General features: G+C 46.9%; 1 long non-coding RNA gene across 2 annotated transcripts; it reads left to right on the top strand.

Moving 5' to 3' along the window:
- The first annotated feature begins 1,815 nt into the window (after window positions 1-1,815).
- Window positions 1,816-33,398, top strand: LOC121593164. Of its 2 annotated transcripts, XR_006004738.1 has the most exons (4): window positions 1,816-2,106; window positions 2,854-3,766; window positions 13,070-13,071; window positions 33,384-33,398. It is a non-coding gene; the product is annotated as an uncharacterized LOC121593164 (long non-coding RNA). The 2 variants fall into 2 exon arrangements; XR_006004737.1 differs by lacking the exons at window positions 13,070-13,071; window positions 33,384-33,398 and adding an exon at window positions 20,558-20,669.
- The last annotated feature ends 38,691 nt before the right edge of the window (window positions 33,399-72,089 follow it).

Genomic DNA, 72,089 nt, shown 5'->3' on the forward strand with positions numbered 1-72,089 from the left:
GGTGCCATTCACCCGCACAATGTGCACATTGTTTGAGATGCAATAGAACGATCGGAGGACGCTCGGTTTCAATATGAACAAATGATGGTGTTTCCCTATTTTGGGCACAACAATTGAACGCACGCCTTCATCCCTTTCGTTAAAAAAGAAATCATTTCCCAAGCCCCTCGATAGCGTATTGATGGTCGCATGGTTAAATTGCGCTCCCCACACATTACACATTTGCGTTCGTTCCACATCATTCTACGTTGAATCAAAATTCTACCATACCATCAAAGCATTCATTAGCATAATTAAGCGCAAATTTGCCTGCAGCGCAGCCCTGTCTGTCGGGCAGTAGTTGCATGCATGCAGGAACGGAAGGAAGTGTGCAGAAAATTAAAATAAAGTGTGGATGGCGCGGAAAAATACACATACACACGTTCACGCAACACGGTATTACTGTTTCGGTTGTGTGCTGCTGGTGTTAATTAAAATTGCACACCAGTGTGACTAGAACGAATGCACGCGAAAGCGTTCTTAACGAGCCCTTTCGCCAGCATGATTGTGTGGCTATTATGGGCTATGCGAGCGAAAAAAAAAAAAACGAATAAAAAACTCGCTCCCAGACAGAAGCATTTAAAACACAGTTACTCAACAAACCGGAACCGGCCCGCTGCAGCGCATTGTTATGCGTCAATGCGTCGGTCGGCGTGTGTGTGTGTGCGTCCGTCCTGGCTGGGTTCGCTTGAGGTTCGATATGGAACCAATCGTTATTTACAAACGCTCCCACACTCCGCTGATTATGCTATCACGCGGGATGGTTTTAATTTTTCAACAGATACAAATGCGCCCGGTAAAAATAGAAGCATCCAACCGCTGCTGATGATAACAAGAGCAACAAAAAGAGAGAGAAAAAACATGCCTACTGCTGTCATATACCGGCAAGTTCTATATTAAAACTAATGTTTTGCCACTCACAATGTGAGCTCCTCCGTTCAAAGCAAGTGACTACAACCCTGGCATTGTGGGAGCGTCAAATGAAGATGGATATAAAAATAATTCCCTGTGGTGGGGTTTGTCTCATTTTTATCCTTTTTAATATTATTGTATATATTTTAGTTTTGCATCGTTTGGTACTAAAAAACAAAAAAAATAGTAAAATGAATTACTTGCTAAAGCACAGATATAAAGAGCTTTTAGCATATTTTTACACATTTTAACGCGTTTTATCAAAAACTAAGAAAAATTCGACATTAATTCAGAAAACTCTGAAGGAAAACAAACATTATTGTAAGATTTCTTCTGCAGTTCACAGACAGTGCAACAATTCTTACCGGCTGCAGGTCACTCAAAAGCTTGTTTAGCTCTCTCGCACTCTCCTCGGCAACACTCAAAACAACCCCATCGGCTCTCAGGTAAGCGTTGCATGAGCTCCCTCTCGTTGGGGCTGTTGCGTCGTGAGTGCCCAATGTTATGTTTTTCACGTACGTAGAGCTATGTTTACAGTGGTGTGAAGGTCATAATTTGAAAAATTATTCTTGTTTTTCTGTGTAGCAATCGATTTTAAATGGTTAAAGAAAATTAATAAAAGTTAACAAGATGAAATTAAAAGAATTTTGATTGATTGTACGCAATCAAAACACTTTCATTCTAAGATAGAACACATCCACCGCCTTTATACATTCACTACGCACACTGTACAGTGAGTCGCCCTGTGAGTGCGCTGTGCTTGCTCTCGCGCGTACTTCGCCGTGAGTGTCGTGGTCGTGGGATCCCGCACGCGGTCGAGCAGCCCTTCCGCGGTCGCTCGTGGCGGTGTTAGTCGAGCTTTAAACCTCCTACCGTACGCACGCGGCACAGCGAGTCTTTGGCAGACAGGCGTCTTTGGCAGACCTGACGTTGGCCGGTTGCGGTTGCAAAGAGACTTCTCCCGTTTGTTTGTTTTCTCTTTACCCAGTTCCATTCGCGCGACAAAACCGTCCGCAGCCCTCTCAAGCGAGCAGCAGCAGAAACGAAAGCCCCAGTCCAGGCAGTGTTTGGTTCGATTCTATTGCTGGCACGAAGTGTTTCCAAGAGTAGGGAGCGAGAAGACGTACAAAATAGAAGAAAAAAAACAGCTGAATGGTAAAAGAAACGAAACAGTAAAAAAAAATACATATCGAAGCAAATTAACAAATGTGCTCAGTGAAAGTACGCAACAAAGCAACACATTAGCATCATCAATATTAGTGAGTCACTTTTTGGGTGGTTGTTGTCGTTACTGTGCGAAGTGTTTGTTGCTTGCGCATTCTCAAAGCCGTATCCCATTCAGTAGCACACATTACGGGTTTAGGCTGGTTTTGGGGCGTACGAGAAAGTGATTGCAATACGCAGAGCCGGTTTTTTTTTAATTTTTGGGTTTGAAATGAGCCAGTTTGTATCGTTTTTTTTTTTTTTTGGTGTGGAAATTGGCTTTTTTAGAGTGTGCCGTGCGTTAGCCAAAGTGTGCTCATGATCGTGATCAGTGATAAAGTGAGGTGAAAATTTGAGCAAACGCACGGACGCCCGCAAGCACACTCGTGACAATGTATTTTTCCGTTAGAGTGAATTAATAGAAGAAGTAGGGTAAATAGCCCAAAAATGGGGGAAGGTAGACCCACAAGCTTCCTTTAACAAAACAAGTGTGTGATTTATATCCGGTGTCATTGCCCCTGTTCTAACCGACAGACAGTGTGTTTGGAGGTTGGCGTTGCTAGGTGATGTTTGAGGGAGTAAGGTTGAACCCTTAACCACAATCAATCACAATTCCCGAACCATTCTTTGATTGAATTAATAGAAACCATCCAATATTTCTCACAATCTTTAAAATGTATTCTTTATTCACCTCCACAGAGCAGTGAGTTTGTGAACGCGCACGCTTCAAACCCTCAGATCAAATCGCGCTAACCGTTTGGTGTGTTCGCGGCAGTGTTCTTACCCATTACCACCGCCAAAGTGAAAGCTGATCCAGATTGTCCAGATTTCAGCTGCTAGTGTTGGTGTGTGTGTTTGTATGTGTGTGTGTGTGTGTGCGCACGCGCATGTGTCTTTAGTCACGCAACGCAACGCAAGTGAAGTGACGAGGTGAAAAGTGGGAAAGAGATCGTGCGCACGGTTCCGAAAAAGCGGGCCACGCAAAGGCCGATAGATAGTTGACAGCTTCAGCGATCTTCAGGCGCAAAAAGTTGGCTCTGCACAGGTGTGAATTTTGTGTCGGTGTGTGTATGTGCGATTAAGTTTAGAGCGTGTGGTGTGGTTTGAGTGTTTGAGAGCGCCAGTGTTTGCAGCGGCAGCCTTAAGGGCAGGTGCGGCAGCCATACAGTACACGGAAAAGTGAGAGCGAAGGTGCTTTCTTTTCGAAGTGGCGAAGTGTCAAAAGCCCGCAGCGTGTTATAATTGTTCACTTTCCACCCCAACCCTTTCCTTTTCCCTTCTCCCTTCTCGTGCTCAACGGTTTGCTTGTGTGGTAGAGCCATTCTAGCGCATTGGTGATTGTGATTCGGTTCGGTTGCGCCGTGCTGCTGCGGTTTTGAGTACACGCGATAGTTCGCGCATTGGCACCGAAAAGTGAAAAATACTACACGCTGGTGTGAAAACGGAAGCAAATCCACTCAGCGCTTTAACGGCGCTGTCCCACTGAACTGGTGCAAGGTGCAGTAAAACATTAAGTAGCAGCAGCAGCAGCAGCAACGTGTAGGAGACCGTATAGAGAGTGCAAGAGAGCGAGGAAAGAAACAACAACATTGTCTTCACCTCGAAAACAAAAGTAAGTAGGGGACAAACCTTGGGCGAACTTCTTGCAGACCTTGAAGAGTGCAGCTTTGATCGGGTTGGCCGATCCGAACTGTCCCTCCCGAAAGGGACGATGTAAGTCGAGAACCCAAAACCAGCGGTGGAGCTGCACGTCTGGACGAGTTGTTTCCCCTTTTGGCACTGTAAAGAAGGAGGAAAATAAAAAGCAGAAACCGGTCAAACGGTGGAGACATTTTCTCCCATCCCAGACGTTGTACACGTTTTCACGGCGATTCGCCCCGTTCGCCGCCCTGTCCGCGCGCCGTCTGATGAGCGAGCTCGGTACAGAGCGCGAGCAGCGAGCGTGTGTTTTTAATTTTTCAACCACACTTAACCTTCAGCGATGTTTTTCCTGCTTTTGGGCCATTTTGTGTGTGTGTGTGTGTGTCTGTGTACCCTTTCTTGCTGCTTTACCGTCCGTCTCCTGTGGAGCAGTGAAAAGCACAAACGGCGCTCGTCTCGTTACAAGATGTTGACGTTAGTGGCCGGCGGGTCTGTTTTCGTCGCAATTTAAGAGGTTTTTAATTTCCATCTGCCTGTCGCAGGCTGCTTTTTTCACCGTGTTTGGACTGTTTCTATTTTCATTTCATGCACTGCAGTGAAGGTTTATTTGGTTGTTTTCGTGGATTGCATATCTTGTTTTATGAGCGGTGAATGGTCGCACACTTGAAACATGGTTTTTCGCTTCTTTTCCGCAGCGACAACAAGCATGCAGGAAGCTTTCCTTTCTTTAGCTAAGGGCACGAAGCTCTCAAAACAAAAAGATGAAAAAAACTCTCCACCGAAATGCTCCAACCCCAAACATACAATCGACACACGTAAAACATCCCCGATGCGTTGGCCGGCAGCTCCCTCCCAAAATTCGTGACCCTATTGCCACACTGCTTCGCTTACAATTGTCAAGCGCAAAACGGAAGCAGAACCATTCTTGCCCGCTATTCCCGGTTTGCTTCTTCTCCGTTCCGCCCCCCAAAATAGGAGCCACAAAACTGCCATTTTACATTTCCGCACGCTCGGTCGTGCCCAAACCGACCGGGCAACAATGTCGTCCAACCGTGTGCGCAACCCCACAAACGCAGCTGGGCCACGCCATACTCCAATTAATTGGTGCTCGGTTTTGTTCACTTCACTGGAAGCTAAACCGAAAAAAAACGACGCAAACATTCCGGCTGGTTAGTGCCGGAGCAGCCCACTCCCCCACCCGCAGCTCCACCCCCTCCCCAGGCGGGTGTGAATTGAAAGAAATAAGTGAGCAAAAACGAAGCAAAAAATCCATCAATCTCACGAACGTGGACGACGAACCTGGATCGGTCGTTGAAGTCGCCACCAAGCGACGAACCCCGGCCTTTTTTTGTTCCCTTCTGCAAATTCTGTCCGCTTCTAGCAGGGGGGCCCTGGTTACTATCCAGTTTCGCTAAAGGGAGCTCGTTGGTCTACGCTGGCTGGTTCTGTGCGCGGGACATGAATAGAAACTCGTTAAGAGTGTGGCCTGACCACCGCGGCGGTAAGGTCAGTTTGGGTAAAGGGTAGTCGTTCTTAATAGTTTTTTTTCTTCTTACCGTTCTTTTGGGTGGTTGATTTAGCAAGAATTATTTGTCTAGCCACACCATACAAACAGCAAAAAAAAAAACCTGGGAGGGATCGTTAGGGTACAATGACGTCTAAAAAACCATTTTTCATAAAGCTCAAGCCAGCCGGGTGATCAGGCAGAAAATGTGCTAGCCGAGTGGGTTTGGACAGAGCGCTCCCCAAAACGACAGGAGCAGCAGCCACTTTTGGCGATTATTTCGCAATATTTTATCCTTTATGTGCGGATTGTAGTGTTTGGCTGTGCGCCACACGGCAGTAATTGCCTGCGTATTGTTCATCATTGACGTAATGATGAATGCAGTTGCTGTTTGCAAAGTGGTTAGGAGGAATAAAATTTGCAAATCTAGGGAACGTGATTAACGCTCCTTTTTCATTGTTGTCAATCAATGACAGCATTATGATGTGCCTATTTTTTTTTAGAACAAAACTCAATAAATGATCGACGTTGTTTGCCAATTTTGTCTGCATTATCATAACTCCCTCGGAGTTCTATCCCCACTTCCCAAACCGGCGCTAAACGCTAAGCTTCCACAGGAAAGGGAACGATTTAGTATGCAAACTACTAGACAGCTAGGGATGGGGAGAGGCGTACAGGCATGATAATTTGCTCGATTCGATTCACTGCCGATTATAAGCTGCCCATCGTGTTTAACAGTCCCTGCCACCTTGCGCCCCCCGATAATACGATAACAACGCGAACGCGAGGTCATGATCGTTTTATGTTGATTAAATTGACATCATTCATTAGGCATAATAATGCACCCGGGCTCACTGCGTGTGTGGCGCACAGAACAAGCACAGAATTGCGCTCCACTCCTGCCCACAGCGCACTGAGCGCTCAGCACCGGAATCGATAATTGGTAAAGCTGATTTTAAATGAAGGAGCATTCACAATTCCTTCGTCAAACATTGGGGAAGTGTGCTCCCCCTTTACCACCACTGACAACAATCGATAAATGCAGTTGGCGGAATTAGTGCGCCGAAACTATAATACCCAAAATACGGGGACATTTGCGTACGTCTGTGTGTGTGTGTAGTGGGTGATTATGCCAGGTGTACCGTTAATTACTGTTGTCAATTACTCCCGACTAAGCCCGGGGAATTTGTACACCTTCGTAAATGGCGTGCCGGTGCCACGGGCCTAGTAATACCCTCAAAGAAGCGCAAATTAGCTACCGTACGGTGTGCGACATGCACATGGTGGGCTTTGCCAGGCTGGCAGGCTGTGCATTGGTCGTATGGGGAGAGCGTGTAGTTGCCAAAACCCCAGAACGGGAGCTACCATTTTGGAGCTTATTGGGGAATGGTGTACGCTTTGGGTTGGAAATAATGAGTGCATGTATCGATTGTTCCGTTGCTGTACCAATTTTATTAGTTTTAAATAAAAAATAGGTTCTTTTTATTTAAAGAAAATCATAACACATTTGAATTGACCATTGTTTAGTAGAAGCAACTCCACTTCATGCAAACAAACAATCCCACAAACGTTTGTCACGCTAAACTAAACCACAAAAACAGTTGATATGCACGGGGTTCACGGTGAGCTGTCTTCCGATGCTGCTGCACCAAAGCGCATTGCATTCCCCAGGCAAATGGATCTTCCCCCCGGGTTTCGCGTACCCCCCCTGGGTTGCCCTTTTACCACTTCATCACGCGTGTCGAGCCTATTCAGAGAAGAAACTAGCACCAGCAAAGGTGCGCCATACTGCTGCATCAAAACCGGGAACTGCTGTTTGATGTGAAACTTTTCATCGCTTCCACCAGCGGACGACGACGACGAAGTGGATGACTTTTCTTACCTTCTTCGAAGGGGAAGGAATCCCCCATGGCTGACATTTCAATTCCATCTTGCACCTCGGCTCCTCCATCAGTCCAACACATCGAGCGGCGTTGCAGGTGGCTCTACCGGACCGGTTGCACGACACCTCCGCGGTGCGCTGCCGGGTGCAAACCATTGCGGTAGGTTAGTTTCAATGTGTTCCTTCGACACCCCCCGAAAACAAAACAAAAAAATCAACCACACATATTGTCAAAGGCGCCACGGTGAACGCTCCCGCAGACGGCACAAACAGTACCATCCTTTCACGTGCGACGGAAGGCGTTTTGGGGGGGTTAACGTTGACGTCTTGAGCCTTCCAGCCGGCTAAATGTTACCGTGCGCTCGAAGACGCTGAAAGCACGACGACATCAAACGCGAAGATGGTTGAACGGCTGACGGTTAGTAGGTTGAGTGTACTGGGGAAGCTGAAGCGTGGATGAATGCAGCGGTTCGGTCTCGCACACGAAACACGACCGCGAGTGTCCTTTGGGGGGGGGGGGGGGGGAGAGAAAATGCTCCCGACAGCCCCGACGACCGCCAATTGAATCAATGTGTGCACACTCCTAGTTTTCGACTTTGATTTTGGGATGCACAGGGCGGTAGGGGGTCATTTAAAGGCAAAGCAAAAACCGTTTGTCCCTCCGTGTGGTTAGTCCAAGTGGTAGAGATTTCTGTTTCTTCAACCTTTAAGTTTCGGTGGCATACTGTCAATGTTAACGTGGAAGAGGTCGTGACATCGTGAGAATGATTAATTTAAATAATTTGTAAATGACTTTGTACCATAATTTCGTTGATATTTTGTACTGTTGTTTTATAGCAAAAAAATGGGAAAAATACCAAAAACAACGAACAGTAATCGAATGAAGCTATTAAACGGTGCTCATTTAAGGCATTCACCATATTGAAGCAGCCATAAACTTTCATTGCCATTCCCAAAAAAAAAAAAAAGTCAAGCAAGCAAACACACACCGCCACATTAACTTTCATTTACTCACCAACAGAAAGCGAACGAATGTGGCACATCAAGATGGAAGCGCAAGCCCCTGACCGTTCAATCAACTGCACACGCCTCTATGCGCCTTTTTTTTTTCTTAATGCGCTTCGGTAGTTTCGGGGTTATATTGCATGTTTTTTTTTTGTATAAACAGCATAAACAGCGATTGGCGCCACTCGTGAATATTATACGGTCGCATACGGTAATGTGCGTTAGTGGTTGGGAAGTAAAACTGAAGCTTTTATTCGATGCCATAGCGACAAAAAAGGGAACGCTCCCGTGATTATTAATCGTACTTTCACACCTGCGATGGGCACACCGATCCCGCTTTTCCCCGCTCGAACATCAAACCTTCCCGATGAGTTCCGATCACCGACCGTATCGAAAAATCAGTTCAAGGTTTTACACTCGCGAATCAAATTTCAAACAGAACGCCTGCCTCTGTGTGTGTGTGTGTATTTGCGTTTATTTGCACAGCCTTTTTGTGCGTTTTAATTGAGAGTTATTCATTAATAATAAACGAATGCAACTCAATTATACGCAGCAATGGGTGGAGATCGGATTTTTGCTTTGTGCCCTATGATTTCCCCTGCCCACGCAGCCCTAGTTTATGTGTGTGACTGTGTGTTTGTTATAGAATTTTGATTGCAAATCAATGACCATGCGGTGATTGGGCTTGTTCCCATGTTTGTGTTCCTTTGCTCCCAGCCGGATTGTCCTTATTTCCACCCCGAGCTGAGCTTTGCCCGTATTTCCGGCTGCAGAGATTGACATTTTTGACGCCGATGTTGGAAGCTGGATTATGACAAAAAACGCCCCTCAACATGGAAAAAAAGCAACGAGTTTGTCGCATGTTTCGAAGATAATTGAATTGTTGTAGCTGTTCGGGGGAGGCGATGGCGTATGCTGCTCGTCGCCACCACTGAAATGAACATTCCACGCAACCAATCGAAGTGTGTGTGTGTGTATGGGTGCATGTTTGTGTGTGTGTGTATTTTAAATATGGGTTTGGTACATTTAAAACACACACACATACATACACAATATTCTTTACCAACCGAACGATTGATCGCTGCACGGAAGCGGCCGGGAATGTCAATATATATCTCTGCTTCCCGGTTGGCGAGTTTATCCAATCCGGGGAAGTTGGCACGCGTTCGCCAGCCAGCCTATTTCTCATATGCAAATTGAAAGTGCAACTGACACCGGACCGAGGTCAATCCATAAACACACACACACCCAAACATACAAATGGTTGAAGGGTGTGGAGCAGGGCAACCGCAAACGCGTGTCAGCTTTCCGTGCTTTGTACGCTGGGAGCCCTCCTTTCCGAGCCCTTATTTGGGAAGGTGAAGCCAAGCTGTCATTTTGTTTTGCAGAAAAGTCAGGCTTCTACCATACCAAAGGGGGGAGCTGGAAATGCCCCCCCCCCTCTCTTTCAGTCACACGGTTGGGGCAGGGAATATGGATTTAAATTTCCAGCAATGCACGAAACAAAGCCACACGCTCGGGAGCGCCGGGGTATGATTGACGGATCTTTTTTCCGTTTTTCCCGATCGAATTGAAAAAATAAAAACACATACACACACGATTGGGTTAGCGTTTGCGTGATAAATCAATTAAAACAGCCCCCGCAACTAGGGGGAGGAACGTGTGCTTGATTGATCGGTTGATTTGTTTTGCCAAATGTCAGCAACAATAATTACTACGGCCTGCATCTAGCAACTTCAAAGAGACTGGACGATGGAGAGGATGCATGGTTGATGAGGGTTTTATTCCAATTTGCATGTGTGTGTGTGTGTGTGGTATGGAAGCAATTTCAATTCCATTAGGCATCGGAATGCCGTAGTGTGTTGAAGTATGCCAATAAAAGGCTTTTTCTTCGCAACCAATTTGCTACTACTCACTCGCCCCATCTGGTTTTGATCATGCATGCAGGTGCGCTGAAGGTGGTTTGCTGTTTGCCGACTTACAAATCGCTCCCAATCGCTCGCTGCAATAGACTTACAGAGGGAGGTATGCATTTGTCCGATTCTTGACTAATTATCGTGCTCGGTTCATCCCATCACGGCATCCCTTCGGCACAAAGCTGCTCGCTCGACGTCTTGCTTCAGTAATATCGTTCAGTTTGTTACAACCTCAATCAATTTACGATACCCAATCTGCTGCTCGTTGCGTCGTACCCATCCGGTGAAGGCAAAGATTAAACTCCAAAGTGTCTTTTTCTCACCCCTACCCCCCCGTTCCATTGCGCCTTGCGCCTTGTGCAGCCTGCAACGTGCTCGGATACATTCCGACTGAGCTTAAACTGCATATTTCATCGACCCCGTCACTCTGCCGGCCGGAGCACAGACATGCTCATAATGTCCACTTCCTGCAGCACACACTCGTACACAAAGCCCTGCGAGGTTCCGAAGTGCCATCGACTGGTGCAAACATGGTGCAACTGTGTGCCGGTGAGGCTAGGGCAAGATATTGGTTCTATGAAATCATCATCATCATCATCATCATCGCTTCTCATCCCACCGCGCTTCCTTTCTGGAGGTGGCAGCGCTGGAGCTGCAACGAGGGCATTTACAATCCCGGACAAACGGATGCGGTGAAAAAGTGAATTCTCCGCCAGGGCCTACCAGCTGTGGTTTTGGAGCACCAAGCAAAGCGGTGGTGGGAGAAGAAGGCCCTCGTGGTCCGGTTTCTGTATCGAGCGTGTTGAGCTGCAAAGAGAGTTGAACAACTTTTTGCCGTTCCGAGTGTCTAGATGAACACACACACACACACACGTTCCGTTGCTCTCTCCCGCCCCAGTGGAGGCACTTGTGATATCTCCTCCGACCAGACATCCAAGGCGGGGTCGTTGGCGAAATGCATTAACCTCTTGAGAAGTCGGATCCGGGAGCGAATACTGAAACAGCAATTGATGCTCGTGGAGGACCCGGTAGAACGCAATATTCGGAAGCACACATGCTCTGGAGGAGACACGTCCATGTTCATGTCCATGGTCCATGGTCGCCAGCGCTTCACTCAAACGTCACGGGCCGCCGCATGGAGCAGTGGCGTGTCGGTGCAGCGGAGCACAGAGAGCCCAAGCAATATGTGTAACTCGTTTGCAAAGTAAACGAAGCTAAATTTTACCAATATTTTGCCTTATGGCTGCAGGCATGTCCGGAAAGGGTACCATCTTGCAAGGAGAGTCGTTGTGCAGTCGTGTGGAAGCTACACGTACAAATATCTTAACCACCGTCCATCACAACAGGCACCAGATGTTGATACAAGCACGGTGTTGCACCCATTTCCGGACACCAGAGGTCTGTTAGCTTTGGATTATGTCCTCCTGCATCCTGACCGGGGAAGTGGCAGATTGCAGGCACCGCAATGCAACAGTACACTCTTTGACCAGTGTCTTCCTTTCAACAAATGAACGAAACACCTTTCACGTGGTAAACGAGCTCAGTTCACTTGGAAAACGGTTCTGCTCAATACAGTTGTTACCTGATCTGCCCACACCGCTCTTACACCATTCCGCGCGGGTAATAGCTCACTTAGGGAATCGAATTAAAATGGTTTTAATTTCGTTTACTGCTCTTTATCGGGAGCAGCAAAAAACCCAAGGCCTAGCCGAGAACAAGAGACTTCATAAACGTAATCATCATCACAGCATCACACAGACACGAGAAATGGCGTCCACTAGAAGCGGGAGTAGATGGGAGCTTTGCTGGAAAACATCAACACCAACAAGCAGACCAATCAAGGGCTGCTTGTTGCAGGAATGTATTCTAGTTGGTGTGTGTGTGTGTTTTTACTACCAAGCCACGCGTGTACTGCTCTAGCGCTCTAGCCCATTACATGTCAGCTAGCAAGGTTTGCTGACTCAGGACACTGGTTTTAGAGCTCTTTTTTCCCCATACACCGTGGTGATCTAGTCGTTTGCTATTTTAAAACGTACCAACCGATCAGCTGGAATCGTTTCCACTCCACCAGGGAGCGGAAATTGGCGATAAAACTTTGGTAGAGGGGGTTTGGTAGATCGCACCAGAACGATAGTGGTCGCACTGGTCCAGAAGTTGAAAAGCCTTGCAAACGAGCCTCCCGTTGAACCGAGCACAATGATAGAGGGGGAAGGGTACGTAGTGGGCAAAGAAGAGCAGGCAGCGAGTGGTGGGGGGGGGGGGGGGCAAAAATAACATCTTGAAAAAACAATCCTCCTGCTGACCAGCGTCAGAATCGTTAATGGATCTTCACAGTGAAGCAGATTGGGAGCAGCTGCTGCAAAGTAGCTCCTTTGCTGGTTCTTGTTGTTCGGTGTGTGTGTGTGTGTGTGTGTGTGTGTGTGTGTGTGTGTGTGTGTGTGTGTGTGTGTGTGTGTGTGTTTTGCTGCTACCATTTGTTTGCTTCTCTGCTATTATTATGTAGCAGAAACGTTTCCAGTTTTGGGGCGGAGGGGTTGTGAAGCAAAGTCTGATCTTGAACGATCATCATCGGTAGCGATAGAGTTTTGATAGGAGCACGAGAGCACACTCGCTCGTGGGCTGTCTGTCGGGTCAACAGACCGCGGAGCCGGAGAGGAAATGATCGTTGATCGTATCGCTGCCGTTCGAGGCTCATTGCGGCTTCCTCCCTACCTAGGTTCTTCTTGGAGGGTGATGACTTGCTCAGGACTTAATATTTGTTCAACAAAGTCTCGTTGAACTTCGGGGGAAGGGGAAGAGATTAGTATGGTGATTGTTGCCGTTGCTGTTGCGAGGCTCTTCACCAAGCGCACCAACCGAGCGGAATTAGGAAGCTCCAAAGCTCCGATGTTTTATTACAGTCAAGTGTGACAGTGAAGTTGTTTGTGTAATTAAAGGATGCAAATTTTGCGCGAGAAATATACAAAGCCGTTGGCGGGGAACCTGCTCGCGAAGAGGTTGAAAACTTCATCAAAAAATGTGATTGTAATGATTTTGGGCACAAGACAAACACGTCCACAAAGAATGCACAGACAAGAAACAAGCATCGTTGCGCTGGGAATGAGTTGTAAATTAGACATACTTTGCATAAATTACACTGTGCGGTGGGGTTTGGGAAGACGCTTCCCAAACAGCTTCGCTGTCTGCGTGCGAGGTAAGGAAGGGATTCATTGAGGCAGCGCTGGCTAAAATTGGAAGACGGAAATGAGTTTTTCACTCCCCACACATATTCCTGGTTGAATTTTTCGGCTACATACGATATTAGTAAAGTTTCCTAAAGTGCGCCCGCGCCCGGTCATGGCTGAGTGCCTTTTAGGGTTAGAAACAGCACCAGAGAGCTTGCTGGCAATAGTTGAATGTGTGTGTGTGTGTCTATGTGAAATTCTGCTCCAAATTGCCTTTTAATGTTGGAAATTCTTTCTGGCCACTTGAACCACCCCGGCACACACATAGTTCGGAAATGTAGACAATGTGTAATGGTCTGTTTTATGAGCATTTAAATGGTCGGTACTACATTCTACCGGGGCGGGGACTAGGCTGTGAACGATAGGCGAATAGGTTTGCTCGGTGGAAATTCGTTAGTCGGGGCCAGCTTGCGTTTTAATTAAGTGAGAATTTCTTATGAGATTAATGATTTCATTACGATGACTTAAATGACTTTTGAGCAAAAAGCACGTTTGATTATTCCCTGATAAGATTGTCTCATAAAAAAAATACTGCATCACTGCGTACAACGTTGGCTGCTTTCCGGCTTGTTTTCTCAGAGAATACACGGGACACGATTTGATTGCTACTAATATAGAGCCAAAGCCAAACAAGATGAGCAGATTTTCCTCCTTTGCGAAAGTTTGATTAAATCAAACTTCACAACTGCACGCGGACGGCTGAATGATGAAACATCAAATAAACTCTCCTCAAAGGCTTTCACCAATCGTCCTTCCCCAAGATCTGAGTCAAAAACAAAACAAAAAAGCGACTAAATCTGGGAAATAAATTTTGGCGAAGCTTCCGTTTGGATTATTTTATTTGATTTCACTCTTCCGCTCGCTCCCCCCGGTTGCAGCACTCTCTCCGCCTGCGATGTATTTAATATTCTTCACAAAGCTAAGCCACGGCTTCTTCTGCATTCAAACGAACGAGTTTGTTCTGATTAAAAGAAGAATTGGTGATGGAAAAAAAACGCTTTCATTCCGTATTGTGGTGCGATCCTTACTCCGGAATGAATCCGGTACGGACGAGCTGCTGAGCTCCGTGGCCCTCTGATAGACTGGCTGAAGAATAATTTGCTTTGTTTGAGCCGGGACATCTTCAAATACTTCATTAACGAAGCGATGGCGACTAGAAGAAATTTAAGCGCCGTACTGTGTCTCTTTCTTATGCACAGCGATGGCCGCTAGGCGAACTCGAAGTAGTGGACGAAGGTTGAATGTTTCGAGGACACATTGCACGGTGCCAGTGATAAATGCGATTTAATTTCTTTTGTTTTAAGCGCACTGATGATCCTGAGCTTCATTGCGGTGCTGTGTTTGCCTGCTTGCTCATGGGCTAAGCTGATCTTTTGCCGTGGAATTGCAAATTCTTGTTGTACAGAAAGAAGAGAAAAAGCGCCTCTCTTGCTGGCCGTTTAGTTCTTGAAACCGAACAAGATTTAGCCTACACGGAGAGGAAGCACAAATTAAACCCTTTTTGTGTGCCGCCCCTGACAGAGACCCCAGCTAAAAGGTGTCGGTCGGAAGTAATGGGCATTATTTATACCACCATATCCTACGCCAAGTCAAATCCTTTTTCCTCCTTAACCTTGAACACATCTGCTTGTGCGTGTTTTTTTTCTTCTCTCTGTTTGATTACGAAGGCTTTATGGCCCCTAGAACAAGGGAACGAACGATGGGCCATTTCGGGGTCATCATTTTGTTGGGAGGCGTTCCCCACGGAATTTCGAAACGAAACGTCTAGGTGAACCCGTCCCTGGGAAGTCTTAAATTGTATTCATGGCTTCAGCCTTTACGCCGAGCTGGGGAATCGAAAAGAACGAAATTCATTCCGCAAGCGAAGGAAGAGGAGTGTGAGAAGTTCTGACAGAGCAGCAGGGGGAAGCGATTAAGATATTAGAATAACAATACATCAGCCGGAAGGCAGCAGGGTGTCGAGCAGGGGATGGAAATCCGTTTGATGTTTTTGTGTTCCCTCTCCGAACCCGATCCGATCCGATGGGGCAGAAGGACGCACGATGAAGCAATCAGCAGGAAGGCGTTCGTTCTGCCCGCACCGCTTGGAAGGCGCTTTTCGCAAAAGGGCCTCCCAGATACGATCTTGTTTCCAGCGATCCCGCCCCGCAAGTGGCCGCCGTTCTTGGCTACACCCGTTTTACCCACGAAGCTATCGCTTGAAACCTTTAATTAATTTAAATAGGCTTTGCTATTTTGGCGGGCTGGCTGGGGCCTTAAACCCGCCAGAATGAGAAAAGACTTTTGACTTCCATATTGGGTGAGGCTTCATGTTCGTTTTGAAGAACACATCCCTGGAAACATCGGTGCGAATGTCTATTTTTAAGGGCGTTGCCGAAAAAACGATCGTTGCCTTTTAAGAACGTTGCTTGCCTACGTTTCTACAGGAGGTTAAGAGCCAAAAGGTTGAGAGTGGCTTGAGAACGCTTTCCGATGAGAACGGTTCCGTCGGAAAAGAATCCCACATCCGGCTGGCAGCGGCGGTGAAGCGGCAGTGATTTATCCCATTCCCAATTCCATTGTTGGAGAAAAAAGACATCACCGAAAAATGCAACTAATTACACGAAGGAGGGCACAGGTTCCTGGATGGCGGTGCCGTTGGGGCATTAATGTTTCCCGGGGAATGTCGACCGATTGTTATGCCGACACGGGTGGGAAGTTTCATAACAAGCCAGTGCCTTTATTGTGTCAAGGAAATCGCATTATCTTCGACACGCTCCGATAAAGCGGACAATAGGGGGCGGCCGAAAAAAAAGGGTCGTGTCATCAACGCCGGCCCCTGGGCTGGCCACGACGTTTGTGAGGCTAATGAAGCGACACAAATGTCTTATCGGCGTGGTGGTGAACCGCAAAAGAGCGGGGGGTAGGTAGTGGCTCTGTGTTATCACACCATTAGGCAGCATGATTTGATTTCATGTTTGACCACCTTCAGGGTTTGATTGCTCCAGAATTTTTGTACCCATCCTGTGTATATGTGTGTGCATGTGGTTTCAAAGGTTGCAGTGCGTGATTGATTTGAGTGCAGCAAGATTGTGCAATGAGGCAATAAGTGCCCCAAGGGGTTTTTGCTGTTGATAAGGCGGTACAGCTGGTTGGATGTTTATCGCTTGATCGAGCTAGCTCCTCCGGGACGGTGATGCAAATTCCAGTCCCTCTAGATGACAAGCTTGACTGGTTCAACTTGAGTTTTTTGAAGGTTTTCATTTACATCTTCACGTGTGTAGATCTGTATCACGAGTTAATGTTCCCGCGTATCGGATGTAAGCCTGAACGCAAACGTAATCGCAACAAATCATCGCCATCCGAAGACACAAAAGAACCAAAGAGTGAATCAGGTGTAATCAGCCTTGTTTTACCAGCAATGACCCTGAACTTGGACGACATTCTCACGTTACATGTGTGTGCGCGCTGCCAAATGAAAATGAGCCTGCCAACCTGACCTGGCCGGCCGCCCAAGATGCTGATTCCAATTTCATTGCCAATGGTCACAGTAATGGACACCGATGCGTCAAGGTCGACTTTGTCCGGCGTTCGGTGGAGTTGGACCCCGGGCAAAAAGGGCCCTCCGGAAACTAGAGCACACGCACAGCTTGCACAGGGGACCGCCACACAGGGGTTACAGGTGGACGGTTTGCGTATCGGTTTCAGTTGAATGAGTCGTTTTGGGATTTCCGATTTCATTTCTGCGTGACGTGGTTCGTGGTACGTCTTCCGGCCGTCTGTCATCCGAGCGGTGGCGGGAAATTGAATCTTCATTGCGATGAACGATCTATTTTATGCTAGATTTGTGGCTCACAGGGCTGTCGTTGCTTCCCTCCCCTTTTTGGTGGTGGTGCGTTAAAGGACACACTATACTCACCACCATGGATAACACATTCACCGGGTGTGTGTGTGTGTGTGTGTGTTCGCACTTCAAGGTTAATGTAAATTCTCTCCTCCGAGCGCAACAAGAACCTCCGTCCACTCCACGCTTCGTCTGGCGGGGTGCTCCAGTGCTGTGCATCGTTTATTCATTGGTAATCGAGACTTGTCGCTTTCAGTGGTACTTACGCAACACAGCCGTTCTGCTTCTGCTCGCGCGTCTGTGTGCTACAATGTGTCATAAAATGTTATGATGTAGGTACGGACGGATGCGCGCACGTTGCGTCGCCGCGCACATTGATGATGGGAAACGCGCTGTTCGGTTTTCTATTTCTTGCTTCTCGCCTCGGAATATGCACAGAATTGACGCAAAAAAATAAAAGAAGACAGCACTGGTTGCGATGCTTTTGGGCGAAAACAGCGCATTGTGCGTCGAACGCGTGTGGATCGATGGATTTGCATAAACAATATAAATCGGCCGGCTGCCGGTAGAGTGTGTGTGCGTTGCGGTGTTGTGGTGATATTAATAAATTCCTTAACTTTTTCGCCAATCGATCGATGCGTGCCCGGGGGTGTTTGGCAAAGCATCCGGTAACGGACACAGTGTCACCTGTGTGCTGTGTCCGGAACGGTTAGCTTGTCAGTGTGTTTGCTAATTCGCACGCTTCTTTGCTTTGCTTCATAGCATGCGAGTGTGCGGCGAGCTAGACATTCCGGGTCGAAGGACCATTAAAGTAACCGTCAGAAGAAATGGTAGTGTTACTAAGCTGTTTATTTTTTTAATTCAAATTTTGAAAATAAGATAATTGTATTTTTTTGCCCCCTTTATTCATGTAGTCAGTGTGAAAGCAACTGTAATTAAAACTGGCTTCGTTTTTTGCAAGCCTTAAAATCTCGTACCACCTTTAGAGCCTACTAAAAAAAACCCTCAACATACAAAACCCTTCCTGCATCATCTAGATTACAGTGTGAAGATATACACCTTCCGTACAAGTGCAAACGGGTACCGTTAGCCCGCACTAGAAAGGCGAGAAAGCACTCACCCCGAAGGAACATTTTAGATTGCAAGGAACAATAAACGAAACAAAAAAAAAAACAGCAGAACAACATAAAAATGGCCTCATCTAAGAGCATGAAACTAACAACAAAAAAAAAAATACAGGTCACATGTCGCTCACTGGACACATACACCTCATGCCTTTGATGGGGGTGCGATGCGTTGGAGCAGCAGCAGCAGCAGCAACACCAAAAAAGCAAAAAACAAGCCACCGCCTCTCAGCAAACCGTTAGCAAGCCCGGTGTTGCTTTGCATTAACCAGTGTACACCCTCCCCGTTAACACCCGTGCCCCCGGTTGGACGGGAAAAGCCGTGAAGCCTTTGATGGATGGCAATGGACGATGGTTGATAGAAAGAAGATGAAGTGCAAAAAAAAACGGATCACCCCCCCCCCCCCCAAAAAGAAAGGATCGTATCGAGGGTCTAACCCAAAAGGGGGGCCCCAGACTACGGCAATTTCGCAATCTCATCTTCTGCCACGGGGCTTTGCGAAAGAAATGGGAGGGTAAAATGCGTATTGGAAGGCATATTTGAGGCACCACCACCATCACACATACACACAGCCACACACACGATATCAAGCCCATGGTTGGATGTCAATTTGAAACGCCAGACTATCGACGTCCCTTCCGGAGCGACGTGTTGTGTTCGTTGCTTTTTTTTTGGCGCTTCCATGTCTTCCAACGCTTCCATATTCCGACATCCAATATTCCGCTAGGTACTAATCAATCGGCTATCGGAGTTTGGCGCAAAAAATCCAACATACGAGGAGAAAAACAGGCGTAGGTAATAGGAGCCTTTCATTCATCGCTGCCGTTGCCGGAGGGAACAAACAATCCGCTTGCTTGCTTTAGGAAAATGAATTTTCTCCATCCCCCCAGCTTTTTTTGTTGTTGTTTCTTTTTCGTGGGTTCGTTGTTTGACTCTTACCACTTGGTTCAAAGATGAAGAGTCTCCGGTAGGTCGATCACACGCCGTTGCCGAAACCCGTCACAGGAACCCCACGCATCTTCACGGATTCGTTCGTGTGTGCTAGTGGAGCTGTTCGATGCAAACGACATTACCTCGTCAGCGTCAGATTAAAAACCATAAAAACCGACGACGAATTACCATAGCGGAGGACACACCGCACGGCCCCCAAAGCTGGCCGATTAACAACGATGTTGGGCAGTGCATTTGGGGAGGACCCAGCTTTACGACCCAGCTTGCTTTACCATGTGCGATGCACTTTTACTACTCTGAAATCTTTTTATTTTTTTTTGTCGGTGTGGTTTGACTCGCTTAAACAGCCAAATATCAAGGTTTATAGCTAGGGCGTGTATGCAAGTTGGTAACATCTGAGCCGTATATTGGCACTCCGGCAAGCCACTCACATACAACTTCACATCTCGGTGTCATTTCCTCCCTTTTGGGCAAATGTCACAGAGACACGATCGGTGGTGGCCGGTGGGGTGCAGTAACATACCGGTCACAAAACACTCACACACACACGCGCTGTTACGGCGTAGGTCACTGCAATTTAATGAGTTTACTCACGCACAACAACAGCGCGCAGCAGCTGCAAGCACAAGTCACACACAAGTTTGAATATTGGCAAAGTTTAGCATTGGCAAAAAGTTTTTGGGTCCTTCGACCCGGTACCCGACACGTTGTTGGTGAAAGACGTGAAGAAGCAGCAGGAGGGGAGAAGGAGAGAGGGTCAGTGTTAAAATCTGCAACTCGCTAGTTTTCGTTCTTCTTTTCATGGAATCACTCGTTTTCCCCCCCCCCGTAACACTGAAGTGCTGTTGCTGAAGTTGCTTTTTTCGCATTTAGACGGACTCACTCAGAAGAAGAAAAAAAAACTCACGCCAGATTTAATTAAATGTCAAATGCATCTATCATTGACCGTTCAGAGTTGGTAGTAGAAGACGGCCCCTTGGAAGCTGGGCTGGAAGGCTGGAAGACAGCAACAAAGAAAAGACACATTTCACTACCCAAGAAGCATTTATTTCGAGGGCAAATTTTCATTAAACAGTACCAACGGGAATGGAAATTGACAGGCGTTGGAGCCAAGCGAACTCAACGAACCAATAAGCAAGCAAGCAAGACACAACTCACCTCCATAGGCACCGTAGCGCCACTCTCCAAGCTCTCCCGTGTGACCTGTAGAAAGGTGCAAATCAAATCAAATGCTGCCAGCAGCTCCACCATCACCACCACCACCTACTGCTTAAAACTTTAATTACAACCGTTCATCTAATCCGTTTACAACTCGTCTCATCTTTTTTGCAGCCGTAAGTGTCTCCATACCATTCGGGAAGCGAAAGTTTGACGCAATCTATCACTCGGGAGCGGCCGGACGGACGGAAGCACATCACGCGACATCCCGTCATCGTGTTAAGTGAACCGGTAGGATTTTACGAAATTAGTCGATGCTAATCGGGGCGGGGACGGTGGAAAAGGCGACCACCGCCATGCTCTATGCTGCCCAGAATCGACCCACTACTGCTCAAGAAGCAGCCCGCATCTGCTAGGACACACTTTGTCAAAACACGGGCGCGTTCGTTGGGGAGGGCCACGCGGTTGTGTAGCGAAAGGTTGTGACGTTTTACAAATTGCCCCCGAAAGTGTGGCCTGCGTGAAGACAGCCGCTCTCCTTCCCGGCTCGGTTTGAAGATGCTTAATGGAGTTAGAATTTCGCCCCACCCCCTTCCACCCTGCTGGTGTCTCGTAAAAGACGTACCACCTCGAAAGTGGTATCAGCGACTCGAAATCGCACGTGTTATGATATCAATCTTACTCCAATCTGAGCGCTCGGGCAAACATTGAAAGTCATCCGGGTTTTCTGTCTACCGTTTGGAGCGAAACTGCAGCCCTGATCGTGCCCGGAGAGGTTGATTTGATTTCCACGCGTGGTTCTTCGCATTGAGCGAGGGATACAAGCATGAGGATCTTGTTCAAACGAGCGCACCGCCCGCTTGAACGTAGAATTAGATGTATATTACAGTGATGGCGGTGATGGATCCAAAAAGCTGAGCTAAAGAAGTAGCGCAGAGGGTGGCACACGGTGGGAAAGCTAATTTTTCCACCACCACCACCACAGGCACCCACTTCCCCGGATGGCACACTCTAGGCATTGGGAAAAAGCGATGCGGCGAACAACGGTTCCGTCCAATCGCGATGGCGAGGTTATTTAATCGAGAGCTTAGTACACGGCGCTTACACCGAAAAAGGGTTAAACAAATAAGAAGGGGGAGCATGGCTGGGGAAGGCAGCAGCAGCAGAAAGCATCTTCTTGCAATTTTCCTAGGGTGTGTGTGTGTGTGTGCGCGCTGGTGTATGCATCGCCTGTACGTGAACTTATCAACTGGAACTGTGCCTGGGCTGCCTGCTGCTTGGGCTCATCGCAGCCGAGATCGGAGCTAACGAACGAATCGATTTACGACACTCTCTGCTTCTCTGCTCCCGCGCTTAGTTCAACAGCATTCAGCACACGTCCTGGCAGGTGATGTACCCTCCACACACCGACGGTGTGTGAGGGTTTGAGCCCGGTTTTATCGCACACCGGGAGCGTGAAACCGTGTCGAAGATTTTGTTGACGTAATTAATCCCGGGCACGTTCGTGCCATCGCCTAGAACCGTGCAGCACTCGATCAAAAGGATTCACCAGCGCATAAGCTCGAGTTGTGTGTGTGTGTGTGTGTGTGTTTTATAATGAAGAATCTCACTTTTTACACTGTCTACCGATAGCGAAGCGTCGTGGGGTTCGGAGGTGTTGTAATCCTTATTCATCTCACCTGCGTGTCTTGTCCCTTTCTAGCACGCCAGTTATGTGACCTTTTTTTTTGCAAACGTGAATCGGATCTCGTCCTTATCGAACCCCCCCCCCCCGGCATTCCTGTGATTCCTGTGAAGCAAACGAGTGTTTGACTAGCTTTTTTATGGCTTTTCAAAGCATGGGGAGGGTTCGTTGCGCCCGCGCCGTGATAATCGGTGCTCAGTTGCCAACGGCACACAAGCCCTCGCTTATCATTCTTCGCTCGTGTAGCTACGATGTGTACGATCATAATTTACACAAACACACACACACACACACACACACAGCGTAGAGCGTAGGAATGCGCTACCCTTTCGTCTGCTGGTTTACTCGATTGTTTTTCTTAGTGCTTACCCAGCAGCGCCTCCCCCAGCTTGCACCCGTTGTTATCGTGCAGCATCCTTTTATGGGGAGCCCAACCCGAACGAGTCCGAAACGACCCAAACGCTCCGTTCTCCGTTCTCCGATACCGAGTGTACCGGTTCGGTCGTAACTTACAAAATTATGAGCAGCAGCAGCCCCGGTTCACGACGCTTCGGGGTGGTTAAAAATTTATTTGCAAACCATTTTCCACCATAAATTGCAAAGCGGCTTACGCATAGCCCCGCGCAAGCACAGTGTTGGTGCCGCGATCGCTATCGTCGCAGGCAGAGGAGATGGGTTTGCGAAGGGCCCATCTCCTTCCACGTATGTGTGTGTGTGTTGCGGTAATGAAATGAGCGTCTTGGCTTTTGCTTTGAAATTATTTAAAAGCTCCAAACGGGCAGGCAAACCGTCCCAAACTGTGCTTTGCTCACCTGAGATGGGTGCGTGGCGGGCGCGTGTCATAATTTAACAGTTAATGTAGACGATCGTAAATGAATGGGAACTACCGTTACGATGACCTATTGCTAGGACGTATCCTTCATGTTGGCTGTGCCCATCGCTGCCGATGCACACGATGGAGATTTTATGATCCATTTTAAATAAAACGGCGGTTCCACATGTAGGGTTTGCGATGAGAGCGCCTCATCAATGTTGGTTGGTGTGTCACATTGCACAATGTTCCTGCCACGTCTGTCAAGATTAGTGTTCATGCCCAAGCGCTGCCATGTAACCTTCTTTAGGCCCCGCTCACCTTCTTGTTGACTGCTTCTGCCAGGGAGGAAGCAGACGCTCGATTCGATTGCACGTGCGGTGTCATTTGTAACGACTTTAGCAACAGCTCTCCGCACCACCACTACACACAGAGCTGACACACGGAGCTAATGTCAACCCGAAACCGACGAAAAAAAAAAGCTCACATCTTCCTCAAACTCCCTCAAGAAGGTTGGGGCTCTGTTACTGCACTTTGGGCAGCTAGCGCCGTGCAAGGGAGGTAGGAGAGTGCAGGAACCACACAAAATCAAATCACGATTTTCCGTTTTGCCGGAGACGGGCGGGTGACAAAACGCCGCGCGGTTTTGTAGCAGATTGCCATCGAGTGGTACTTAATGGTGAAACACTTACCGGCGTTGCTCCGACGATCAGCTCCGATCGGTCGAGGGTTTGGGAGCGGCGTGAAGCCCGAAGCAGCGAAAGCAACCGCAACCACTCGGTGTCGTCTTATAACATCATAATGGCGCTCTTTCGGTGGAGGGAGTGCAGCTCGTGTCGGAGTGTATCGAAAAAGCCGTACCTTCGTACTTTAAAGGTACACCAAATCTTGGAGCTTCAGTTTCGTAAGCATTTCATAAGCATCTTCATCATAGTCTCGTTTGTTTCAGCAGCTTTGCTCCAGTTTCACAAATGATGTTCTCTGTGTGTGTTTGTGTACTACTCCCCAGTAGCCCTCAGTGGCTTAGCAACGTGGTGTTTTTGATTGGAAAATACATCGATCTCCGAGTGAAGTGGGATCATCTCCGTGCGCCCCTCGGCCTTCCCATAGCATCGCGATCATGCGGGGCTCCACATAAATTAGAGCCTTGTTGTTGTGGAGCGTTTTCGTTTGCAGTGTGGCAGCTTTCGAGCGGTCCCGGTCCTTGGGAAGTTGATGGATGGAGTTGCACACACACACACACGCGTGGTCAGACGCGCGGTACAGGGGAATGCTGTGGAAGTGTCCGGATGATAAATGGACCTTGCAACGTCTACGGCTGGCCTCCCCAAAAGCTGGTGCGCGCACGAGGGAAATCATAATAAATCACAGATGAGAACCACGGAACAAGTGTTTGCGTTCTAGTTGTTGCCCGTCCCGCTTCCCCATACCCACGCTCTGTTTTGTGTTTTGCTGTGTGTTGTTTTGCGAGCCGGATCATCGGACCGGAGAGTGTGTCTGTGTGTAGTGCATTGCATTCGGGTGAAATTGAAGCGGAAATTAAGTTTCGGAAATTTTCAAACCCTCATTGAGAGCGGGGAAATGGGGAGAGCCGGCGAACAAAGCGAACTGCAGCAGCACAGAAGCTGGGGAGCAATAATTCTACCGCTCGCCAAGTGCGAACAAGGGAGTTTTTCGGACAAACACACATTTGGCATCAAAAAAAGAAGAAGGGAAAAAACCCTCTCCCAAAAGTACAGAACAAAACAGCAATTAGAGTTTTTGTGTGTTTGTGCTGCGGAACTGACTTTTGGTGCTGGTGCCGTTTTCCTTTTATTTTGCTCCCTCTCTCTCTCCCTCGATGTACACTTTATTTAAAAAGCTGCTTTCCGAGCATGATCGATACTTGGACATTCGCCCATAGAAGCCGTGCAGGGCACGGGCAACTCCCCTCTTGTTGGACGACAGACTGACGCTTGCTTTTCCGGCCGTCCCCAACATCCGTCCCCGTTGATCAATTGCCAACTTTTCCATCCATGCCATCATTCAATTTTGGTTTTGGAATGGGATGTTTTATTTGCTTGTCTGCATGCAAAATGTGCATGTGGAATGGTGTACCACAAAACCGACCCTCCCAATATGAGACGGTTGTTAATGTGCGCTATTTATAATGTCGACAGTTTTTAGCATAGTTTAGAAAAGGGTTGAATTTAAATCGGGAGGGTTGTTGCAGCGATATTAAATGGATATTAATGTTCCATTATAGGGCATGCACCGTTCAATATTGTTTTCTGTGTGGTTTTTGCTCTCCCCCCTTCTCCCGCTCACACACAAAAAAGAGCCATCAATCGATCATGATAATATTTTGTCACCGAAATCATCATCCTAAAGGTCGCTTACCCTTTTGCAGAAGCTATTGATTTTCCTTTAACGAAGCTCGCCTGTGTTCCTGTCCGCTCTTTTCCTGCCTTTTCGATGAAAGGATCATTGCAATGACGGTGGACTTTCTTCGGTGCGCGACTGGGAAGGCTTTGTGGTGTATCAGTTTCTTCCCCTTTTTCATTCAAATCTCCTCATTGGGCTCCCCGCTTACCCAAGCACCACCGTCATTCATCGTAAACAATCTCTTTAGCAGCCGGTGGGAAGGTCTGCTGGGGAGCGAAGGTATCGTTGGCCCTTTTGCGGGGCTTCCCGCGCACGGTGGCTTACCGCGTGCAAATAAGTGGCACGTGGATAAGGTTGTTGGCATTCGATGACAAAGTTGTTATTCTTTTTAGATCCCCTCCAGCACCTCTCTCTCTCTCTCTCTCTCTCTCTCTCTCTCTCTCTCTCTCTCTCTCTCTCTCTCGTTCTTCCTCTGTCGCCTTGTTTGGGGTTTTGTACTGCCTCACTCGATGGCAAGGGGTTTATCGGTTCCGTATTGGAAAACAGGGACTTAATCGATGTACATTGATAATGGCCCGGTGCGTCGCTAGTGCGCCAGCGAGTGAGGCAGGAGAGGAGAGGGAAAGGAGGTTGTTGTTTTGATGCGGTAGCAATTTTTCATCAGGTTTTTGGTAAGGGTGGGATTTTTAGTAAAATGTAATGCGAGAAAGAGTTTAAGCAACGGTTTTGAGTTAAGGCTACAACAAGTTTTAAAGGATTTGAAATGTGCTGTGCATGGATGTAGAAAACATTGAAACAAAATGAAATCACAGGAATACAAATTGAATAAAAGTAAAATAAATGATAAATAATGAAAATTGACCAATACACAATGAATCGTTTAAGAATTGAATGAAAAATGATAAACGATCAAGGATCAGAACATATCGATTGCAATGATGAATTATAGTCAATTAAATGATGAAATAATGTAAAACTGTTTTCCAATGCTTTGAACAGCAATATATTACTTTGCAAATGTTGTCAAATAACTTCAACTTTATAAATTACATAAAAAGTTACTTTTAAAACGAGACTATCAGAGAAGAAAGAGCAGCGCTTGTAAAAATCCTTTAATTTACTGCAAATTGAATGCAGTTAGTCTCGCTAACGAAAGCATCGTCCATTTTCAAAAGGGAGGAGAGCGAGAGAAAGGAGGACAAAAAAAAAAGGAACGCACTCACACAAACTCGCCAGCAAATACGAAAACCCGTAAATTCATATTTTCAACCACCGGGCTCGGGTGCCCGATTCCGATTCGGACGAGCAAAGGCGGCACGAGCGCGCAAACCCCCAAAAGTGTATCCTTTGTGACTTGTGTTCCTGGGGTTTTTCCTTTCCCATTTCGTCTGCTCGTTGCTCGTTGTGGCAGTTACAACGCAGGAGACTAACGAGAGTGAGCAAGGTCTTGCCGATCTCGGTCGGGTTGTTTGAACGCTCGATTGGATTGGAACCGGCTCCGGCCACGGGAGCGGGTGCAAACGCAAACTTGGCATTAAAATTTCATTACCATCCTTGTGCTGCTAGCGCTGCTGGCAGTGCTGCAATCTCGAGATGGGAATCTAATAAGAAGCTACAAACCGGAGCACACCATTAACATCCGTAACGAACGCGTACGGCTGCCGAGAGTGATGGGTGATGGGTTTGCTCAGGAATTCCAAGCGCTAGGGCGGGCTCGTATTTTCCAGCACGAGCTTAATTAAAAGCTTTTTTTTACAATCGGATCAAAATCGGGAGCCGATTTGCTGGAGCAATTTCTCAGAAAAAGGCTTCTATTGCGGAGGAAGAACCAAACAAAACGAAATTTGCGGACGAAAAACGATGCCATTGATAACGAAGAGCACCTCGCTGCAGATGACATTACTTCAACGAGCGGGCCCTGAGCGGCCGAGAGCCATCCGACCTAATGGAATTGGAAAATTGACTGCAGCACTACCATCATCACCCACTTTGCCCTAAATTAGCTTCTCCCGAACGCACTTGATGCGTCTTTTCTTCTTCTTCTCCAGCATGCATCTTTCGTTGGTTTGAGGCTAGAAAAAAAAAACACTCGTAAAACGAACCTGCCATTGGGCCTTTACGGCGCAATGTGGGCAAAGTGACATCCGAAAAATGGATGACCCAATTCTCAGAGTGGCACCAATACCGTGGGCGAACGTGCGAACTGCCCGCGAGTGGTACCCCGCTACGTACTCGAGCAAGAAGAAACATACCCAGGCCAATCTTGGAGCTCTTAAGGAGGGCTCTTAACATTCCAAGAGCGTGAAAAAAGCTTGCCCAAAACAACAAAAAACAACGCCTCAAACAAACTGCTCACGAGCTTTATTCTAATGACTTTTCAATTTACTCTCCTTTCACGGTTACTGGAGTGGTGGAGGCAGGAAACGACACCAAATTAGAACGAATTTTGCAGCATTCGAGCGAGCGAGGCGAGCGAGTGGGTTCGAGGTTATTGAGTGCGCATCTTCGCGCGGTCACACGGTCACTGACGGCACCGGTGGCACTGAAAGACTGGAGTGAGAAATGGTTGACGATAATGTGTGGAGCCCAGTTTTGTAATTTCGCTGAGAACTTGCCACTTACGGCCGGTACGGCCAGACAGAAACCGTTAACGATGCCACGGGTTTTTCGGAAGACTGTTTTGGGAATGCGGGGCAAGGGGGTGATTTTTCATTATTTCCACTAGGAGGGGAGCTTTTTGGAGCATGTAGTCTGGGGTCCCACTTCCCAGACACGGACGCACTGCTGGTTAGTTGGTCATTTGGGACGTTTTTTTTTTTTCATTCGAACTGGATTCTGGGGAAGGTTCCGTTTCTCACTGGATGCATGTGCCCCCGGTGTGTAAGGAACGTTGATTGAGTTTTTTTTTTGGGTGATGGTTTTCGTTTCGCCAACGCTCGAAGATGACCATCCCAGCTAACCTTAACTATCTGCCTGATGACCCTCGCCAATGTTTCTGGTGCTGAAACTAATCGGTAATGTTGTGGGGTTTTTGTGTGTATGTGTGTGTGCACGTGTCGTTGCTTTGGGCTTTGTTTGGTTCCGGTTCTCCTTTGGTCGAGTTTTGCCCAAGTGGAAACGGTTCTGTGTGCGTGTTCCGTTTATTTACCTTAATCAAGCTGAGTTGTTCCCGGCGACCGGTTTGAAGGCTGCAAACTGTATGTTTGATAATGGTTAAGTTTGAGATTTTCTTTTTAGCTTGATAGAGTTTTACCCTTGCAATGCTTACAGCAGATATACAAAATCGGGATGAAAAATAAGTAAAATGATGATAGGATTGTGTTGATTCAGCTTGAACTTCCTTTTGTCTGTGATTATTCGACTTTTTTGTATTAAATAAATAGCATGGCTTTTCATTAATAAGCGCAAATACTATTAGAACGACTTATCTTCGTGCGATCAAAAGCTCCTCTAATAACAAATGGAATAATTCATCAGCTTATTTTTCCTATTGGATTCCTCTTAACGGCAGTGCTATCATAAATACGCTCCAACGTAAAAAAAATTAGCACAGATTTAACAAGAAAAGCTGTCCGAAAGACCCGGCCAATAATTAAGTCTTCTAACGGAGTATCTTTTGCAGCGAATATAGTCCCATACCTCCTGGTTGTTCTCATTCTAATCATCCCCCAGAATGGCGACAAACCCGGCTCGTGCAATCGCGCTGTATCAACAAACCCAATTCCCCGGTTGACCCTAATGTGTGCCGCATGATTTAGGCGTGAGGAGGCGTTGGCTACTTTGCATAATCGCCCATAAACATTGCCAAGAAACATGATCCATCCCACGGGGTCCTTCTCCCCACCGACAAGGGCAATCTCGTAAATCATTACGGCACAATCGGTTGGAATGTGTGCGCGAAACCGTGCACGTCAGCACACTGCTAATAGGATAGGCATTTGGCAACAAATTAAAAATCAACTTCTCCCCAAAACCGAGGAGGGGATAAAACGTGAACGTGATATGCGGGGCGATAAAAGCCACGAAGGTGTTTAAAAGATGTTGACTTTGTAGCCGGGGGGGAGTGATAAAACTACAACGGGATGATGCCGTTTGCATAATTCGCCTTGGGAAGTGATGGTGTTCGGCGTGGCTAGGTGAAGATGAGTTATGGAGCTGGTTTCGGGTGACATCTTCTCGCTAGAATCTCGCTATTTATGGACGGGCGGATAATTGGACCACGGCTACAGTGCTCTGCTCTGCTGACCCAATAAACCCAGCTGTCTTTGCAGGTCTTTGTTTGTTTGTCCACTCGAGGCAAAAGCCCACACCAAATGGCTCCTCGCTTCTCGATAGGACCAATAAACGTGTGCGCGCGTCTTATAATTAATAGCAAGCTTGCGGGAAATTTGCATACGAGAGAGAAAAAAAAAATAGAAGAAAACAACAATCGGGGCCCAAACTTTCGGGAGAAATTCCTTTACGTTCAACATACTTTCGAACGCCTTCGCAGCTGTGCCAAAAATGTCAATTTGTTGCTTTCGGGAAGATGCCGTTAGAAGTTTGAACGATCGCTGAAGCACCAGCAGGCTTCTTTCGGCTCAATTTTGCTTGCTTTTTTTTAATAAGAATGCGAACGAGGGGGGGGGGGAAGGTTTATTTGATTTACGGGATTCTATTAAAATTTGACTTAATAGTCAGAAAGTTGGGAGGAAACCTTCCAATTATACCATGTTTTGAATGGCAATGATTGCTGTAGCAATTTGGAATTGTTTGGCCATTTGCATGCGTAACGTAATGGGGGAACTCTTGCTCTTACAATTCGTAAAGACCTGTACTATTTACAGTGTGATCATGTGGGTGTAATAATTTCGCCCTCACTCCTTAAGTCCCACGAGCCGTTGGCGTAGGCTTACCGTTTTCGCATGAGCGGGCGCATGAGTTGTGCTTTTGCTGAAGATGATGAGAAAGTTTTGCACACAAACACACGCGCCCGGATGACACACGATTCAAAGTGTCTTAGAAAAAGGCGGCATTAATAGTAAAAACGAGCACTCCATCACTGCTGCAACGTTCATCAACCCCGGCACGATCGATCTAGTGGCGCTGGCACAGCACAGAGCGCCATAAGCGTGTTTCCTTCACTATGATATCATCAACCATCATCATTCTCATCAAACTTGCAGGGCCTGGTTTTTTGTGTGTGTTAGGTTGCTTATTTTGGGGTTGCTCCCGTAAGCTCCGCTAATAGATACGCCGCACACCGTACGTAGGATGGGTTCACGATGTAGCAACCGAAGCAAAAAACATAAAAAAAAACACATACACCCCTTTCTCTCTTAGCATGCTAACGGTAAAAGGCAATTATTTGATCCTCACGCTCTGCGCACTGGAATGACATCCGCCCGCCATGACGTTGACGGTTTCGATGACAGAGGGTCGGCAAGCTGTCACGCCCGCCAGCGAGAATGGGTGCTTTTGTTGTTGTGCGAAAATTGGAGAACATAATCCGATAATCTCGCAACACTCGCGGATGATAAGCACCAGCACGTACGGGAATGTAAAGCGTGCAGCACACACACACACACACTCACCCATCATTTGTCATCGGTAGAGGTGTTGGATAGGGGATTAGTGATTAGCCGAAATGGGGATGTTTTCGCATTGCTCCGGAATAAAAACACATGGAGGAATTGTAACCCCAGCACAGCATCAGTGAAAAGACTCTTAACCTAGCTTTAACGAGCTAAAAAGAGGATGTGTAATCATTGCCACTGAATCCACTCGACACGGAGAAATGACGTGTTGGTGGTAGTTGTCAAGCCATCGTGACGATCATGCTGTCCACCGTGTGCAAATAGGTTTACCGAGAGGTTCTCCCAGCACTTCTCGGCTCTGAAGCTGTATGTTCGCAAATGATGTGCCCATCATCATCATCATCATCATCATCGTCTCCATCACACACACACATACACTCCGAGAGTCAAAGTGTCCATCCAGCGTCTATTGCGCCCGGCCACTTCAACCTTCCGAGGTGAGGCGAGAGCGACAGAGACCATTAGAAGCATTCCTTGCGCGACTGCCCAGACTCACCAAACCCAGACACTCCAGGTGTGTGTGTGTGTGTGTGTGTGTCCGTTGGCCCGCTCCAGGTTGGAAGTCAATTAGATATGTGTTAATAGGTTGGAATTGCAATTGTGCCAGATTGGCACCAGGCACTCGGGAGGGACCTTGGAAATTGGAATGGTTATTTTTGCGTCCGCTTCCTTGTCTGCTTCTCCTTCTGCTTTCCTTTCGGTGCTACCATTTCGCACCATCGTGCAGGGTTTTTGTATCACCGGCAGTCCCTTAACCTCGAGCAGCCTGGAAGTCTGAAGATGTACGAAGGGAAGCAAAAATGTGTTTGTGTGTATATGTATAGACAACGTACTTCCAATCTGCTGCAAGCAGCAACGACGACGGCAACGACTCGGCTCGGTATGTGTTGCTTCAGCGAAATGAGGTGCCCTAATTGGAGCCGTCCATTGTTGGGTGAGATTGTTTGCATTTGGGATTTTCGTATCCCCACATCTGGAGAGGTTTTTTTTCGCTCTCTCTCTGTCTCTCGTCTATCTGTCGTCACGCTGTAGGTCACTTACAGTGATGGTGTTTGGCGGTGAAGATCCGGAGGTGCGATTAATTGGACGATTGCGATTTGTCGTGGTTCGTGCGAGGTAAAAACCAGTGGTCTGGTGACACTTTTTCCCGGGGTACTTGGGTAAGCGCAGTGCAATTGGGGAGCGCAGGGCTGCTCGGTAGCTTATCTCGTTCCACCGATCCGGTTGTGTCCTGACTTCTTCTTCTTTTTTTTGTGTTGGTCGGTCACGAAGACTCGTGCTAAAAAACGTGTCCTATCTTATCGCCCAAATCCGAGCGTTCGGTCGTGTCGGTAAGGTTCTCGTGCTGAGGGTGTCTTTTTTTTCTGCTTTTGAAGAAGTATTAAAAAGCTCCTGCAAGAGAGCTCATAGTGAGCTAGTGCCGGTCGTGTTGCACTTACCTTTGCGCTCACATAATAAGCAACGCGGATTAGGCAGGAAAAGGGGCAAGGAAAGCAAAGGCACCCGAGAAGCAAGAAATTATGAATGGAATAAATTTCCGGAGCACGGGGCCCAGCAGCTGGCACGGTGTCCAGTGTCCGCTGTGTCCAGTGTCGGGCCAGCACTGTGGACACTTTCTTCGCTTCGCTTAATTAAACACCTTTTGCGGTTGCCGTTTGCGGTACTTGATGGTAATGGCGCACACTGAGGCAACAAAAAAGGGAGAAGAAATGGAACCCACCATCAATGGTGTAGTGTAAAACACTAACCAACCCCCACCGGCTTAACCGACCGACCGACGCAACCGACGTGGTTGATGGCGATGATGGCGATAAAAAGCGATCGATGCATCGCTTCCGGTGTTTTTGAGTCCGAGTAAAAAGAACGCTCAATTTAACGAACGAGCTGGGGAGGGCTTTTCTGCTTTTCTGCCTGATTTCCGTCTCCCTTGGCACCTTGGTAGCACTTGTACCGGATGAAGGCATGGTGAAAAGAGCTGGCAGTAGAGGGGAAGGTTCTGACATCGAATGGAATGGCAAGAGAGAAGTGACTGCGGAGGATTAAAAGAAAATAAACGATTATTCATACTTCTGCTGGGCCCTGGGTGGTTTATTGATGAATTATTTATGAGCATCAAATGCTAACCTCCTCGCACCACTTCTTTCCCTCCCGATCAGGTTCTAAGCTTTTGGGGGCCGGGGGATGGGGAGTGTTGGATTCTATGTTTCCCCCTTTTTTTTCGATTTCCTGTTTTCCGTCCGCACGTTCCGGCTCTCGGTGTGTGTGATAAGAAGCGTTCGGAAGTGGTGAGAATATTCACCACCACCACCACCATCTTCGTTAGCTGTCGTCGTCAACCCGTGTCCGAGCGCCGGAAGCTAGGGGAGCGGATGTGGAAGGGGGATGATGAGGGGGAATCACTGTGTTATACGCGTGGGTGTCATAAATCGAACCGAAACACTGAACACGGAGGAAAATTAAATCCAACTTTCATAACGCTCCGCCTTGCCAAGTACCAACCGATGAAGCAGACTTTTAATCATTTGTCTTGTCTCTTTTCTCCTCTCTCTCTCACTCTCGCTACAGGGTAAGCATAAACCACAACACCGGATACGATATGAAAGACTGATTGATCATCGGCAAGGGAGCTGTCCTTCCCCGCTGCTTAAGGGACACATTCCAGAAGGAAAACCATGGTTGGAATGATTGGGAAGTAATATTTTACGATAAATTAGTTTGTACCGTTTCCGTTTTCCCAGTCAGCCGTCCCTTCATCATGGAGCAAACGTCTCGATGAGCCTTCATAATAACGGAAGACCGTCCGTCAAGAAGGAAGCGGCATGTTTAAGGGCTAGAAACAAGTCACCATGATTACTCCAAACAAGCGTACATTGAAGATGTTCGTCCTCCTCGCCCTGTGAGAAGATACTTTCGGGCAGATGGAACCTGATGTTGCCCCACCGTTAAGCTAGCAAAGCTTTCAACGATCTGATGGTATCATGTCATCGGTTAAATAATTGTTAAGCCGCAACGGTTGTGGCTTGGCACAAGAAGACCGGAATATTAGGGCACCCGTTTTGCCGTGTCATTTATTTTCCCGCTGTTCGGGGCCTGGTCGAGCGGTTGAGATGATACTTCCACTTTCCCCGTTGCTTTCGTGGTGCGTATGTGTTTGCGTGTCGTTTTATGCAACAAACATCACGGGGCTATTCCTTGTGAAGAAGATGTGTTGATGGAAGCAGACGCCTTCACAACATCAAAGCGCCACACGGGCAAAAGCCTTTTTTTCGGGTGGAGCACGATGACGAGACCCCGCAAGCGAATCCGCCTGAAGGGTGATGATTGATTGAGAGAAGAAAAACATTTTCCTGCTCCGCACGCTCCCCGGACGCTTTCGCCGTGTGAAGTGTCACGAGCTTGGGTGATGGTGAAGCTTAGAGCGTATAGAGCGCACCCTTGAACGATTGAAAGTGTGAAGCCTTTCGTGTGCCTTAAAAGGTAGAAGAAGGAAAGTTAATTTTGTGACTTTCGTTCACAGTGATGGAAGCAGGAAGCATTGCGATTTAGGCAGGTCGCCTGCAGGTGGAAAGGCGCCGTCTGTAAGCGCAAGCACGGAGCACAAGATTGATGAACCCCGTACGTACGCAATCGGCACGTCACGTGCGGCTTAGATCCGCATTTCCCAAAACAAACAATCCCGGACCCGGAGTGTTGGGGTTCCACAGGTCATTGGTCATTAGAATGGATGCTTAATCTTTAAGCCCCTTTTTCCCCAATCGAAGTTAAAAAGACAAAAAAAGCTCTGTGAGCCATATAGCGTCTCCTTCAAAGTGTTTTGATGAAAGTAAATATGGTTGAAGGTAAAGAGCAGGAGAAAGAAACGTTCAAACATAGACGTAAAATATGCGCAAAAAGTTCACAACATTTTCCCATTCCTGAAATTGTTTACCCTGCGCCCGTCCAACACACTGTCAACGTTTTGATGTCCGTGTAAAGTTGAAGGCTAAAATGAAATAAAACAAAAACTACTTCCCCCTGCCGGTTGGTGCCCGGCAAAGACAACGCGCCAAGCTGACACCAACAAAACCGACCGTCGAGCAAATATTGCTAACTCGGACAGTTTGAGATGAAGTTTCACTTTCGTTTTTTTCACTTTTTGCTTCTTTCACTGGGCAGCCTCAGCCCCGAATGCCGTGGTACTGTCGCGCCTCGCCCGTTTTGGGGTTTGGGACGGAACTAGCGCGGGACCCGCCAGCTCCAGTCGTTAGTGTGTCGCTTATTTGTTTAGCATGATTTCACTTTCCTTCGCGGTGGTGTGGGCCACAAAAGGTGTTCGCTTGGTGGTGTGTCGGGGTGTCATTAGTTTTGTCGCTTTTTACACGCTTTTTGGAGGGAGATTGCTGGGTATGGGTGATCGATTGGTTTAATTCTTCAATGGTTGAAGAAATGAGGAGTCTTCTGTCGTTGAAGTTGGCAAAAAGTAGTCTCAACCATACAGAGCGTAGTATATCCATGTCCTATCCAAAGGACCAATGATTTAAATCTAGTTCGAAGGTTAGAAGATTAGATAAAGATTGCCTATTAACATTTAGCAACAAGGCAAATTTCATTAACTTGTCTCCATAAATTGCCGAATACAATGTAAAAAAACGAATTCCAATCAGTCGATCGTCAAACATTTGTTCACAGCTTCATAACGATCTGTCATGTATCACACCCCATCTTGGAGTGGGGTTTATTGGGCGAACAGTCAACCAACCAAACCAAACCAAAAAAACCCACCGTCCGGGGCGTCGATTTATTCCACCTCGACGGATCAATTTACCGACCGGGGGCGCACAATATGCAAATCCGATTAATCTAGCCCCTTGATCCGGCCGTCCGCCTGCCGGTCACTGTGTGTTTCTTCTCCTCATGAAATACCAACCCAGCTGACTCATACAGGGTCGAACCCGAAACGAGTTCGATACGTATGCATTTTAATGTGTTTCGTAGGATTTTTGTTGATCCACAACTCGTCGAGACGTCGTTCTCTCTTACAAGACAGAATGCGTGCTCGCGTCTGACTCATTTGCTGACTCTGGCCCATGTGGAGAAGTCCCACCCAATGCTGCTTTCGTGCGCAGCGAGCTGACAGGATGATGACATTAATCAAATGTTGTTGCAAAATTGCGCAAAGAATTCAGACGGGATGCGAAGAGATCGCACAGACCAGACGCCCGACGACGATTGCTAATTTTTTGGAGGTTGTGTTCGTTGTTTGCTGTACCGAGAGTCTCCTTAGTGGAGCAATTATAAAAACCCTCCCCATGGTAGGGTTGAGGGATTTGAATTGATCGAGCACGATGCTTTCCCTTTTGATGCCGTCAAGCTGCAAACATTTGTGTGGGGCTTTGGTTGAGTCTTAGGCGTAGGCTATCGGCACCCCAAAGCCTCAGGACGTTTTCCCCTTCAAAACACTTTAGATGGTTTAGGACGAGAAAGCTTTTTGATTTCCATTTCGGTTTGGTCCTCTGGCAGCCTGATGGAAACGATCCTGTTGACATGGGAAGACATTCAATTCCCATACAAAGAGACACACAAACAAACCTTTTGTGTGAGCCTTTTTTTCTTCTATTTCATTACGATTCCTCGTCTAATGACATCAAAGGGAGGAATGAATCAACACAAGAGAAGAAGAAGAAGAAAAAATTCATGAGGGAAGTCGATTTTCCATGAAATTAAGATTATTTTCAAAGAGATAGCTTTGTGGAGCGGAGAAAAGCAAGAACTAGCCATCCAGGTGAAAAGATGTCTAGCAAGAACAAAATCCAAAAACGGTTTTCGGGGACCTTTTCTTCGTGGGGAGCAGATGAAGAAAGCATCGCCCGATTGCCAATTCGTGATTGAGCTGCTGCCGATAATGCTTTGTGCTCTTGTTGCTTTGTACCCAGCTTCTCAGGCCCGAACAAGAACGATTGTTATCCGTTCGGCTGCCTCCACTTTACGGGTGTCCCTTTTGTCCTTTTGCAACAAGCTGGAAAAAAGTATGCGGATTTTATTCCGCTTTTGATCTTCTATCTCATTGGATGAACTCACTGAATGAACAACAGCACACAAAAAAAAAATTCCCCCCAGAGCGAACAAAACACGAACCGAAAATCACTGTCCTTTTCGTGACGTTTACAATTTCGCTCCCTCTCCTGACTGCTTCGAACCTTCGAACGTTGGCAATCGGTATTTCTTATTCATGCCAGATTGTTTTGCACCCTCTGGCGGCGGCGGCGGCGGTCCCTTCCCTGCACAGACCGAAAACACGCTCACGCGCCCCGGAAGTGAAGTGCAATCAAGTGAAGCTTGCTGAAGAAGCTCGCTCTCCCCCCCCACGAAAGAGGAAGTCAATCAAAAGTGCGCTATCGTATTCAAACTGCATCGCTATCGGAAACAATACCGGCAGGGTGGTTGCCGTCCGTCCGTGGAGGTATTTCGTTGTATCTTTGGGTGGTTGGATGGAAGCAGAGTGCCAGAAGTGTCTATTGAACTGGAGATCAAGAATGCTTCTTTGGGTTCGATTGGGTGCCGGTGGCAGTGAAGTAGCCTGCGACGACGACGACGACGACGACGACACACCGGAACGGACCTGACAGTAGCGTCAAGTGGGCACTTTAACTGGATGTCAGTTCGGATTGAACGTTCGGAAGGATGGGCGTGGGATTGAATTGGATGTAGAGCTGCCCGAGCCCGAGCATAAAGACATAAAGCGTGCGCGCGTGAAGTGATCGGGGAAATTTTTAAAACTTCTTTCACGCATACCAGACCAGAAGGTGTCCCCCAGTGTCAGCTAAGAATGGGAAGGCAGCAAAGTGGCCTTCCGTGCTTGGCATAAGTTGAACTTCAGACGCACACAAGCATACAGGACCCATTCAAGGATTTGCCAGTCCCGTCTCCGTCGTTCGACAGCACGGGAAAAGCGGCTAGCGTGCGCGGGCGATGTGACCGAGAAAACGTGTCCTTAGCGTTTGCTTTGTTCGCTGCTACACGCTACGCGAACGAACGCTACAGGGGGAGGGTGACACAGCAGGACACTGGCACGTGTCCTTCACCCTTTTTTGTTGTTGTTGTTGTTTGCTCCTGGGCAGGCTACATTATGGTGAGCAACTAGCGGTGTATCGATTTGGGGCGCAGCTGTTTGGACGATTTTGGTGGAAAGCAATCCATCATTTAAGCGCCACTGTGCTGTTTTGCGGTCGGAGCCGACCGCTCCCAACGGAACAGATGAGCTACAGATGAGCTTTTAAACAAGCTTTGTTTTTTTTAACACCGATGCTGGCTAAAAAGGTTTTTACCGCGATCTGTTTGTGGGCGGGCATCCGACGCAGAAGATGCATTGAGTGCTTTGTCGTTTGCTTGTTTTCCCTAATCGGACGGTTAGGGCCCTTTTTTCTGTGGCATCGTTCGCTGGAAAATCCTAAAGTGACTAAACGCAAGAGATTGACTTGCTGTGTTGGGGAATAGCTAGTGAAGGAAGATTGGAAGAAAGATGGAGAAAAAATGCTGTTAAACGTAATTAAATTTGGCACATTTTTTTGTAACTTGCTGCCGCAAAGGCAAAGGAAATGGAAGAAAGACGTAAAAAAGTGGCCTTCCTGTTGAATGATTTGTTTGGAAAGCTCATAATAAGGTTCAGGATCCCTTTTTTCCTCCACCATTGTATGCCAGCGCGTGTTGAGTCAAAACGTAATGACGGTTGGAGAGGTCACAAATGTGATCAGTGTTTGAAATTAGGGACTGGAAACCAAAGCAAAGCGTTTAAAACATGGGAAATCTTGTCCCTGCTGGGACTTGGTTTGCATAATTGTTGGCGTAAGGCACGGGCCCATTTTGTGGGGCGGAGCATTAAAGTGTGATAAACCCAGAATGCTCCACAACTGAATCATTTATTTGAGGGTGAATTATAATATTCCTTAATCCATACTGGTAATGAAAGATTATTTATTATTGCATTAATTTCAGTATTTAGAAAACAGGAGCAAAGGCTAAAATAATACCTTGGATTGTATGCAAATCTTCGGATAATCTATTTTTAGCACCCAGGAAGCTATTTCTAATTACTAAATTAAAAAGCTTACAAACAAATGGTAAACTCCAAGTTCGTTTTTGGTTATTTTTCCAAGCATGTTAATGTTGTGTTAACTCAACGAAACTGTTGTATTTACGTGCTTCCTAGTGTAAGATACACAGCTAATACTTTCCGCCTAAACTACAGCCATTTCCAACCGGGCCCATAAGCCTCTTCATAAATCAATCCATTATCCTGGACGATGGATTGAGCACCGTCCTTCAACAGGCTTGCAACACCGCACCAAGCACCGCTGACGGCGTGGAACGCTTCTGAGGGAATATTATCGCATAAACACGTTTACCGTTCATCCCTCGCAGCGAGACCCATCCCGCTCTAATGCGAACTGTACATCAGATAAGACGATTGTTTATAGTTGGATTTCAGCGGCAAAACTTACGTCAAAGTGCTGTTACAGTTGCCACTGGGGTGCTTCGAGGCGGGACGCCCTTCGGAGAGTTATCAGCCGATAGTGGATGTCATATTTCATCCCATTTTCGACACCCAGCTGCCCCCGAGCTGGATCGACAGCTTTTGTGTGGAAAATGGGAGAAAACAGCAGCAGCAGGAAAACAACAAAACAGTAAAAAAAAAGCTCCACTCGAACATCCTTCTCAATCCCGTTTATGCGATGGATGGGTTTTTCGTTGGAATTTGCTCCTCCGTAGCACCGCTATGACGGTTGGAGGCTCATTTTTCATGCCAACCGTTCCCGTTCAAACTCAACGGTACGTTGCAGCGAGAGTGGCATCCTTTTCCTTGCTTTATGGTTAGTTTTCTGTTGTTGTTGTTTCTGTTGCTCCCAACCATTTGGAGTAATGCTTCTGGTGGTATTTTGCCCTGTCCGTGCGTTGTAGTCCGTTGCTGCTGCTCCTCATTCTGCGATTGTTTCGGTCGCAATGTAGAACGCCAGTACCGAAGAGCGCAATGGGGCTACAGCACACAAACACACACGCATAGCCACCACTACCGGCACTCCCAGGAGGCATTTGGCCGCGATGCAACATTCCGCCTCGCAGTGAGGTACGATGCAGTGCCGGGAAGGTGGTGGAAGACAGATGGATTAATACGCCCGGGGACCATCTAGGGAACGCGGCTAGGAAAGTAAGGAGCTAGCGGCAGCCACACTACAATGCATCATATGCCTCTCCTGGTTCCTGCGGTTCCAGCGACGAAATGGCATGAGATAATTCATAATTTCCCTCCTCTCCTTCCGCCAACCCCACCAAGCCCCACCGAGGCCGAGTTTCGGTAGTTTAGGCGGGTAGAGATGCTTATCAAACATCCATTTCCTACGCCATGACGCCGCCGTCCAGTATCGGAAGTGCTCCGGGGAGTGATAAATATTGTGCCGACCATGACCCCCTTCTTACCCCTACACCCTGGTACGATCCCCCTCCCGTTCCATCGGGTGTTGTAAAAATAAGCAAAGCCGAGCTTTGCTGCCCGTGCGTGAATAAATTATCTGCCAGTGTGGAGGGCTTGCTTTTCCACGTGCTTTTTTCTCGGCTACCACTTCCCGTGTCGTTGTCGTCATCCCCCCCCCCCCCCAAAAAAAGAGATGGTTCGGTTTCCTCTGCCCAGTTGCACCGAAATGGAACGGAACGGAACGGCACCCCGTATCGCTCGGTGAACTCCCACGGGTGCTTCGGGCTGGCCAATTTTCGGCCATCACTAATTACAACGCTAGTCACCGGCGAGCACTCTTCTGTTGTTGCGTTTCGTTTCTATTTTCGCTTGCCGAATCTTTTCGAACACGGTTTACGGTCAGTGGTGGTTTAAAAAAAAAAACAAAAAACACACACACACACACACAAACGCTAGAAGCAAATGAGAAGATGAGCAATAATAGAGGAGGAGGGAAAAAACATAGACACCAAACAACTGGCCCGCCGGAGCTGGACCGCGGCAAAGAATACAGTTAGCATGCCCACGTTCGATGCACATCCGGGCCAGCTGGACGGCAAAGGGTCACTGGGGCCCCCTGAACGCTTTGACCAACCGACCGAATTACAGGGCGCAATGGAGGAAGGGGAGTTGTAGAATGGCCCACTTTTATGCCGGCTGCCGCCGAGATCGGGACAAGGGTCGTCGGGCTTGGACCGTGGCCGCACGCACTCGCGCTCTATTGCCAAGTGGGGAAAGGGTAGCGTAAAATTCGAAAAGAAAGAAAACAATCCTCCCAAAAAACCTTAAAACGAATGAGTTGATGAGCTTTCTACCATTCGCTTATCAGAACAAATGCGCCCGCTAATGCGTTGACGGGGCGAACATGCGAACATGGTTGTGTGGTCTGCCATGCGCTGGAAAAACGGATTCTCTCATTTCTCTGTCCACGTGTTTTTTTTTGTGTGCGTTTTCTCGACAAAATGAGTTAAAACACCCTCCCACACCCCTCCCCTCCCTGGCATACAAATCTACCCAGCACCCCCGAAAAAAAACGGTCAATTTTTGGTGATGTACCTTTTTTTGGGGGTTTGTTGCCAGGGATGGGGAACGCATTATGTACTTAGACCGTGCGGCCTGGCCTGGTGTCGATTTGTTTGTGGCGATCGTTTTTGGAGCGTTGAAATGAATTATTATGCTTACGGTTGTAGTTGCCGTTTTTACGCTCGTTCGTTGCAAGCGTACGGGAATGGGAAAAACGATCGTAATGAATGATGGTTTTGAGGTGGTTCTAAAGGTCCGTTTTTTTTGCAGTTGTCAGCAGGGATGTGATAAAAGTAATACATGGTGTGATGAAAATGATTGGTGTAAAGTCTTGTAAAAAGCTGCCAGAGAGTTTGATCGCCACAGGGGAAATGGTGAAATAAAACATTTATTACAATTTGATCCAGTTTTGTGGTTTGGAAAAAGAATAGACAAAATTTGTCTGTGTATAGTACCTTCTTTACAAAGTTTTACAATTATTTTAGTATCTTTTATTTTATTTGTTTAATGATAAGTATTTTTGAATCTATTGTTAGTCTAGTTTGACATTGAAAATAAAGAAAAAGCGGTTTTAATTCTTCAGCTTAAAAGCTATCTAAAGCATTAAAACAAAGAATCAGAAGATCTTTGAGACTTCCAAGCAGTGTAAAGCCACCTCAACAAGGACCATTAAATTAAAGCATTAAAACAAAGAATCGGAAGATCTTTGAGACTTCCAAGCAGTGTAAAGCCACCTCAACAAAGACCAGACTGAAAACATTCCCTTGAATATTTGCATTTAACTTATAATTAATTCAAAATAATTTCTATGAACCTGTTTCCAAGTTAAGTAAACACAAAACGATCAAATCGATACCTTAAGAACTTTTGACCAAAAACCCCACAAGGACCTCACAGAAACAAAGTGTTGCGTAACGAGAAGCAACCAATGTAAAGGGCACATTCCCGCCGGTCTCGCCGCATACTACTGTCCGAGCAGTGTACACAATCCGATCCTTACACGCACTCCACACACACACACACAAAGCATTATTTAACAAACTTCAACAGAGAAAGCCCACACAAACTCATCAACCAATCCGCCCGCACGTGGGGCCCTGTGTGATGCGTACGGTTTCTTTGATCGTAAGGGCGAGCGAATGAACGAGACGCCCAGATTTACCGAGCTCCTTCCTCCCCCCCCCCCCCCCCTCCCTACAAATGCTCCCTCAACCGATCTCCATTGTTGTTTAGTTTGCAACCGTTTTCATAACACATGTCAACATCAGCCCTCTCGGTACAATTGGCACACGGTACACGTTGGCGGATGGGGCAGTGTGCGGCTGTTGGTCCACGTCGGTCCGCATTTCTATGGAAGAAACCTATGGCCAGCAAAGTTGTCCGTTGTTCGCAAACGAAGCATCGAACGACGACGACCGAGTCCTGAAAAGTAGTGCGCACACAAGGATTGAAGCTTCTTTTTGTTGTTTGTTTTGCTTTTGTTCTTCTACTTCTTTGCCCCAATAAAAAGGGTTCGGAATCTTTCCTTGGGTAGCAACCCGCAGACAGAAGCTGCATGCAAAATTTTCCGATATTTTCATACGAATGTTTACCGATGAGATATGTTGACAAATTTGAAAGTTACACCAGTCGTCGTCGGGGTGCTGCTGCTGCTGAGGCTCGGTTTGCCTCGGGCCGTTAGACAAAGTGGTCCAGTGTTTGGATGGGAGTGTTTTTTGGGGTACACCGATTTGTTTACCATTTGGGTGGACGGGTTTTTGGGAGGGGGAGGAAATGAACCATCTCCGAAAGGGAAAAAAGGGATGCAAAAGGCCCCCATTTCTTCGAACAGTTTGCCGGCATAGAAAGTCTTTTATTCGTTAGAGCTCTGTGCGATAGGAGCAAAGAGGCTCTCAATGAACGTCCTGCGACTTCAATGAGAGCTTGCTTTGTTTGGAATTCTTTTACATCATCATCAAAGCTACTACATGCTGCCCATTAGTTTCTGTTAGGAATTAATCGAAAAAAACACTCGGACCCATTTTGTGTAAACAATTGCAAATCAAAAACCTTTGCTCGAGTGATTGCGAAACTTTAGATATACTTTGCCCAAGTGCTGGTCTCATCCAGCATCCCTTGACGCAGCACGCGAACGCAACGCAAAGGCTGAGCCTGTTGAGTAGGTGGATGCTACCCTTTCTTCCTGCCCTTCGTGCACGGTGGAAAGGAAAAAGAGACAAAGCCATAAATTTGGTCCGCCTCCCACGGTACCGAGACTACCAGCCCTCATTCATTCGGACGCCCATAATTTACAATAAGCGTAATCTCAACCCTGTTTTAGCCGAGTGGCAAAATTTTCGCCAGTGTTTTGTGTTCTTTTCTTTCCCATTTCCTCTCTCTCTCTCTCTTACACTCCATCGCCAAATGCGTCGTGTAGGCTGGCGTTTAATGTGAGTTGGCATTTCCTTGTACGCGACTGCCCAAGGATGGCGGACTCAGGAAATTTGCCGTTTGATCGCTCAACCATCAACGAAGCTCACCCAGAAGCTTAAGAGCCAGCCAACTGTCCGTGCGTACAAGACACAATCGACCTGCATGCTATCATCCCTTTTTGGCTCGCCGGCAGGCCATACATCAAGTAAATCAAACAAAATTGGCCCCCAAAAATCTCCGAGGCGCCGAAAGTTCACTGACGATGTCCTGGAAAGCACGGGGGGAGCCGTCTGTCCCCATGCTTGTCTGCGGCACTAATTTGCGGTTGCTGGGGGCTGGTAAGCCCCGAAGAGACGTTCCGTCCGTCCGGAGCTGCACTCTCCTACGCGCTGATTTATGGTTCCGCTGCAATGGTTCCCCGGAAAGCGCTTTTGCTTCTTTTCGTGCGGTTGGTTGTCAGTTTAGAGTCAGGAGAGCGGCCAAAGGCCACAAAGCGAACATAAAATGGACCTGGCAGCCACGGTGCCACGGATGACTATAAAGGGGGGGGGGGGGGGGGGGCGCACACTGCTGTGGGCTGCTGTCTTTCGGTGCGATGAATAATTGCTTAATTTAATTATGGACCTTGCTTTGCCCGGGGATTGGGAGAAGGTGGAAGTTGAGCTGTATTTTTGCGCTTTACCGTAAAAGGTAGAGCTTGAATGAATATTGAAGCAACCAGCAGTTTTCGGGCGGAGGTTGTGGTACGCGTTTTCCTTACATCTTGGCCACATCACGATCGTGTTTCGTAACATTTCCACCTCATGGAAAAGTCACTTCCAACGGCTCGAAACGTAAGCGATAACTTCATGTACAAACCCTTGAAGCAACATCTTCTCCTCTCTGCATTCTTCCTCGCTAATTGTAATGGTCCCAACATTTTATTGAAAGCCCTTTTGCGAAGCGATGAAGCAGCAAACTGCCAGCATTAAATGGCTGGAGTGGGTGTTCCATGGCGCAGTCGGTGCTTGGGGTTTTAAATCCTTTTTCCCCCCCCCCCCCCCAACACTGGCTGTGGTAATGAAATGCATAATGGGTAATGTTCTGCTTTCCGTGTTGTTGCTCCTCTTGGAGGTGATGCGAAAAACAACGCAGGCCGGATGAGACTCTTGTAAACAAATTGTTCCCATCCGGGGCCGGTGCTGCTGCGGAATGCTCGCGCCGACGTGGATGAGACAAACGATGACGGCTGCCGGCAAGATGATTATTATGGTTGGCGCGTCGTTGACTGTTTCTCCCAGCCCCAGACTTAACGCCGAGCGGGGAGGCGCTCGAAAATTGATCAAAATTTCAAATATTGTAAGAGAAACGGACCGGAGCGGTCCGACCAGTAGGAAGGTTTACAAAACTGTTTCCGCTGTAGTGTTTGTGGAAGGGCTTTTTTTATTCCGTTGGAGCAGACGTGTTTCACGTTTTCGCTGTGTGTCTAGAACCATAACCATTTCCCTTCATCCGCGATGCAACCATTAGCAGTGTAAATTATATTCATTCTTTTGCTTTACTTTTACACCTTTCAATGGAAACCGTCTTCAGAAGCAGTTTGAGGAAACAACCTTGCTGTACGATTTTGTTTCCCGATGCTGAATTACCCAGACAATGGAAAAGCAACTGCCGCAGCTTACCGGGACCGGCTGATGATATTGTGCCGAAAATGCCTCCTGGTCGTGCTACAACAATCATCAACCCATATCTGGCGGCCATGTAATCTCGTCGTTCGTACCGTTGTCGCTAAGAATCACCACGTTCACGCTTCCCGCAGGGGGAGGGATGGAAAATGGGGAGGAAAATATGGAACGAGCAAAGCTTCCACCCTCTCACCCAAACTAATTTGAGGTTGCGATTCAATGTTTGAACTTTTCCAAAGCAGTGGAGTTTGCGGTGTGGAGCTTGCTGCGGGCAACGATAGCGACGACAGTGTACCACGCGGACAGAAAACTCACAAAATTATTTCTTTTAGCAGCTTTTTCTGCTCCCTCTGTACACACAAAAAGGGGAACAACAACAACAAAAAAAAAAGCTAATAAAGACGGAAGAAAATAAAATCGCGATTGTATGAACAGTTTGGCACACATTGTATCACGCGGCTGGCACGGTTCGTCTCTGCCGCGCTGAATGATGGCGCTGATGGCGATGATGATGATGCGAATTGAGGTGCCGCCCGAGGTGAACCGAATGAAGAAAGCGGAATTATGTTAATGCATTCCGCATTCTTCCATTCTTTTCGGACCCATGATGTGTGTGTTGTGCCCTACGGGTTGGTTGGGGTTTCCTTTTCACGCGATGCCACATACTCGCTTGCGCCTTAAGCTACTTCTCGCACACATTGTGCACAGATATATCCCCAAAGCATCGCCAGACATTAGAGGCACTCTTCGGGAGTTGCATTGTTCTCATTGTCAAGGTTGAAAAGATGTCCCCCCTTGCTGGTCTCCGCGACAGCTGCCCTCGACTCGCACGAGCGATCTAGTCGGTTTGTGAGGTAATACCGATGATCATTGGCTAGCCTTCATTGACTAGCGTACCGCCAGCCGGGGAGAAGCAACCCTAGGGACCACCACTTCAAAATATATGGTGAGAGTTGGTTTTTTGTTGCTGTATGTTTCTATCGATACACAACCGCCAGCGTGAAGTGACACTGGCGTGAAGAACCCTTCACTGTGGTCACTGAGAGCCGTCGAAGAGCCGTCGAAATGCTCGTTGAAAGATTGGGAAGTGTGGCGAGTGCAGCCGAAACTGGGTCACAAGCGTGTGTGTGTGTGTGTGATTGAGTGGGCGAAAGTGTGCTGAATGTTGAAGCAACGTCCTTCGCCGCTGGTTTATGGCTGTGATGCGTGATTGGGCGACTACGATCAATCGCGCACAAGATGTCACAAGATGCCGAAAGTCAAATGCATTACGATGGTTTGCGACGTGCCTGTTTGTTGCATGCTTATGAGCTGAGTGGCATCACGTCAAAATGTTTTGACGCCTGAGTCCGTCAATGGGAAATGAGCCAAACGGGTGATTTAGTAAGCGAATGATAGTTCAATTATCCTCCAAACTGGACGCATTAATCAACTTCAACCGGTTTCTTCATAGCTCGGTCAGGATGATTATCACGCTTCCTTAGAGACGATAAAAGACAGCATCGCGCACAATACATTATATCTTTCCGATGTTATGCCGGATGTCAAACCGGATTTACGCGCGGATTCGTGCTTGACAACCGGTTCAGTTAACAGCCGTGTTTATGACAGCTACTCCCAAACAGCTACTTCCTGTCACTTGTCACATAGCAAAACATGTGTCCCTTCATCTGAAATAAAAAGTCACCAAAAAAAAAAAAAAAAAAAAAAAAAACAATCGGAAACATAAAATCGATGCATTTCCGCTTGCGTGCTGTGGATGGATGCAGAAAAGCGTTGAGATTCTCGGCGCGATTTGTTGCAAATTACAAAAAGAAAACGGGACCAAAAAAAGGAAACGAGTCAAAATAAATGTCAACTTCCGCTTCCGAAAACATATTGTTTCTTCGGTTGTTTTTTCAATATCTTTGTGGTGTGCTATTTTAATGGTGTCGTGTGTTTTCTCTCTTTTACAGCTTTGATTTCGACGGTGCAGCCACGTGGTTCCTTTTGTGTGCTTCAAACCCTTCTCCTCGGGCAGGATCTTTCGCAGGTTAGTGTGCCTTATCTCAACGTCAGCCCACTTCGCTCTGTTGTCTTACGGAAACAATACTGTGCGAGCGAAAACTTCCACCACTTTTGGCAACCACTAACAACCTACCAGTTGGATACGGTCGGAATCAAAGCATTATCAATTATCAAGCGAAGGGCACAAAGCTTTCCTCCCCACGGTCGTGTTAAAACTGCTCCAAACACGGATCTTTTGTGATTCGCCCAACTTGTTAGTTTTTGAATCTTCTTGCTTTCACAAATAAAATAAAAAAAAAAAAAAAAAAACTGAGTGCCAAGTTGTAGCAAACAAGCAAGCAACAACAGCAGCTGCCGCTTTCTTCGGTTCGGTGTGTTTGGTGTTATATTCGCTATAATTTCCCTTTCTTTCTTATACGTGTTGTGTTAGTTTGGTAAGGATGCTGCTGTCGGGTGGAAGAAGAATGTGTCTCATTAAAAAACTTTGCAAACGAATCGGTTCCGACAAGCAGCCGTTAGAGTGGCATGCTTTTGGGATATGCTGTAGTTGCTAAGGACGAACTATTGTTCTCGGGTAAGCGACATGGACCACGAAAATGAGAAGAAAAAAACTTAAAAAAGAATGATCCTACAACAAGACTGGTAGGAGGCGCTTTCAAAGCAAAAACTGCATAATTTGGTAAGCCAAAAAAAAAATGGAATGAAGGAAGATACATCCTTAGTACATCTTTTTGGGTCCTTTTGTGCGCTTCTTTCATCATGAGACAAGCATAAAAACGCTTTTTATTCCTATGCCCGATTACGCTCGTTTAACGTTGTAACAGGACGTGTATCCAAAAGCTCTACACACGTCGGCTTCATTTGCTTAACGAGTAACATGCTTACTTTCATCTTGTGTTATGCTTTTTGGCGTGTGTATGTGTTCCATTGTGTCGTATCTGAGGTAGATTAAATGAAAAAAAAAACTCTCTTTTGGAAATTCTACCTTTTGCAATGTTCTAAAAGAAGGAAATTAACCTTAGAAGTTCACTTTTTTGCGTGTAATCGACCCAAGATTGCTTAGCGTAACGGTCTATGACCAATTTGAAAGAGGCTAGTGCCTACCCAGCCACCTCTTAAAGCGCATCTTTCATTGATCTCGTCACCGCAGATGGGCAAGCAACAGCAAACAAAAAAAAAAGAAGCCCCTGTGAGTGGTTGAGGTCCTCCCGTGAGTGGTTGTGGTAACACAACCTCACCGCAGACAGATCAAGTGTCCAGGAAACTTTGTTTGCGCCGGCAAGAACTTGATCTAGCATGAGATTCCAATCGCTCCGTGCGGGCTAGGGTCATTGACCAGGCCCGCAGTGTATCAGTGTATCTATAGGCGCAGGGTTCTAACGAGATGTTCCCAGCCGTCCCAAACCGTGACTCAGCATGCTCCTGCCCATGTGCACAGGGCCGGCTGACCCCCGGGTCGAGTCGAGAGAGAGAGACGACCGAGATGAGAAGGTGGAGATAATTATTTTGTCATAATTAATAATGTTTTGATTGATGATGGTCCGGGCGGCTAAGGGCAAAGCGTTGGCGGCCAATCGAAACGGAAGGAAGCCGGCCGACGTTCGGGTAGTACCTGTTGACGTTATCGAGGGGCAGATGTAACTGGATCGCAGCAGTACACGCTGCTTGCGTGTGCAAAGTGTCGGAAAGTCCTCTGTTGGAGATTATCTGCAAATGAAAGATTTATGACCTCCGGCTTTCGGGGTCTCGGGGTAATGATCTTAGCCTTGCATACTGGGAGGACTTGCCACAGTTGGGACAGTTGTGAGAGAGAGTGTGAGAGAGAGATCGAACTCATTAGACGGTGTAATTGAATTGATTCTTTAAGTTCTCCTGCATAGGGGATGCTTATAAGAAACTCCCTCGTGTTTGTGCAAACGGCAGATGTCGGACACGTTGCGTTGCAGATATTTTCCTGAAGATTGTAATCCTTCAACATTGTTGCAAAGCACATCGCAACTCCCCGGTGGTTTGAGATGGCAGGATGGCAAAACCTTTTTACAGTTACATCAACACGATCCGATCGATAACTAAAGATAAGTGAAAAACGGTGAACAGTGCATGAGACGAAAAGACGAAGAAAAGCTTCAGCTTCCAAGCTACTCCTGCCGTAAGAGGTATAAATTACTATCAACACAAAACCGAAAGCTTTTCTTTGAAGGTGCTGAAATTGGACCGAACGGGATGAACGGATGAATACACCGTAAACAACAACAACAACAAAAACGCACTCTTGGTTAGTACGGCGCACTGAAGGAGACGTCGCAGCGCGTACAAATTGGCCGCCTTTGGCGGGCGGGTCGAGCGTGACACAAGAACAGTTAGCTTTTCGAAGGCCACCGTCGTCATGGCACGACTATCTGTCCGACACTCTGTCCGTAGCGGTTACGTTACAGTAGGCAGACCCATCGGTCGGCAGTACATTAATCTAGGTCCACCCTGTGCCCAGTGCGTGCCAGCGATCCCGCCCGACGCCACACCAATTACCTAGTTTGATGTTTTTGCTTCTTCAAAATGATCCCACCCATGCTCCCGTGTGTGTGGGGTGATGGTGGTTGGTTTAGTGTTTCGGTGTTTTTTTTGTTTTACTCCCACTGCTCGCTTCCATGTTTCACCTCGACTCCGTTTACTCTCGCTAAGACGCTAAGGTCGTACGTTTTTTGTTCTCTTATATTTCACGTCATCGCCTGTTTTTGTTGCTTTTCACTTATGTATCTTTACCGGGAGACTTTCACGTTGATAGAACCTTTGTTTTTGGTGTTTGTTTTGTTTTTAGTTTAGGTGTCTTCTGGCGCTGTTTTTTGTTGTTGTTGTTTTTTCTTCATCGAGTAATAGCTATTATCGCGCATTTGCTTCTCCCACCACACGTGCACGGGTAACTGTATATTTGGCTGTGCGTGTTTTCAAATGACTATGGTCTGTTAGCTCAACGGGGGCTTTGTTTTTGTTCTGTTTTATCATACATGCACCCAAAACTCGACACAGGGCTACAGAGAAGGCATTTGTTTTGAAATGTTTTGCTGAAGCGATGATTAAAGCTGAATTTAACAGTTGTTTTAAAATTAACGCCAAAAGGGAGTATTAGATTCTCCAAAATCATTACATTGAAAGCCACAGTTTCATGTATCAAACCTAATCCGTACCATTTGTAGTCAGAATATTTCGACAACTGGTTTACTCAATTTTTGCTTTACATTTAAAATTTAAGGTTGAAACCCAGCTTTTTTTGGATCAATTAGATTATATCGTTACGTTTGTTCATAAAAACAGATCTCCGCGCTTTTTGATTACTTGGCTCAATGTTTCGCTCAAATAATTCCACCTACCTTGCTCTTCATGGACGGTGCAGGGTGAATTTAATTATCTTTATCAAATGGACGATGCCTAATCAGGACACACTGGAACCATCCAAAAAGCTTTGTAATCTGCTGCCTGTGTTACAGATTCTTCGCCAGTTTTTCGGTCCGATTTTGCAACGCAATTGAGCTACCAATCACATAAGTTAATTGCACTCAAATCAATGAGCTGCTCTTGTAATTTACTAATTTTATTTACCTCAAAGTCCTTCAAATGAATAGCTACACATACCCGTATGTACCGCACAGCCAAACGTATGGAGGGAGGTAATGTTGTAGCCCACCGGGCACACGCGACGCGAGTGTATTAATTACATCATCTCATTCCGCTACGATCAAACGTAGCGAGCCAGCGGGCTGCCAAATTTGTCCGTGCAACTTCCGTGTAGTTTTGAGACCCTGTGCACGTTTCGTGGTTTCGATTGATTAAAAGCTTTCCAGCACGAGTAGCACAGAGAGAGAGAGAGTGAGAGAGAGAGAGAGAGAAAGAGAGAGAGCGAGAGAGAGAGAGAGAGCAAAAATAGCAAAGAAATAAAAATACTTCAAACCAATCTTATCGCTATTCTCCCCACAGTCTTGTTGCTTTTGCTCGTTTTCAATTAGATAAAATCCAATTAATAGACTGTCAGCGTGTGTACGTATGCTTGGGAGGCGATGTACACCCCCTGATATCGTGTTTTAGGTTGGTCAAACCGGGCCCCGGTACTGCGTCACGCGTATGCGTTCTCAACGCGTCTACCCAAACGCACCCCTCGCCGAGAGTGACGTTCGAACAGACAGCCTCCAGACAGAGCCGTCGAAGAACGTTTTATCTTCCCAGTAGACGTGTTCCATGTGTGAAGGAAAGGCTGCCAAACGTTATCCGAACGGCACAAGCTAAAACACTGCGATTGGGCACTGGGCGTCTTGCGTTGGAATTGTCCTAAATGCCTTCACCGGTCCCTGGGTGAAGGCAGCAGTTTTCGCGCGTCTTTTCCCCCCGTGTTTTGCGCCCCGTCGGGCCGAATCGAATTATGTAAGTTTCTATCGACTCGTTCGCCCGGGTGAAGGGGTATCGTGCTTGCTTGCCGCCCCTATCGCTGTGCTGAAGATCTCCATCGTGGACGCGGCGTCGAAGTGCGTTTTGTGCACCATCACGTAACCATTAGGGTTTCGATCCGCGTGCGAATATTTCTGCCCGGTCCCGATCTATACACCGGCCAATCCTTCGCCCGAATACTGGTCGCCCGATCAATTTGCGAATGTGTGTGATGCGTTTTTTTTTATTACCATTTCCCTTCCCTTACCGTCCCTATCACACGATGTACTTATGCCGGTTGGTATATCGCTCGCTGGACGCTATGTGGACTGCAGTGGGTAGAGGGCGAGTTAAAGCAACAAGTTAATTTGCAAGCTCGGACGGTTCGGATCGATTTCAAGACCGGCGAATAAAAGCTTAGTGACCGGTGATGTGAAAGCACCACTCATTAGCGGGTGCGTGAAACTAAACGGGAAGAGGTTTGCATTACACCTTAATGAGGTTTAAAGCGAGAGGTTTGAGTTCCACGATGGCTGCTTTTGGTGCATATTTTTACCTTCAAAATTACGCTATAATCAGATAAACTATCCAGAAAATAGAAACTTTGCAATTAATAGACATCTCAGATAGATAATCTAAGATAAGGCTTAAATTTGATGCTACCTCTGTAGGATTTTGGGTTATTAAATTCAAAATTTCAAAAATGAATTCAAATCAGAAAACACACATGAATTAGAAAGAACTAAACCATACGATATAGATAGAACTACTTGACTAATTTGGACTGCATGAAATGAACTGCTCGAACTACACGAATGAACTTTGTAATGAATTATGTAATGAACTATTGGACAAACGAATACACAGTTGCAAACAGACCGGTGATCCAGGTGCACTCTTCTCATTCTTATCAAATTTATACTAAGCTTATACCACAATCCAACACTTTAGTGAATATATTTTACAACCTCAAAGATAAGTATTTATATTGTATAATGATATTTCCTATAAGAATCAAAATTTCTTAATACAAAAAGGACATCACAGACAGATAAGTTTCACTTCCAAAGATCAAACTCCACCAAACTCCACATTCGAGAAGTAATTAGCGATCGTCATTGAAGGCTCTTTCAAACCTCTGGATTTGTGCTAGATTAATCACAAACGAGATCTGCAACCTTTTCCCAACATTGTTGTAACTCAACCGCATCAACTATAGATGGAACCGTCCGCTTCGGACCGCTTCCTGAAGCCATCAATCGCGGATGTGCAAGATGTGGGCCTCATTTTCATTTGACATTTGAAAATGCACCACTGCAGCAAACGAAACCAGTTCGACTCCATCCCTGCCCGAACGAGGCAAGAAAATGAGCATTATCGTCTCTTTGCAAATCAGCCGGAAATTGCTTACACTGTGCTCTGTGGGGCTGTACAGTGATAGTAATGAGGAAACTGCGAGCGTAAGATTTTACCCTGGAGGGCGTAATATTTGCCTTGTTCTTAGGTTGGTTAAAGCACTTGAAATATGGGCTAGCATAAGCGCCGGCGCTATAAAACAGGATGTACATTCAAGAGAAAAGTACATTTTGATTGCAAAACTGCACCAAAGAGCTCATGCCTCATACATAAACTGCAATAAGGAATTAAAATTTCCGAACAGCAAACTAGCACAAGCGCGCTTCTCATCTGTACACTTTTACCTGTGCGGCAATGCAGTAAAAAAAAGAAAGAGGTCTGGGAAAAATTGCTTGCACCGCAGCGAAATGCAATGAAAATCAATTTTCCACCAAACAATACGAGCCAAAGGTCTCGTGCACCGATGGGTCAATGCATAGTGCTGCGATAGTGTGGCGTTCGAGAGCTGCAGACTAAAGCAACGAAAAACAAAACAAAAACACACACACACGAAGCACAATAAGCCCTTTCCTAATGCAGGCAATATTTCTTGGAAGTAATTATGAACCGATCGGAATGCCCGCGTGTCCGCCAAGGGAAGAGGAAACAATCGACCATCGAACGTTATTCTTGCCCAGTTTTGTTTTCCTCTTACTACCTCCAGGTTCATCCGTGACCACACACTCTTTTTTCTATTGTTTTTTTCTTCTGTTTCTTCGGTTCGTTATGGCTGTTTGAAAGGTTGTTCCGAAGCGAAGCATAATCCCTCCACGGGTAAAAGGGTCACTTTTGGACGCGGGTCCACCCGCTCGTGCTTCCCATAGATCCCGCGCTGTGGAATGCTTGTCCCCAGGGGCGGAAATGCTGGCCGCAGCAACCGTCCGCGGAATATGGATGTGTTGCGATCATTCTTGCTTGTCGAACGCCGAACGCCATCCCTGTTTGCCCTGCTGACCCATGAATCATTTTCACCCAATTCCGACGTTTTCCTGTGGGGGGCTTTGGCGGTTTGCAAGAAAACGGGAGTGCAATAGGTTAGTGTGTCCTGAAGCGGAGGATGAAGCGGGTGAACCACAGCCAGCTCCTTTCCTGGGTGGTGGCCCTGACAATGAGAAGCTGCACGTACGATACAGCCTCACTGATGGGTTAGTGTGTGCCCGTGTGTTTTGATGTGGTTCGTTGGCTCTATCTGCAAACAATGAGATGCCTCCTAACCTCCATTCTTTTGGCGCTGCCCCCGTACGGATCGTCATCGCGATCGTCTCCGATGTGTGTCGGTAGATTTTAACCACCCCGCGCGCATATGTGTGCCGAGCGATGGGTGCGATCATGCACATCTTGCCTTTCTTTTCCCCCGCCGTGTTCGTTCGTTCACGCAGCGTGCGCAGGCAGTACCGATGTTGCGTCTTCCGGGACCCCTTCAAACCTTGTGCGCGCGTTGATCGTGGGGTTTTGTCGTCAACGCGCACGCGGAGGAAACGATGATGAATCTTTGCTCCGGTGACCGACTGACGCCGTATAGGGGGGGGGGGGACGCCAGAGGTTGTTGTGTTGCATGCGGGTCGCCTCGGGCTAGACCCGGTCGTGCCGTGCCCGGTCGCTGATTAGGCAAGGCAAAAGAATCAAAACCGTTCCCTAGGAGACGGCTGGGATCGTCGTCGATCGCCACATTCCGATAAGGAAGAACAATCGCAGCGGAATAATAAATAACATTAAAATTGGCTTTCCCGGGAAGGTGTGTGTGTGTGTCCTACTTACTGAGTGGCTGGGGAGTGTGTTTCGACATCTTGTCCCAGTGACATAAGGTTTGGACTTTGGGGATGACTGATGCTTTTTCCTCCTTCAGCGGAAAACCAAATAGGGACAGAAAGCAGTTGTCATCTGTCAACTGCTTTCTACGGCAATGCAAGCTGGACGTCGTTATTTTAGGTTTTGTTATGCTTTTGCTGAAGAAAAGGTTATACTGCATTAAAAAACAGATTTACAGCAAAATGATTTACTTAAAAGCAAAGAAATGAAATGTGTTTAATGTTAAAATTCTAATACACTTTTAACCGCGGCATTTTCGCTAATTTTGAACAAGTGACTTCAACGATCGCGAATATACTAAGCGACGAACCTTTTTGACGATCCATCATTGCTGAATGGAAATATACGAAAACTTCATTTCAGTACTGCTTTTAAGACAATAATAATTCATTTTTCTTTTATATTTCTTTGGAACATCAGTTTAAACCGCTTTACTGATTCTCGTCTCTAAGCCCTACTGTTGTGTTCTCTAGTACCGGAAGAGCATTGACATGGAAAAAGAGAAGTCGAAAAACAACACATGATTCGGGTGGCCTTCACGAAAGACCTCCAAGCTTCCACTAAAAACGCTTTACCTACCCGTTTCAGACAAAACGATCAAACAGAAACTTACAACATTAACCCTAATAGAAGGCCGCTTAAAGCGGCAGCCCAAAACGCTAATGGAAGAAGGGTTTGTGTGGAAGTAAATGGAAATGGTCAACAGAAGCAAATTGGGCGCTTAGATTGTGCCCTGCTGTTGTCCCGCTTCCTGCTTGGCAGTGTGCTTTCTATTCGTCAATCTCGAACGATTCTGGCGACTGATTTCGTTCCCCCACACACGGTAGTGATCACACCGGTTGAACCGTTTCCATTGCATTGTGTGCGCCTGTTTTGTGCAGTGTTGGTGCGCATGCTGATGGTAACGGGTTCCAGCACACACAAAAACAAAACCTCATTTTTCTCCCACTGACCGATAGAAACCTGCAATGACCCAATGTGGTCTGCGGTAGATGCATGCATGGTAGGGTGAAAGAGAGAATGAGCGTGAAGGGTGTCGGGTTACTAAAGCCATATAAAAAGGCCCACAGAAACACCGTCATCAACGCAGAGACACGGTAGCAATGCCTCCGCTGCACACGTATCGGTCGTAGCAAATGGGGAAAAGAAAAGGAGCAAGAAAAACACTCACAGCACACCCAAACCCTGCTGCCTCCCATAAAGAGGAGCCACCGCAGCGCAGCATAATCGGAATCGGCACGGAAAAACGACACCTTTACCGTACGCGGGCCCGTCCCGCTCTTTCGTACCGGCAACCGCTGACCATCGGGGTGGGAAGCGATGGGAGGGAAAGAAAAATGTCACATTACATCTCGGTTATTTTTACATAACTTCTTCGAGACTCCTCTCACCGGGCACCGGGGGCATCAGGTTTCGGTGTGGTTGGAAGATAAAAACGGGCCCGGGAAAACACACACACCAACACATGGCATCGTTTTCTGGTGCTTATTGCATGGCGCCAGGGCCACCTCGGAAAACGCAGGTATGTGCCATCTTACCGTTGTGCGGTGCCGATTCGTAAAGAAATATTTATTGTTCCGTCGAACCGGAAAATTGTTCAACCGACCTCGCCCACCAACCAGCCCACCGTCCCAAAACCGAGCCGTCGCCGTTGCCGCCGCACGCACACACACACACACGGCAACAGAATGCGACCTTAAAACAAAGCCCGGTTGGATGGGGCGGATGGTGGAAAAATCGGAAAAACACCCTGACCTCCTAATGCTTGTTGGGAGGGGAAGTCGGAATAAAAAAAAAGCAACAAATGCATGCATGCGCTGCCACTGACTCGGAACGGAATGAAAAACACTGACACACAAACAAACAAACACACACACACACACAGTTTGATATTGATACACCCGTGACTGGTGGGACGAGCTTTGTTGATGATGCTACTCTACCGCTTACTCACCTTCCCGACCGTCTTGAATCGAAAACCCGGTGTTTCGAATCGACATTGACCTCATCGATACGGAAACGGCTACATGACGTTGTGGATTGCTGAGACACACACACACATACACACACACGTATGTTAGAAACACATACATATTGGTCCAATTGTAATAATTACCCCGTTTTGCTGTGGTCAGCCGAAAACCTTGCCTGATCAGTGGAAATTGTTAATTGGATCAGGTGCTTATTGGAAAATGAGCAAAATTAAGTTTCGTGTGTGTGTGGTTGTGTGGGTGCTTTTTTGTGGGAAGCGAACAAGGCGAATGCCAAAATTGTATGCCACGTTTTGCTTTCTTGCTGATGCTTTGGCACGTTTTTCCATCGTTTTCTTGGACAAATTATGGCTTGGCGCAACTGTCGAAGAAAATTAAAGTTTGGTAGAAGGCGAATGAAAATTTATAAAAAAATAAGATTTAGAAAAATAATGCCTAAATCCACAGAAAACGCTAAAAACTTCGTAAAATAGATATCAAACTACAAAATTTAATTACAAACACTCTCTTAAATGTTGAAACAATCAACTGAAACCTTAATTTTTCACATTTGAAATTATTAGTAAATATTTTTGAAAGCTATACTATACTTAAACTACTATAAACAACAAAATACTGCAGAGTACTAAAATAAGTCACCAATGAAACACTTCAAAATGGAACAAAATTGCTACTTCATTCTTATCGCCTAACTTCACCGCAAAATTTTGATAAGAAAATCCCAGGCAATTGTTTTATCATTCGGGTTTTCCCCTATTTCGGTAGCTAGTTTCATAGTAGTTCCATCACTGGCGGCCACCATAGCTCCCGCCCACAAGCCCGCCGGGTAGCGGCGATTACAGACGAAACGGTAAATGGCTGACACATTACTTCGTAATTGCATTTGGACGGTCCCGAAAAGCTCCGTAAGCGGAGCACACACAGCGGCAAGCTTTTTTTCCCATCCAATTTTCCAACCACTGCCGAAGGAGTTGCGGCCCCGGGAAAGCGGCCATTTCCGTTTCGCCTTTCGTAACGCGTCTTCAAGATGCGCCCGGTGGCCAGAAGATGCCCTGCAGAGTGGTTGAAGGAGGTGGAAAATTGAACCATTCCGTGTCGTTCGCTCGATGGCTATGAAATAATTGATCGTGCAAACGGTTTCCCGATCGTTGTCGACCCCCCAAACCCAACCGCCGTCTACCGATACCGAATCGTTTTGTTCTTTGCCAGCCTTCCTGCCGGCCCCCCTCCAACAGCTCTTTCTTTTTGGAATGTCTTTACTTTTTTCTCTCTCTCTCTCTCCTCTCTCCCACCGAAAGCCTTGAATGGGGGCCTCCGGCACATTTCTTACGTTCCATTTCGATTCCAGCCGCCCAGCCGTTCGCGCGCCCAGTGGGTTTGTCGGTAGTAATTTTTCCTTTACCCTTGCAACCCGTACAAAAACGTACGGGGCTCGCAAAGGGTTTGGTTTGGTCATTGGCGTTCCAACAAATTCACACCCATCTTTCACCCGGGTCCGGTCTGGCCCTTTTTTTCCCTGTGGAAGCGTTCCACAGGGACCAGGCGGTACATTAGTGACCACACGCCATGTTAAAACATTCCCCCTTGGGTATTGGGATGCCGTGCGGATGTCGTCGTGAAGATTGGCCGCTCGTTACGGTGGCACGACGATTCAACGGGTGGGGTGGGGAGGGAGGGGATGCTGGAGCATCGTATCATCATTTCCCATGCGCATCAATTCCCCGGCAAGGGGCATCGCGTTCGATTTGACCCACATTAACCGAAAATTGCGCTCGAAATGATGCTGTTGGCGCGCGCGTGTGTGTCTGCTGAGTGGTTTTGTCCCTGTTGGTATGGTGGTTGTGTCCTGCTTTCTGCACGCTGCTTCATACACCGGCGCACGGTTTGTGTTTGGCATCGATATCGGGCTGGGAAAACGCATTTGCCGCCGCTGTCCGTGTCTGTTTTATTGGAATTGTCCTACGTTTCGCTAATAATTTTGCCATCGGATCCGCTTTTGATGACGCTGGAATATTGCTAGGATAGTTTGGGTCATTGTGGGAATGTCACGAGGTTTATTAGATTCGCAACATTAGTTATGAGGTATCAGAGTATCGTAAAGACAACACGTACTATCGCAATCAAAGATAACTTATCATAAGTAAATATTTAAGCCCAATTGTCTGAAGGTAGCTACATTAATATTTAAGTATTTGATAGCATTCAAACAAATCACCAGACTATTTACATCTATCTTATGACAATTTAGTTACTCACGAGTGTTTTTTCTTCTTTCGTATTTCAGATCACACATCAACGAACAACTGCCTGGTAAGTTTGAACTGTTTCATGTTTTGAAATATGTACCTCAAACGTCACAATTTTGATCGTGTTATAGAAAGCCAATTAAGCTGCCATCTCTCCCCTGCTGGTGGTGATGGAGCAAGCTTCAATCGGAAGCAAATTGCCCTTTGTGTTTCCCCGAAGCACCTGAGCCCCAATTCTAAGCTCCATCTAACTTTGACACACTGTCAACGAGTGAAACCCAGCTCTGCAGAGAGAACGTGAGCGTAAGGGTGGAGGAAAAAAGGTACGCAAAACAACCGAGTCTCGGTTGCGCACTGGAAAAGGGGATTAGAGGGTCCCCCCCCCCTCCCCCTTCACCGTAACGAGCTCCGTCATCTGGTGGACGAATTGCAACCGAACCGCTGCAATATTCATAACACTCACACTGCCGGGCGCGCTGGCGAGTTCACTTCCGGAGTGCAGCTATCCATCACGGAACCCTCCCAAATGGGAATCGATGTACAGGAGAAGGAAAAAAAAGGAGAAACCCGGCAAAAAAAGATGCGATATTCTGTATCGGAGATATTTTAGTACGACATGCAACATACCGGGTGACAGCTGTGCACTCGAAACGACGCATCGTTGGCATAGTAGCGAAACATATTCGGAGTTTTTTTTTACATCTTTTTACACAGCATATGGAAGAAGTCCCATAAGCCATTGCGGATGGGGTGGGTTGATGGCCATGGGAAATACGAGGATCTTTGTTTGACAGTGTATCCCAGCGGGTCCCAACGGGTCCCACAGGGAGTAAGGGATGACGCTGGAACGGAAGCAAGTGGCAAGAGCGGCAACAGATTTGCATGCGACAAATGATTTGGCAATTTGGGACCCATGCTTCCAATGGCCATAGCAGACCAGGGATGTAGTGGCATAAAAAATACTCAAATTTATTAGCCCATTGGTTCATAAAACCGGTTCATCGTACATCGAAAGAATATTTTTACAACCGAGGAAAAACGTTAAACATTTGGTTGTCTCGCCTCAAAAAAAACATGCTCCAACTGTTTTGTGAAGTATGTAAATGGTTGTACTACACCCGATATGCAGCAGCCAGTTCGAGCATTGGTTTTGCGGGAACAAACCAAATAAAAACGCACAGCAACCGGAGCAATATAAAAATTCATTTATTTGAACCCGCTGACCGGCAATGATTGAGTGGGGGTCGTTTAATAGCAAACGCTTTGCCCGCTCTCCGTGTACCAGGATGCGTTTGTTTTCCATCGGTTTGCCCACTGGTTCCGCCAACATTGGCACTGCCACGGTTTCCCCATTTTCTAACGAGTGGCTGAAGTTTCCCTCCGTGTTTCCTGTCCGCTTCACTAGCGAGCAAAAATTCCAATCGAAATCGGCCGATAATGGTCCGAAACGATCACATACATACACACCGGTCAGTGGAGCACCACAGCTCAATGGCACAGAAAACGCGCAAATATTCGCACTCCAGTGTGTATGTCCATGTGTGCCGGTGTGCCCGAACGATGTCCGGAACCCCGCGTGCTTGCTCCCGGAACGCTGAAGTGTCCCCTCCGCGTGTCTTCGCAAACCGTCAAATGCGTCGTCCGGGACTCACTCGCATGACCAAACGTCAAATGGAGCTCGGGAGCGTTTTTTTTTATTTATTTTTTATTCCCATTTCTTTTCTATCTATCTTCATTCCCGCACGTGTGTGTGTGTGTGTGTGTCGGGGTAATCCAATATGTTGTCCAGCAAAAATTAACGGTAAAAACGCTTCGCCAGCATCATGCTGGCGGGGGTACACCCCTCCCAGCTTTTGCACGATACACGTACAGTACGTGCGGAGGACGGCTGGCGGACGGTTATGCTGGAGTTCCCTTCGCTTTAGCCCCTAGGGAAGCAAGGGAGCAAGGGATTGCAGCACGAAACAACCGTTTAGATGACGGTGAGAGAAAGAGAGCCACAGAGAGCGGATAGAAAGAGGCGCAGTTTGGGTTGATGCGAATGCGGATTTGACACGGTTCCATCACGGTCGCCGGCCGTCCGCCAAATGGATCGCCGATCGAGCTGGGCAAAGTCTTCGTCAAGTGCTTCGATTTGCATTCCTCCCGTGGAGCGTTCGTGGTAACGGGAAGACATGGGGAGAAGAAATGAATGGCAAAAATGGTGGTGATGGTAAACAAATCTGTGCACTGGATTTTGAAAGTCTTTTGGCAGCCGATCATTTGCATCCTTATTTTTGCTAGAAATTACATTTAAAGTGAAGAAATTTCTATTGTTTTATGTAATATTGGATTATTAAATTATTCAAGCAGTCAGCAATGATGATTTCCAAACAAACCAAAACTCTTCATACCCTTTCAAGAAGCAGCAGGAACTCATGGACCAAGAAAAGAGCAGCTCATCAAGAACTGGGAAAAGAAACGAACTGCCATTTCCTTTCATTTCCTGCTAGCTCATTTGCTCTCCAAAGAAGCTTCGTCTTTTCCTTTCGAAGCGCTGTACAGCATCATTCCAAAGAACGGTAATCCAATTTTTCGCCTCCCTCTTCCATCCTCCAGGCAAGCAGCTCCAATTCACAACCCAACCAGAACCCAGAACAGATAAAAATAGATCCAAACAAACCACTTCCTCGCGAGCCGGGCGCTCTCTTACCTATTTACCTTTACGTGGCCGCAAGATTAATGAGCCTTCCACCGTGCATGCATGCTAAAACCCATCCATCCATGCTGACCCGTGGCACAACGCTCTAGCTGGCGATAGATTCACATCGTTGACCTCAGCCCTCACGATACCGAGCCGTCCGATCCGAGCCTTCCTTAAAAGGCAAGGACCAGTTCCGGCCCGAACCAGCACCAAGAAGCAGTACGAGCAGTGGTGCAAGCAAATGTTGTTGTTCGAGATCAAAATTAATATTTCATTACATCCGCGCCCCGGCACAACTCACTGATGCTTCAAATTTTCCACGTCGCACTGCTTTCTCTCTCTCTCTCTCTCTCCCTGCAATTGGTCGCTGTTGGTGTGTGCGTATTTTTCCAGCTTGCTTCACGCTTTAGCGAAGTTGCTGTTGTTTATTGGTTTGGCCGCTTTTTTGCATACCCTTTTCGTGTGCCTCGTTTCGTTTCCCAGTGCATTCGATGGGCAGAACGGTGGCATGGGCGGCTGCAATCTTCGCTCCGAGGGATATAATCGGAGATGCAATCCCGGGGCAATCGCCATTCACACACACACACCCTCCGCACAGCTAGAACGATCCCGTTTGCTACATCTACTAGTGATACTTCCCAGAAAGGGGAGATTCGGCTTGTAGGACCCAGGTTCTTGCATTCGTGTGCCCGCCTAGCAAATGCCTCCTAGAATGCTAAATAATTGTAACGGTTGTTGGGGGCATTATTTTTACAACCCATCCCCGGGTGAGGTTCTACCCCTATTCCCATGCCCCCCCCCCCTTGCGATTCTGACGTAGTCAATCTTAATCAAGTTTTGAACTGCTTCGATTCCGGTTCGCCGTGCTGTTTGCGTCCAGGGCGTCCTCGCCGTTCGAGGAGATTCGAGATACTGTGGAACGGGACTTCTTACCAGCGATGATGATGGCGATGATGTTGAGGAAAGGGTGGGCAAAAGCATCGTGTTTGCTAGCGCAAGTCCCTGCCGGTTGGTGGGTCATCTCGGGTGGTATGCACCCACCTTCAGGATGCATTTCAGATCATTGCATCAAGGTTCTAGATATTGGTCGGTGCTCGGTGAGACAGAAGAGAGGAAAACCTGAAAAACAAACCCCATGGCACCAATTCTAGAGGCAAGCCCCAGCACTCGCAGGGAGTAAGCGTAAGTTCTGACCATCTTGCCGTGGTGTTGCACTCTGACGCGCTCCGGCTCCTCACCAAACACGCTTTGGAGGAAGATTCGTTCCGGTCGAGGATAATGGTTGCTTCTTATTTTATATTTTGTTGGTTTCGTTCGACCAGCAAGGTGGTGGCTCGTCGTGTTTGGGCTGGGGCTTGGCGTGATCGTGAGAGCTTATTGATTAATCTTCGTCCAGTTTGGTACGAAACGCACGGCCACTGAGCAGGTCTGGTTGCGCTGGGGGAAAAGGTCACAGCCGTTGACCGGTTTGTTGAGGGATTTGTGGCTGTTTGCTGTTACCCACCATAACCGACCATAACGGTGGTTCTACGGAATAATGGATGGCCGGTTACGAAAAAGGGCAAGCCCGTCCCGAGAATCGAGTCGGATTATGAGCTGCGTTTAGAAATGGGCCTGAAATAGAAGAGAACTTCCCGCACTGTTGCGTGCGTGTGCCTGTGTAATCGTGGTTGTAGATGTTTATTGCACGTCAGTATCAATCAGTGGTTAAGAAGCTTGGAATACCAACTTGGAGATATTTATTACACCTTTATTACCACTGGTTGGTCCGATTGTACGCTAGGCTACATCTTCAACTCTAGAACTCCAATCCCAACAGCTGCGCGGGCTCAGTCAGTCAGTCACCCACGTCCACGTTCCCAGGAATGGTGGCCACCTTCGGTTCTCTTAGATTCTCTCCCCTTTGCAGGCTTTCTCCTTAATTTCAATCGCGCAAATCCCTTCGGCACGCAGTACCTTCAGGCGGTTTTGATCTTTTGACCAGCACGATCTTGGCAACCTCCTCGGAACTGGAACATCACCGATACCGATGTATCTCGGATGCCTTATAGCCTGTCCACGGATATTGTACGTAGCATGCAAAAGGTTTTATTAATTTCTAACCCCACCAACGTCGCTTTCTTCGACACTTGAACTTGAGTGTTGGCATACTTGGCTTATCGCAAAAAAAAAACCCCTCCCCCGACTCACCGGCCGTTGGTGGTGGAATTTTGCTCACCCCAAAAAGAACTCTCTCCATCTCTCGCCCGCGAAGGAGAAAGGAGTCAACTCTAATTGCACTGCATCAATCGATCGACCAATTTGACATGGTTTGGGTGGTCCAGGCTCAATCTGATCGCAGCGCCAGCCAGCGCTTTCGCCTCATTTTCATCTTCGTTTGGTGCTGGCCCCGGTATGCCATAGGAAAGGGAGAGGGAGAGAGAGAGAGTGGTATTGCAAAAAAAAAGACACACAAAACAAAGATACATCAGGCTCCCGAGCCGTAGGCGTGGATTTTGGAGTCTCGCGCGAAAGACCCACAGTTTGACATACTTTGGCAACTTTTGGATTGCTTTATCTTTTGTTTTAAGCGCTTCAATTTTTTTTGGGTAAAACTGGCACGATTGTTAAATTCCAGAACAGAAAAGGGAATGAAAGCTTCTCATTCGCGATTGGCGAAGTGAAACTTTGCTTACCAAAACGCTCAATATCCGCGCTCTAAGTGCTTGAAAGGGGATTTGTGCTGGAATGTAGATGAATGTTAAGGGATCAATTGATTTCTTTTCAGTTAACACTTTTCTTTAAAATGAACCACCACTGGCCCCATTGTGTATTGTAAAGAATCCTTTCAAGCTGCCAGCAAAAACTGGTACGTCCCAGTTTCATCCCGCTCCGTGCAGCCGTCTGGTGGCGGTACCTCCCTGTACCAATCCATCCCCACGTGGCTTCTGACAAACGTAATAAGCCTCAAACGTGGGCGAGTGGGTAGTGACACCGCGGGAGTACACGTGGAGATGAAAATTTATTGCAATTGCCCCCCCCCCCCCTCCCTTCCGCGAACGACAGTTAACCGTTCAACGATGTCAAAGGTCGGCAACCGGCGTGTAGCGGGCGACGGCACGTTGGCCCAGTTTGCCAATCACACCACACCGGAAGCGTTTCACATGCGCACATACACTGCACACTCCCGGGGAAACTTATTTGCCTGCAGCGTCCCCAATGTGCAAGCTGCCACTGCTGCACTGCCACTGCTGCTGCTGTGATGGATTGAATTTCCGATGATTGATGGGCGATAGATGGTATTGTAGCGGTAGCAATTGAAGTGTGTCGTGTGGGTTATTTACTTTTCACTATCAGCCGGGTTGGGAGGTGAAGAAGGAAAATGCCGTTGGCGGTGGGATAGTTTCATTTCGCGATCGTGATACGATACCCGGGCCGACACAATTGGAGAGCAATAATCGATCAATTGTTTCGTGCTTTATTTGTTTAACCTGTTGTGGGTAGTAGCGTGGGAGGAGCGTGCTGTTAGAGCAATAAAACGATAAACAGTTTTTGACAAATTAAGCCATAAATTGTGCACCGTAACACATTGCAGCTTGGAGCTGTAAAGCAAAGCTTGATGGGTTTAAATTACCTGCCGCTTGATGGAAAGACGCTTCCGTGCCACGTTCGGCTTCTTTGAAGTGGATTTGAACGATCGTTAATATTACTTCCGCATCGCTTCCTTCCTGATTTGATTTTTGGTGAGCGTTTTTTGCTATGCGGTACAATAATTTAACGTTCGTAGCTGTCATGGAAGAGCAAGAATAGTAGCGCTTAATTCCGGCAGAGGGCTTTTTCTTAGTATTCGTGAGAACGTTTTTGTATAAAAGGAAATTTTATGTGAAATGATTTTAGATAATTGCTACCTTTATGAAGGACGATTCGTGTATCTTTGCTACCACCAAACTCACAATTTCACTAAGATTTGCCATAATTTCCATACAATTTCCCCCCCTCTTGAAGTCGTGGAAAGCCAACCTTGATTGCCACTGCTTGTTTTGCTGATAGAATTAACCAATCAGTATGGGAAACTAGTTTTCCCAAACCACTCGGCGGCACACAACCGCAATCAAGGTCATGCCTGAAAAGACGGAAAAGAGCAAAAACCACCGGAAAAGCGAAATCAACCATAGAAAAGCCATTTTGACTGTGTATGTGTGTGCAGCGCCGTGTCCGTCCGGGCAAGATCAATCGGTCGATCGTCGGTCGATTGCGGTCGTCGTGAAAACGGACTGGAATGCTTTCGACCGACACCGAAAGCGAGCGCGCCTTGCACCGTCTTTTGCTGCCAAACAAGATGGGGCTGGGAAAATGGCCAAAAGTCAATCAGTTAAAAGCGATAAGTCAAGAGGTCAACCATTATGTGACCATGCTCGAACCGAACCGCGCGGCCAAAGAAGCGAGCATTTGCTGTAGTTTAGCGAGACTGACCGATAATTGCTAAAACATGCAAAAATGCGTTCGGCTCGAGCGGTTCGAGCCTGGACCAAAAACCGTTGTTTTTGTGTGTCGATGCGCGCGCTGGGTCGCAGTGCCTCAGAGATCAGAGACGAGTACCGCTCGAAAGCACGGAGGGGAAGGGGGGGGGGTTCCATTGGACTCACGTTGGGTAATGGCTGACATTTCGCTTTGCTTGGCGTCCGCGACGAACGAAGGAAAACACTTCCAGCGCCCTTTTCCTTGCGGTGCAAAGTTTGTGTGCAGAAAATTGCACAAATCTTTTAACCTTCCCTCCTTACTCACCCAACGACACTGTGTGTTCGTCGCGCCTAAATCGAGCTAAGCATGTGTCAAAGTGTCAAAAGAGAGAATGGTAAGCAAGAGCGAGAGAGAGACAACAAAAAAGAAAGAAATAAATCACAATACAAACGTTAATAGTAATGGCGTGGGCGCTTAACTAGCCCGCTGGTCAGTTTGTCCGCGGCGGCTACAAATTGTGTACCTCTCTACCGAAAAACCCTTTCCAATTTTATTGAAATATCACGTACAACGCCCACCAGCGAGAGTGGGCCGCAAATAGTTTTTCACATTCCACGAGCGCGCGCTCGGGCCAACAATTCCCGGACTGATGCCGGAGCAGCTTTTCTCGCGCTAAGTATGATTACCGTTTTTATTTTAAAATATTTGTTTTTTTTTGCAATCCCCTTCAGCACGCAAGCACCCGCCGGGACTGGGTCTCTGGATCGGCAACAAAGAATTGTCAGCATGATGGCACGCGCATGATGGTACACAATAAATACCTCTCCCTCGCAAAAACAAAACAGAAAAAGTGCATTGAAAATCGTTTAACGCACAACGAGCTGGCAGATGCGCGTTTTGAATACGTTAGCAGAAAGCTTGTGCGTAACAGCCGCCAGCAAAAAGTCTCAATTATCCTCAACCTGACACGTGTGTGTGTGTGTGTGTCACGCGTGGTCCAGCGTCGCGTGGTGAGTGTGTAGTGTGTGAATTTATTTTCTGTTTCATTTCACCGAAGGGTCCTCGAGGCTCCCTTTTTTGTCCGCTGCGCTTAAGCATGCAAATTATTGTGCTTTTTTATGCAATTTATTCCTTGTGACTATTGAGCAGAAGCAACAAAACGGGAGAAATCAGCAGGAAAAGAGGCTTAATGTTTGCATGTTTTTTTGTACGTTTATTTGGTTGGTTTTTTTACTGGAAGGCCGGAATGTTGGTTCAAGAAAAACGTGTCACCAATTTCAACCCCGGGCTGGTGGCATATTGCACACACAACACTGTTGCTGCTGTAGGCCAATGTGGTGCATGTTCAATGCGTGTTGTTGAGTAGGGATGTTTTTTTTTTTGCTATCCATTTTCCACCATATGACGAAAATATCCCGACCGCGTGTTTTTGGTGCCCGAGTGTTGATAATGGTGGATGGCAATGATTTCAGTCAGTGGCTCGGATGCACCGATTGCATATTCAATCGAAACGAAAGCAGTTTTAAAAGGCTTTAATGTTATTGTTGTTATTAATACATAAGTATGGAGTGTTTGTGTGCTTTTATATTATTTTTCTGGTCTGTTGAAGTCTGCCGTTAACGAGAATGCATTGAATGCAAACGGTTCGTGGTAATTTACACTGCACGATTTTTTTAAATGATAATTACAACACAAAAGTAGTATTGTACACACCCGACCAAACTAACCCTAACTAATGTAATTTGTTTATTTGTTTATTTGTAAATGTTAAGTGATTGGCCATCATTGGCCTTATCACTGATCTTATAAACTAAACTTATAATAACATAAAGCATCACGGTACAATGTAACATCAGCACAAAATAAATAACACAGAGTATCACAGCAAGAAAAACAGGTTAACTTAGGGAATTCCAGTCAAAAGAGTCATAATGTGCATTAAATCTAAAAGCCATCACAGTCAAAGGTTCATTATCGCTGTATGCACGTCTAGTTTGGTCAACTCTTAGTAGCCTAAAGTTTCTTAAAATACGAGCAGGTACGTGGAAATTAACTCTAGCTAAAAGGTCCGGTGAATCTATCTCTCCTAGGATGATTTTTTTCATAAACAAGATTTGCGCCGTTTCGCGACGAGTAGCGAGAGACTCGAGTCCAAAAATTAAACACCGGGCATGATAACTAGGTCTTGCTGCTACGTTACGCCAGGGTGTGAACCGTAAGACCAAACGGGTGAATTTTTTCTGCACTGACTCAATCTTATTCGACCATAACGACGACGATGGGCACCAAACTACTGAGGAGTATTCTAAGATGGATCTGACTAGTGATTTGTAGAGTGCGACAAGACAATGTGGGTCGGAGAATTCTCTCGACTGCCTGCGTATAAATCCTAGCATTCTGTTCGCTCTATCAATAATTTCGTTATGGTGCACATGAAAGTCAAGTTTACGGTCAAGGGTAACTCCTAAGTCTTTTACTGCACTGTGTCGTTGTAATTGTGTACCGGAGATGCAGTAGTTAAACACTATTGGACAATTAGAACGGTGAAACGACATGGACAAACATTTATCAACAAAAATTTGTAGGTCGTTGTTCAGACACCAGTCGGAAAAAGAGTCGATCGATGCTTGCAGGACAAGACAATCACCAAAACACCTCACAGGAAAAAAAAGTCTAAGATCGTCAGCATACAATAAACATTCAGATTCCCTTACTACAGTAGTAACGTCATTGAAAAATAGAGAAAACAGCAAGGGTCCAAGGTTACTACCCTGTGGCACGCCTGAACAACTCACGAATTCCCTAGATGTCATACATTCAACTTTCACGCGATATCGACGATTGGTGAGATAAGATTCGAACCACTCAACTAAAGGGGTAGAGAATCCAAGACGAGCAAGCTTCGCCAACAGCAAGCGATGATTCACCCGATCAAAGGCAGCCTTAAGGTCGGTATAGATGACATCCATCTGGGCTCCCGAAGCGAATGCAGCATGGCAGTGAGATACAAACTCCACCAAATTAGTAGTCACACTGCGGCGAGGGAAGAACCCGTGTTGGCGTGTTGATATCAGCGAGCGGCAACAGTTCAAGAGCGAGTTCTGGACGACGACTTCAAAAACCTTAGCACCTGCAGGCAAAGTAGTAATACCACGGTAGTTTTCCACTAAGCTCTTATCCCCCTTTTTATGCACAGGAAACATGTAGGACGATTTCCATGCTCCTGGAAACATACGCTGATTGAGCGAGAGTGTGAAGATACGAGCCAGAGGTCCGGCCAAAACTTCGCTACATTTGGCAAGAACTGCGGTCGGAAAACCGCAATCGTCGGAAAACGCAACCGAATGTAATGTGAAATTTGAGTGGACAATGGAACCCAAAATTCCACATAATCGCTGAAAATTCCCCTAACGCATCGAGCCCCAATAAAATCAATGTTGTGCAGTTTCTATAATCGTATTGATTTTCCCTTCAATACACTGAAATGTTGCGCATCAATCACTCCATCCCTCCAACGACCGCACCGAAACAGCAGATGCATTGTCAAACTTATCAGAAAAACCCATCAAACCATAAATCCGTGCACAACAAAACAAAAAAACACACTTCTACCAAACCAAAATGCAGCTGGTGCAGTACGCTTGCAGTATACACTAAGTAGCAGCGGCCGTGCCATGTAATAATGGTTGTTTGTGTGGCCCTGTGTGTGTGTGTGTCTCTCTCTCCCCCCCCCCCCGGTTCGTTTTCTGCCACCGCAACATAGTGCGAATGATTAATGAGCTATTAATAATCGGTTCGTCGACAGGCACCGGGAGAGGCTGCTCGGCGTCGGTGCCTTTTTTTTTCTCCACTAGCTGGGGGTTCTGTTTGTGTGCGGATTTTGCGTGTTTTTCCTTCTCTCCCCCTTTCGATTGCTGCCATGCCGATCGTGCCGTGACCACACTGAAGATGTGTTTTGACAGCCCAAGTGCGAAGGGCTGACCTTTTACGCGAGCGCGAAGCAAAACAACGAGCAGATAAAGATCGAACCGACTGGAGCGTGTGGCTATCGCGTGCAGCAGGGCTGAGCTTTGACGAACCATGGCAAAAAGGGGGCAACCGATGGGTGTCCGATGGGTGTTTGGGCACGAAGGGGACGAATGGGCATTTGCGTGCGGCATGATTAGATGCCTCGTGGCACCGTGCCCTTGTGGGAAGGGTGTTGGTTTTGTATTTTTAGAAAGTTTAATTAAATTTTGCAAAAATAAAAACCAGTCCAACATGGCACTGAATGGCGAATTCCTCCTGTCTTTCAAAACAATCAACGAACACAAAAAAAAGCACCAATAAAATATGTCACCACTAAGATGGCAAAGTTTGAGAGTTTAATTTCACCATCAAAAAGTTCAAAGCAATAAAGCCAATTCTTTTCCTCCATCTCCCCCAGTGCGCTCTAAAGGCGGCCAGAGAGAAAGAAGTACCAAAAAAAAAAGCCAGCAATGAAAACACAAGAACGCACAGGAATACCTTTTTCGGTTCTTAAAATATTCTATGCTTAAATAAATTCATTTCCGTTTCCCTCCGCGGGCGCTTCGCAGCAGCAAGCAGCAACATCAACAAAACCCACCTGCGGAGAATCGCGCACCGGCGGGCACCGTTCTAATTGCTTCATTAAAATTCAATGCCTTTGCTTTCCGGAGCTTTCGGTGGGTGCTTTCTCTCCAGCACCGTCGTCTCGAGACGGAACGAGCGTTGAAGGGGAAAGAAAGTTTGTTTGGCTTTGTTTTGATCGCAGCGTTGCGGTACGGAGGGTGGGCGACGCCATTATTGAAATTATTGGGAAAAAAAAGTTATGCCACATTATTTGTGGTCAATTTGGTGTTTGATCTTGCAGCCATTTGCAGGAGCAGGAGCAGTACAATGAGATGCAGAAATATTAAAATGGGGGATTCTGCTTATCCGCCTGTTTTTTCAAACTTAGTCCTGGAATAGGAAGTTGATTTTGGTATTTGCCAGCAGCAATGTTAGGGAGCGGATGGACCCTTTTTTGTATTGCTTTAAAATAAGCCTTACAAATGCGAAAAAGGATAACATGGTACAAAGAAAACATTTCCACCTTTTTCTTCACCAAAAGATGCCTTTGAAGTCGCTTTAAAAGTAGGGCCCAATTCATGCAGAACATCCTTGGGCTAACGAGATGGTTCCCTTTGCTTACAACCTTACAGCGCATAAAACCTCTACCTCACATGTATCTGTGAGAGTTTCATCGCCATTCTACAAAACCGATCCTAATCGAGCACAATTGTACGCATCGCAAGTTGTTGCCTAACGCACAAACATTAATGAGCGCTCTCGAGATTGTTGCGATTGGCGCTGTGGCGCTGGAAAACAACTAAATAATTAACAACAATATTTTCACTGAACAGCAAAGCTCCTGGCGTACAGTGCCTTAGACTGCCGAAGGAATCCGGTGCCGACCTTGACAGCAATTTCCATTACATTGTAGCGTAGCAGAGTGTGGCAATACTGTGTTTTACATCCAAAACCGCTTTAACAAACGGCCCACATGGTACGGCAACAGGTTGTCAGTGTAATACGATTATTACATTTTGTGCCTCCAAGTGGGCGAGTGTTGTTTCTCTTTTACCTTTCTACCAACTGATAAACAATGACACAACACAGTAAGACCGGCGAAGAAAGCTTCCTCCGTTTCACGCATTGAGCC

The sequence above is a fragment of the Anopheles merus genome, chromosome 2L (assembly GCF_017562075.2).
Source record: "Anopheles merus strain MAF chromosome 2L, AmerM5.1, whole genome shotgun sequence".
Classification (NCBI taxonomy): domain Eukaryota; kingdom Metazoa; phylum Arthropoda; class Insecta; order Diptera; family Culicidae; genus Anopheles; species Anopheles merus.